The 72,089-nt window shown below is 39.7% G+C and overlaps 1 long non-coding RNA gene across 1 annotated transcript; it reads right to left on the minus strand.

The window, feature by feature from the left end:
- Positions 1–19,265: 19,265 nt before the first annotated feature.
- Positions 19,266–59,795, minus strand: LOC134350472 (uncharacterized). The gene is made up of 4 exons (XR_010018904.1): positions 59,727–59,795; positions 44,421–44,507; positions 21,462–21,645; positions 19,266–19,407 (listed from the first exon to the last, which is right to left on the minus strand). It is a non-coding gene; the product is annotated as an uncharacterized LOC134350472 (long non-coding RNA).
- Positions 59,796–72,089: the final 12,294 nt, after the last annotated feature.

The raw sequence follows: 72,089 nt of genomic DNA on the forward strand, positions 1-72,089 counted from the left end.
TGGCCAAAAATTTTGGAGCATATGGAATTGAGAGTAAAATACTGACATGTATTAAGAATTGATTCGTAAAAGGAAAGTAACGAATGGGAATAAACAGATGTTTTACAGGCTGTCTGTGTGTGACTTTTGTGATACTGCAGGGATTATCAGTGCTGAACCCCAGCTGTTTACAATCTATCCGTGATTTGGCTGAGGGAACCAAATGTTTTATATTCAAGTCTGCTGACAACACTAAAATAGTGACAGTTGTGAGTTGAGACACACGTCATTCAAGGCCAGCATGCAGCTGCAGCAAATGATTAGGAGGAAAAATAATATATTAGCCTTTGATATGGAAGGATTTGACTAAGGAATCTTAATTCAATTTTACAGGGATTTGGTAAGACTACACCTGAAACTTTGTGCAGAGTTTTGGTCTCTTTACCTGATGCACCTTATGGAAGTATAAGTATAAAGAATGCATGTTATGGAAGTATAGCAAAGATTCACTTGACTGTTTCCAGGGAAGGAAGCTTTGCTCTATGAGGAAATATTTAATAGATAATGACTGCAATATCTTCAGATTAAAAGAATAAGAACAAAATAATTTAAACTTGCAAAATTATTAAAGCCCTTGATAGGCCAGCAGTAGAGAAGAGGTTTCCCTAGGCAAGATAACTAGGACCAATTTCAGAATAAAACATAAACCATTTATTAGTGAAATGAGAAATTGCTTCAGACAGAGATTGGTGAACCCCTGGAATACTACTCTGAAGGGATGATGAGTCAATGTATTCATGATGTTCTATGTGGTGTGACAACATTATTCATAGTTACAGTTGAATTTATATTGAATTTATGTTCATAACCCATGAAAGCATTGAATAAAAATTCACTGACTGCCACTTAAATCTCCTTATAGAGTCATAGAGTCACACAGGTTGGCCATGGTCCCTTTGGTCCATAGTATCAACCATCAAGTGCCCATTTGCACTAATCCTACACTAATTCCATTTTATCTCCCTATATTTCTCTCAGCTTCCCCTAGATTTTACCACTCTCTCATACATAGAAACATAGAAAACCTACAGCACTGTACAGACCTTCAGCCCACAAAGTTGTGCCAAAGATGTCCGTACCTTAGAAATCACTAGGCTTACCCATAGCCCTCTATTTTTCTAAGCTCCATGTACCTATCCAAAAGTCTCTTAAAAGACCCTATCGTATGCACCTCCACCACCGTAGCCGGCAGCCCATTCCACACACTCACCACTCTGAGTAAAAAAACTTACCCCTGACATCTCCTCTGTACCTACTCCCCAGCACCTTAAACCTGTGTCCTCTTGTGGCAACCATTTCAGCCCTGGGAAAAAGCCTCTGACTATCCACACCATCAATGCCTCTCATCATCTTATACACCTCTATCAGGTCACCTCTTATCCTCCGTCACTCCAAGGAGAAAAGGCTGAGTTCACTCAACCTATTCTCATAAGGCATGCTCCCCAATCCAGGCAACATCCTTGTAAGTCTCCTCTGCACCCTTTCTATGGCTTCCACATCCTTCCTGTAGTGAGGCAACCAGCAATGAGCACAGTACTCCAAGTGGGGTCTGACCAGGGTCCTATATAACTGCAACATTACCTCTCAGCTCCTAAATCTAATTCCATGATTGATGAAGGCCAATACACCGTACGCCTTCTTAACCACAGAGTCAACCTGCGCAGCTGCTTTGAGCGTCCTATGGACTCAGACACCAAGATCCCTCTGATCCTCCACATTGCCAAGAGTCTTACCATTAATACTATATTCTGTCATCATATTTGACCTACCAAAATGAACCACTTCACACTTATGTGGGTTGAACTCCACCTGCCACTTCTTAGCCCAGTTTTGCATCCTATCAATGTCCCGCTGTAACCACTGACAGCCCTCCACACTATCCACAACACCTCCAACCTTTGTGTCATCGGCAAACTTACTAACCCGTTCCTCCATTTCCTCATCCAGGTCATTTATAAAAATCACGAAGAGTAAGGGTCCCAGAACAGATCCCCGAGGCACTCCACTGATCACCAACCTCCATGCAGAATATGACCCGTCTACAACCACTCTTGGCTTTCTGTGGGCAAACCAGTTCTGGATCCACAAAGCAATGTCCCCTTGGATCCCATGCCTCCTTACTTTCTCAATAAGCCTTGCATAGGGTATCTTATCAAATGCCTTGCTGAAATCCATATAGACTACATCTACTGCTCTTCCTTTATCAATGTGTTTAGTTATATCCTCAAGAAATTCAATCAGGCTCGTAAGGCACGACCTGCCCTTGACGAAGCCATGCTGACTATTCCCAATCATATTATACCTCTCCAAAAGTTCATAAATCCTGCCTCTCAGGATCTTCTCCATCAACTTACCAACCACTGAGGCAAGACTCACTGGTCTATAATTTCCTGGGCTATCTCTACTCCCTTCCTTGAATAAAGGATCAATATCTGCAACCCTCTAATCCTCCAGAACCTCTCCCATCCCCACTGATGATGCAAAGATCATCACCAGAGGCTCAACAATCTCCTCCCTCGCCTCCCAGAGTAGCCTGGGGTACATCTCATCGGGTTCCAGCGACTTATCCAACCTGATGCTTTCCAAAAGCTCCAGCACATCCTCTTTCTTAATAACCACATGCTTAAGCTTTTCAGTCTGCTGCAAGTCATCACTACACACTTGAGACTATTTAGTGGCTGATTAACCGACCATTTCAAAGGACTGTGAAGTATGGGAGGAAGAGAGAGCTGGGTCAAAATCATGGAATTTCCTCCCTAAAAGCACTGTGATTGTACCTACACCTCAGTGTCTGCAGCAGTTCAAGAAGACAGTCCAGCACCACCTTCTTAAGGGCAACTAGGGATGGACAATAAATGCTGGCTTAGCTGGCAACACCCAGATCCCGTAAATTAATAAATGAGAAAAAAATTAAAAATAAATACAATAATAAATCCTGGGGAAACCCAGGCAGTCACAGGGAGAATCTTCAAATTTTGTATAATGTTCTAAGTTCAAATTAAATTTATCATCACAGTATGTATATGTTACCAAATACTACTTTGAGATTCATTTTCTTGCAGGCATTTACAGGAAGAATAAAGAAATACAATAGAATTTATGAAAACCCATACATAAAGGCTGACAAACAACCAATGTGCAAAGGAAGACAAACGGTGAAAATAAAAAAAATGAGAACAAGAGTTATCAAAGATTTCTTGAAAGTGCGTCTATAGGTTGTAAAATCAGCTGTAGCTAGTGAAGTTATCTACATCAGTTCAGGAGCTGATGGTTGCAGAGTAATAACTGTTCCTGATCTTAGTGGTGTGGAAACAAAGTCTTCTGTACCTCCTACCCTATGGTAGTAGTGAGAAGACAACATGACCTGGATAGTAGGTTTTTGATGATGGATACTTTTTTTTGTAGCAGTGCTCCAAGTAAATGATTCCAATGTTGACACTGGCTTTGCCTGTGATGGACTGAGCTATATCCTCCTTCTTTAGAATCAAGCCCAGGTCATTGAAGCTGCAAGGCAACAGCTCCACTAGTTGGACCACTGAGCTGCCCCTAAATATATTCCCAAGGAGGAACCTCTGCATTTGGAGCACACTCATTAAATTAAGATTTATTTCTTATAGCTAGCTGTCATTGTTAACAATGGCAAAGCGCTAATTCTCTGTGCTGATCACTTTGAAATTTTGTGTTGTCAAAATGACATTGGCATTTTCCATACTAAACCAGGTCTTATATTTCCAAGGTCCACATAATCCAGAGTGAATTTGGTTACTCCTGAGGAATTTTTCCCCAAAATAGCACTTGCCCTGAACAAAGAAGCTAAATAATGTTGCCTTTCTTAAGATTTGAAGTACACAAATTTCTGATAATTTCTAGGCCTTTAGATGTTGTGGAAATGTAAAAATAAATAATTTCCTCAGTGCCAGCCTACTGCCCCAGGTCCTTTGAGTTAAAGTGTCAGTTCTGCATATTCTAGCACCAGATTTCCTTGCATCATTCCCTTGCAAATGCAGGAGGATATTTCAATAGAGGTGCAACCACCATAATCAATCAAGGGTCTAGTTTCACATATCTCTGCAAATGCATATAGGTACATAGATTGATCTTGATCTGTTGTGTGCTTCCTCAATATTTTCTTTCTATATGACTGACATTAAGTGCAGCAAGATAATAGAGAAGCTACAAACTGTGATTGTTTTTGATTAGAGGAAATGAACACAAAAATAGGGTGATGCTTGATTTTGTAGGTCAAGGGCACACCTGGAGGTTTATGCATAGTGCTGGTTTCCTTATTTATGAAAAGATATTACAAACTGGAAGCAGTTCATAGAAGGTTTGCTGGACTTATCCAAGTGTGTTGCTTAAATGGAAAGGATGGCCGGAGTAAAATGAAATTTAGAAGAGTAAGAGTCGATTTAATTGAGGCACTTAAGATCCAGCAAGCTGCTCATGGGTTGGGTGTGGAGAAATGTCGCCCCTTGTAAGAGGGATTTATGTGACTGATCTAAGTCACCAGGGAGACACGGAAGCTGGTGATATAGAAGTCTTTATTCATCATGACAAACAGACATTCTTCTGAAGAAGTACATCACATTTTTATATACATAAGATCAAAGGTAACAGTAGGTGAATCAATACACTTGAGTTTGGTGGGAGGAGCTAAATATGGTGCCAAAGATGTCTGAGGAACTGGGCAACTTCTTCCAATTCATCTGTGAAACAGCTTAAATCTCCTGTTCTCATCCTTTGTTTTCCCTTTTCAAGGTGGCTGGGATCTTGTCAGAATCCATGATCTACAGCTACACTCAAAGAACATTGTTAACAGGTAGCAGGTTCTCGCCCTTAGAATTCGCAGAGCGGTCTTGCATTTCGGGATCTCTAGGAGTGGCTTGGAATGTGTGTGCCTTCAGGGTACAGCCTTGTGGTCAACCTGATTTTTCGCTGATATCACCAATTGAAGTGTTGCGGGAGATCGAAACATCGAGACAGCGGGCGTGGCTGTCAGAGGCCCTGTGCGCTCGGGCGATCTCCCTCTCTCTCTCTCAATGGAGTCGGGAATACAAATAAGGGACGCTGCAGAATGTAACATCAAAACAGCAGGCTGTTAGCCTCCCCTCTCGCAGTGGCAGGAACAATATCTCTCTCTCCCTCATTAGTGTGAGAGAGAGAGAGAGAGAGCCTGTCGAGATATCGAAGTGTTCCGATGAACTGTAGTTTTTTGCTCATGGTCTCTGGGGGCTTGTTATTGCATGATGGGTGTGGGGGGTTGATGCTTTTGTGGCTGCTTGTGCTTGGGAGGGGAGAGGGGTGCTTTGGTGTTCTAACATTTTTCTGTCATTCATTCTTTGGATTTTTTTCTCTCTGTTTCGTGGATGTCTGTGAAGAGTAGGAATTTCAGGTTGTATACTGCGTAGATTCTCTGATATTGAATTGCACCATTGAACAATTTCAATAGTTACAAAGACATTGTTTACCTCCATATTTTGGGGCTGACAACACAACTTTGGATTACATATTTACAGTGGCAGCCACCTCTGAATGTTCAAATACCTTTTCTGGGATAAAGTAATTCACATAGGTGGTCTAAAAACTTCTGGAGACAGAGATCCAGAGACACCAAAAAATAATGTTGTTAGGGCTGACTCTGAGTATAGAAATATCTCAACTATTGATTGCCTATACCTGTGACCATGTTTGAGATGCTAAGTGACAGCATCCGCCTGGCCTGCCAGCTTGAACTCAAGTAACAATGGTGCAAATACTGTGACTTAGCTCATGTTGCCTGGTTTGATGCAGGTCAATTAACAAAACCCTATTGCTTTACTTTGCAACTCTTTGAGTGGCCACCCCATGCTGTGGGCCAGCCTGTGCTCTGCTGGCAATATTGTTCATTTCCAAAGGTGTGTTTTCAACTTCAATTTACATTTAGAACTGAAACCTGGTTTTGTTTGAGTTAACATCTGATATTTTTGCATAATTCCATAAATCCTCAATAATCCCAATAGGGATCGCTTTGTTAAGAATAACAGGATGCGTAATTTAAAGAAAGTGAGTTGCACCATACTTTCCATTGTACCTGAAGGTGACAACCATATGCTTTGTCATCCATCTCACATTTTCTTGCTATTGCTCGGTTGCATCCTCATAGATTTCTGTTGAAACATGTCTGAGCTTAATCTAACTCCTGAAAGTAGATGAAAAAACAAACAGCTGGAGGAACTAAGCAAGTCAGGCAGCACCTGTGGATGCAAAGGAATAGGTGATGTTTCAGGAGGCATCAATACCTCCTTATGAAACTGGATCCTCAATTCCATCAATTACAGACCCCTGTCACATCAAATAGTCAAAAACATCTGCATTGGCACAAGTGCACCCTGAGGTTATGGGCATAGCCCCTTCCTCTACTCGTTTTACACTCATGACTTTGAGGCTAAGCTCCAATGCCTTATTTAAGTTTACTGACAACACCACTCCTGTTGACCGAATCAGTGGTGGTGAAAAATTAGCATACAGGACAGAGATTGAAAATCTGGCTGAGTGATGCCATAACAACAACCTCTCATTCAATGTCAGCAAGATGAAGGAGCTGATTATTGACTTAATGAAGAGAAAAGCAGAGGTCCATGAGCCAGTCATGACAGAGGGATCAAAGGTGGAGAAGGTTCAGCAGATTTAAATTCCTCAGTGTTATCATTTCAGTGGATCTGTCCTGGTCCATCACATACTGTAAATGTGACTACAAAGAAAGCGCCCTACTTCCTTAGAGGTTTACAAAGGTTCAGCGTGACATCAGAAACTTCGACAAACTTCTATATATGTGTGATGAAGAGTATATTGACTAGTTGCTGTTACAATACGCACCCAACCATGCCAGCTTCCGGAATTTCAATGCTCTAACTCTCCAGAGTATAGATAGCTGGCCCAGCCCCTTTAAAGATTCAAGACCGTCCGCTAGTTGACTGACATGTTTTGGCGCCAGGATTTCAGTATTTAAGGAGCACATGAACGAAGGTTTGGTGCTCAATCGTAAGCCCATCTTAGGCTATTGTCTAGCATCTTGTTTCGTGCTCACTTCTTGTTTCAGTCTCATAGCGTGTCTTAATCCTAGCCTCAGATACTCCAGCACTTGGGAACTAACCATACTTGTCAAGGTCTCTCATCACAGTTGCATGATGGCCTGATATTGAAATACCAATGACCTGGAATGGAAAATCTACAAAAAGTTGTGGATACAGCCCAGTCCATCACAGGTAAAGCTCTACCCACCATTGAGCACATCTACACGGAACGCTGTTGCAAGAAAACAACATCCATCAGTAAGGACCCCCGGCTTCCTGGCCATGCTCTCTTCTCACTGTTGCCATTGGGAAGAAGGTACAGGAACATCAGGACTCACAGCATCAGGTTCAGGAGTGGTTATTACCCCTTAATCATCAAGTTCTTGAACCAGTGGGGATAACTTCACTCAGTTTCATTGGTCCCATCACTTCACTGTTCATACAATCTATGGATTCACTTTCAAAGACACTTCAGCTCATGTTCTCAACATTTATGGTGTATTTATTATTTATTTATATTATTGTTATTACTGTATTATTATTTTCTTTTGTTTTGCACGGTTTGTTGTCTTTAGCACATTGTTTCTTTGTCCATTCTGTTGGGTGTGGTCTTTCATTGATTCTGTTATAGTTATTGGCTTTGTTGAGTATGCCGCAAGAAAATGAATCTCAGGGTTGTATATGGTGACGTATATGTACTTTGATAATAAATTTATTTTAGTCTTTTGACTTTGAACTTTGGAAAGTTATGGGAAATAGAGGGGAGAAAGGGCGTAATTACATAATTGGTATTAAATACGCAGTAGTCAAAAGTATCTTTAGTTACAGAGAAGGGAAAGGCGGGAAAAGAAGCAAGAAAGACCAAATGCCACAAGTGATGGCATTGCTGCTTGAGAAGGCTTGGTAACCGGAAACATTAAGGGTACACTTTTAGTAAGTTTGCATGGGATGGAGGGTGAGTGGAGACACAGAGACTGCAAATGTTGTAGAGCATTTTGGAAGTATAACACAATGGAACTGAGTGAACTTAGGAGGTGAATCTGACACTGCAGGCAGCCTAGCCAGAGTCCATTTGAATAAATGAAGAACATAGGAAAATAAAGAAATAATTTTAGATAAATAATTATTTCCCCATATATCTCTTTATATGATCAACACTGCCTTCACTACTGTTCCTTCAAAGTTGGAGTAGAGTTCTAAATTCCACCCTAGGGTTAATGCTTTGGTGCAGTGCCAGGCTCGTGTGGCAAGCTAAGAAGTGGCAGAAAAATGGGGAGGAAACCAAAAATACTTCAAAGGTACAATCAAAGTGGAACTTGATTCTTGAAATATCACCACTATCGTCACGAATAACAAGTTCCAACCTTTATCCAATACAGGCATAATTTTGAGTTGAGACATCTCTTTTATACAATTTTTAATTGAAGCTTGCTACTACTACTAATAAAAATAAATCTTAACTCATTGAAGAAATTTTGGACATCAATCATTCTTTAAAAACATCTATCAATAGGGACTGCCTGAAGCGTTATTTCTTATACAGCCTATATTCCTCAAGGCAACACACACACAAAATGCTGCAAGAACTCAGCAAGTCAGGCAGCAGCTATGGAAATGAATAAACAGTTGACATTTTGGACCAAGACCTAACAAAAATGAGGAAGAATTTCTTTATTCAGAGGGTTGTGAATGTACCCAAGAGACTGTGAATGTTCTGTTATGGTTGAAACTGATAGAATTTCGGAAATGGATTTGTGAATTTGCCAGAAAAATAGGCTTGAGATACAAGTATGTACGGATAGGCAGAGCAGATTCAAGGGTTGTATGGCTTCTTCCTGCTTCCAGTTCTTGCATTTTTACATCACTCAAATCACAGCTCAATATCGCTTCGTAGAAAAGGGCGAGGATGTAAGAGTTACAACAAGGTCAGACAATTCTTCACAGGAAAAGAAGGAACAGGAAATTGGAGGTTTGGGAATTCTTGGCCTCCGGGGGCAAATCTTAATAAAAGGTTACTTTTATTAGAAAAGAGAAATGCACATTGGGTAACAGCATAAACACAATTAGGAATTCAAGCAGTGTTGAGTGAATGGTATAGCCAGCTAATGTACTAATTCCCAATGCCTCTTCCAATTCTCACTGTCTGAATAGGAGTTCACAACATTTCAGAAAAGAAATAAATCATGAGATTCATTATCGACAGTCACAAATGCGGTGCATGCTTGATCATAAGGCTAGAAAGTAATAATCACGCCATTCCAGTCATCTTGTAAACTGGCAATGCAAACAATGTAGTGCACTCCTCTCCTTCTGAGCCCAACGTCAAAGGAAAAGAGAGACTTTGACCTGTATCGTAAACAGTCACAATAAAAGCATACTGCGTTCGATAAAGTTGAAAGGAAAGCAATAGGGAGAATTTAATCAGAAAATTACAAACAATTGTAAAAATATGTTTTAAAAGTAAACAACTGAACCACAGTTTAGCCCTGATTAGGGAGATTTTCTTTCTACATCTGGACCCAGAGTAATGGAAAATTCCATTCCTAGTCCCAGTTTATTTGTTGCTTTATCTTGCCATCTTTCGTGTTCTCATGCATTTTGAGCACAAACGTAATGAAAATGCAGTCACACAGATCAGAAGGACTCTCACTGGAATTTGTTAAAATTTTACATTTGCTTTTAAATACTGTTCTTGCAAGTTCGTATCTGTCTATCCTGAGGACTATGTGTTTCTCAATGTGGGTTTATTGTGAAATCTAGTTAGGTGTGTTTGCCATTTTAAGCCATGTTGCTTTATGTTTTATCTTGAAAGCAATAAATCTACTTTTGCCCTGGCTATCAGCCATTTTGCCCTTTGGCTTTTCTCCCATTCCAGCTAACAAAGCGCAGTGTGATCTTTGCCAAATTGGCTAAATTAACAAAATGAATCATTATGTACATATGCAGCAATGATAGTTTGTTTGTAATAAATGTTTATAGAGTCTGAAATGTTGCATAACTAAAGTTTGGCAACTTTTTAGCTAGGAATGTTTAATATTCCAAAGGAGATGTGCTGTTAAATAATCATCTATAATGTATAAACAATGGTTTGCTTGTTGGAATAACAGTGTATGTATGAGAATTTAAATTACCTACCTCCACTCTGGCAACTTGATTACTTTTTATTCAGCTGTTTGTCAACTGATACATCACTTAAATTTGATATCCCGTGAATGTCCCATAGAATCAGGAGAAGAATAATTGAAAACATTAAACATTCTAATTACTTATGTAAAATGCATTCAAATAGAAAAACAGCAGAAACATAATTTGGCTGAGTAAGGACTAAGATTTGTTATTTCTTTAAAACAACATACACAGCTTTTGATTGAACCCAAGGTTTGCACCGAAACTGCACTCAGATTAAATTATATACATCGCAACAAAAGGAAATATTTTATTTGCAAATTTTAGCAGTGCTCTGCGCCTTTCAACACCTTTCAGGCAAGCAACATTGCAACAAAGCCGATAACGAATTCCTGCACATTTAACATAGAAACATAGAAAACCTACTGCACTATACAGGCCCTTCGGCCCACAGAGTTGTGCCAAACATGTCCCTACCTTAGAAATTACTAGGCTTACCTATAGCCCTCTATTTTACTAAGCTCCATGTACCGATCTAAAAGTCTCTTGAAAGACCCACATTTAGTAATGTGGGTGCACAATGAATCTACAATAAGCATAAGATGCTGATGAAGGGTCTCAGCCTGAAACATCGACTGACATGTTTACTCTTTTTCATAGATGTTGCCTGGCCTGCTGAGCTCCTCCAGCATTTTGTGTGTGCTACTTGGATTTCCAGCTTCTGCAGATTTTCTCGTTTAAGATCTCATATAAATTGCATCTGCCATGAATTTGCCCACTCACCCAACCTATCCAAGTCACTCTGCATCCTCTTAGCATCAAGGCAGAAATTTTCCTTTAGTAATTTACAGATAGGAAGAGCTAAAATATTGAATGCAAATAGTAAAATCTGATTTCGTTAAAGTCAATAGATGTGAATCTTTGGCATACATTATGCTGTATGTTTAAAAGCTGTTTAATATCTGCCTCACTAAGAGCAGGCAAGAACAGAGTAGAAAACAAATGGCCCACTCTATTCCTGTTCTGTCTTGGAGTAAATTATCAAGAATAATTTGGAAAGACAGAAAAGCTTTCTCTCTATGCCTCAACCAACACCAATTATCTGGAAATTTAATTGTAAAGTGCCACATTTTTGTTTGTGAAAAATCATTTGAATCTGAAACCAGATTGAAAAGGTCAGGGTGTCGGGGCCTGAGGCAAGGGACGGGCTGGTTCAGATCACTGCCCCACGAGATTTACTTGGCTCTGCGCTGATCTATGCTGAATGATGAGACTCTATTTCAGAATTCTATTTGCGCAATTCTTCTCTGCATTTGGGTGTTTAACGATCCTTTTTTAACAAACGTTTCACAACAATGAACTTTGAACTTTGAATTATGTTAGTTTCCTTCCAGGTCCCCTGTGTGTCATATGCACCGGAACTGAAACACTTGAGATACTGGGAGGTATAATGTGAATGTGGAGGGATATTTTGTTCTTGTAGGAAAATCTAGAACTTGAGGTTGCTAATAAGAATAGGTTTTGCTCCTTTAAGACAGAAATGAGGCAATCTACTTTCTCTCAGAGATATAACCACCTTCAGAACTCCCTTCTTCCAAGGATGATGGAATCAAAGTCACTGATTATTCTTAAAGCAGGAGGTAGGTAGTTTGTTGATAAACAAGAGGATGAAAGTTTACCATGGGTAGAGTGGAATATGAAGCTGAGGTAGCAATCAGATCAGCTTATTGAATGCTAGACTTAATAAGTTGAGTGGCTTACTCCTGCTGCTAATTCATCTGTATGTAGGTTTTATATATGTATGAAAAGCAGATCAAACACGACAAATAATGAATAGGTTAATGCATGTTAGGGCAACATAACATTTGTGGAGTTCAAATACCAAGGGCTTTCCAATGCTTTTGAGCCTTGATTCAAGATAACTTAATGGGACTCTGATATGGTGCTCAGCAATGGAGATCTTTAAATGGAGTAATAGACAAGGTCTCCCTCAGCTTCCTGAAACCCTTCTCTCATTAGCTGAAACAATCATGTGTTCCACAATGCTGAAGTTGGAGAGGGTGACCCTTCTCAAGTTTAATGCCTCTTCAGTATTGCATGTTCCTTTGGGCCTTGTGCATTATTGTATTTTCTCAGCACAGACTCTCAGGGAGGTATAAACATATGGACTACGATCCCGTACTGATGTCTTTATTGGCACATATTAATTCCTAGCCAATAATTGGCCCATTAATTCCATCCACTATGTGAGAGTTTGCTTGATGTATGTTGGCTGCAGTGTTTCTTACACTATACCACTGTTTACACTTCCAAAGTTCTTCATGAACTGTAGAATGTGAATACCTCTTCTGAGATCACTGGAAGCTTTATATCATGCCAGTCTTTATTTTCCAAAATTTTTTATGTCTTTTCTAGACTTTATGTTTTCCCTGTCTGAATTTTGCCAAGAAGTTCATATTTCATATAATTTTTTAAACCTGAATATTTCTTGACAAAATGTGTGTTTCTCTTCACTGTAACTCATTAGCAGTTTTTAGAATATCAATCCTAGGTAATTAAACACATATTTATTTGAAATTGATAGAGCAGGGATTTGCACAAAACCTCCTAAAAATATTCCCTGTGCTTCTCCTGAAAATTATTTACTTTAGAATGGTTTGGGATCAAATCTGAGCCTCATGGTCTGCACTGTCCGGCTCTATGCAAATGAACTATCTGGATTGAAAACAACGGATAGTGTTAATGGAGGAATATATTTTACATTTTAAGAACAGGGAAAAGTTAATACCATCAGTTATCATAATTGGCATAGTTGTGAACGCTCCCTAATTTATGGAGATTTTATTTGAAGGACAGGACAATGTACAGATTGTTAATACAGTAAACAGAATCAGTACATTTCTCTAGAACTCTTGAGAATAGAGAAATATAATTGGAATGGCAATTTAACATAAAGATCTATGTTATTCATACCTAGCTAGTCTACTGCATTCCGTAAGAGGTGTTACTATGGTACCATGAAATTTTGTAGGAGCACAATGTTTCACACAGTATTCAATTGTATTCCCTGACCTTTGATCCATTTTAACCAGATTTTTCTGTCTAGCTGCTTTTCCACATTATAGCCAAACCAATTATCAATCAGTTAGACAATTTTCCATTAACTCTGTTTGTCTTTGTCTTCTTTGGAGCCCTCATCTATCAAAACCCTTTAAGGACCAAAACAAATTGTATCCAGTAGATAATACTCATCCATAAATTTAGTTATCAGGCAAAGGAATTCCATTAGTTTCAAGCGGCATGGCTCATCCCATCAAGATTCATTTTGACTGCTCTTATTAACTCCTTTATAGACCTCAGTTGATGATACTTCTCATACAGTAATTTTGATCAATTTCTAGTCTTTGCTATAATTTCTCAAGAGCTCCTTCACATCATATTTGCAGAACGGAGCTATCTGTGCCATTCAAGTCCTTAAATTCAGTCTCCATGTTTTTGAAATCCTTACACAAATGTGTCAAGAACTATGACATTTCCTGGGTGGTTTCCTTCAGGATTATTGGAGCAATTCCGTCTGGGTGAGATTAATAGTCCGAGAGCATTTTAGAACTTTAATGCCTTGATTGTATGCATAATAAGTACTTTAAAGATCAATAAGAATATGATCAATTTATTGGCCTGGAAATGGGATTGTGTCACATTCATTTCTGGGGCAGATTATCCAGCAACAGCAGGGCCTTAAAGCAGATTCATTGTGAGTTGGAAGTTCATTATCTGCATTATTGGATTATGTTGTTGATCTTCAGGAGATTTCAATCTTTAATACATTGAACTAATTATGCATACTAGATACAAATGACAACCCATTCAGAAATAATCAAATCACGAAGCATTCATTATTTGTAATAATCATGTTTGTCTGGTGTCTTATCATTGCCAAGAGCATTTACCAAATGATTAACTTCTGAATCATTCTCATTATTTTATGGTCATGAAAATCAGGAACTGTTTTAACAATGAGTCTATACTGTACATCAAGTCACTCCACGTCCAGTTAGGTATGAAGGCAGGCTGTCAATGGAGACCCCACTGCTGTTCCCTGAAAATCACAATGGCTGAAAACTGCAAACCTGTTAATCACACCAAAAAAATCTAAAACATGTGGATATAACATTATTACCTCATATTTTGTTCTATTATGAATATGTTGCTAATTTTATTACTATGTTCTTATGAATTTCCCAAAAAAGAAATTGAGTGAGAATTTAATTTATTTTACACAATGCTGGGAGAGTAAATATCATATTCCATTGCTTAAATGGAAAATTGATATACCCATAAGTAACCTCTTAATAAGAACATGATGTTACACTGGTTCAGAATGTTAGTTGCAAACTAACATTCTAACATGTCAAATCTTTCCAAGCCAGCTGTGTATTTAGAATTCTTTTATGAATCCCATTTCACACCATTAGCTTGCCTCTGATGAATCACTCTTCCAATACGTTACATAGATATCAGAACAGCTAATGATGGATATTGATAGCTGTTTTACTGGATGTTCCGCTAGTCTTCAAGGAAGTTGGGGAAAAAGCAAGCGATAACAAGGAAGTAGATTTCATGATTGAATAACTATCGAGTCCAAAAGCACATATGGCTGTTGAGTTTTAAGTCAAGAATCATGGCATAGATAAATTTCCAGAGCTGCTTTAGAAGTTGTCAGGCTACTTATCCGGACAACTACTGTTGACTCAAAACTAAACAAAGAAAAGTTCATATTCTTATAAACTAAATGTAAGCACGATATTGAAGAAACATTTGGATTTAAATCAGGCTATCCACAACATTTCATAATGCCAAACTGGATGGCACTGTGGGTTTTGAAGTAGAAGAACAACTTCACAGATGTAAATGGGCAAGGACATGGCAAACGGAAGATAATATGGAAAAATGTGACCTCATCCACTTCAGTTAAAAAAAAGACAAAGAATTTATTTTTCAATGAAGAAGGATTGAAAGATATTTTGGCTCAGATGATTTTTAGTGAGTACACAAATCACAGAATATTTACATGCAGGGAAAGGAAGCAATTACGAAGCCAAGTGGTATTCTGCCTCTACTACAGGAGTATTTGTGTACAAGAGATGTCTTGCCTCAATTACACAGAGCTCCAGAGACCATTTCTGGAATACGGTGTAGAGGTTTTGTTCCACTACTGAAGGAAGCATTACTTGCTATAGCGAGAGGATTGATTCCAGGAATACCAGGCTTTTCACAAATGAAGAGATTAAGTAAATGAAATCTATTCTCTCTGGTGCTGTAGAAAAATGAGAAGTAATCTCATTGAAACATAAAATTCTTGTGGGACTTGGCCAGGTGGATGCCCAACTTATGTTTCCTTTGACTGTGGTGTCTAGAATCAGGAGTTAGAGTCTCAAAATAAGCGGTCTGTTCTCTGGAAAGGGATAAAAAGGGATTTTCTTATCTAAAATTAGTGAATGCCAGCACTCTGTATTCAAGAGAGCTCTGAAAACTCAATTGCAGAGTATGTTCAAGTCAGCAATTGATAGATTTATTTTTAAGTTATTAAGGGAATTAAAGGTCATGGAGTTAGAGCAGAAAGGTGGTGCTAGTGTAAGATGCCAGCCTTCATAATATTGAATATCTGACGAGACACATGGGGCTAAATAGACTGTTGCTTCATCTGTATTTTACGTTCTTTTGCTCATGGACACTCCAAGGAGCTTTACAAATAATGAAGTGTTTTTATTGTACAAACATGAGTTCAATTCATGAACTACACCACCATCAATACTAAGATAATTAGATAACTTAATTACCTGTTTTAGATATTTGTTGGGGATTAAAGGTTGGACTGGACATTAAGAGAACACCAAATTTCTTTTTGAAGTTTTATCTTTCCTCTCTCCTGAGAGAAATGATGGATAAGAATGGCATGAACATTGACTTCTCAACCTTCCGCTAATGCCCCACCTCCCCCTCGTACCCCATCTGTTATTTATTTTTATACACACATTCTTTCTCTCACTCTCCTTTTTCTCCCTCTGTCCCTCTGACTATACCCCTTGCCCATCCTCTGGTTTCCCTCCCCCCTTGTCTTTCTCCCTAGGCCTCCCGTCCCATGATCCTCTCATATCCCCTTTGCCAATCACCTGTCCAGCTCTTGGCTCCATCCCTCCCCCTCCTGTCTTCTCCTATCATTTTGGATCTCCCCCTCCCCCTCTCACTTTCAAATCTCTTACTAACTCTTCCTTCAGTTAGTCCTGACGAAGGGTCTCGGCCTGAAACGTCGACTGTACCTCTTCCTAGAGATGCTGCCTGGACTGCTGCGTTCACCAGCAACTTTGATGTGTGTTGATGGATAAGAATGCCAGGATTGTCTTCAGATAAAACAGGGATCAATAGATTTCTGGACATTGAGGGAATTAATCAATATGGGGGATAATGCATTAAGATAGAAGATACATCATGAAAGGGTTGAGAAGGCTCGAAGGGATAAATGGTCTACTCCTGTTCTAAATCTAATGTTGTTACATTCTCAATCCCACAAGAAATTCTCAATCTCTAATTCATGATCTGATTGCCGGAGTGAAACCATGACCTTCTGAATCATAACTAAGAGTTCTAACTCTAAACAATGACCACCACTCAGCTTGCTAGCACAGAGATTGAAAAGAGTGGTTCGCCAGATCTATCAGCATAACTTTGGCATAAGATGAGCAGAAACAGCATAAGCACATCTTGTAAGATGTATAATTCTTAGCTATCTACCTACATTATGGCAGGAGATTAGAGGATCTCCACGGAAACTCCAGACAAATGACATTGTCCACATTGAACATGTGGGCCTTTGGTAGTCATTAGTTATTAGTTGTATTCTCTTAATTTATCATTCTGTTATAATAATCAAATATTGAATTATGGAGCTTATGTCACATAATAAACTTCTTTATTCTCTTCTTTCCCTACATCTGTCTGTCTCAAATAAATTTAGTTATTGCTTTGAATGTAAGTCTTATGATTGGCACAACCAGTAAATAGTGATTGATTGATTGATTTAATTTTTTACTATACCCTTTTCAACTTCAAAAATCCCTCTGTGGTTGTGACTTTTTATTTCAGCTTTTCCAATTTAAGAACTTTGGAGCAGATTTCCCTTGGAACTCGTGTCTCCTTCACCTTTCAGTAGAACTGTGAATATTCTGTGACCTAACTCTGTACTCCAGTTTGCCCTCAGTTCCCTTGGTTAGCAGAAAAATAGCCATTTCAGACAATCAATCATAGCAGCTGCTCTTTCCGGAAGAGAATTCTCACCTTCCGCCATCCTTTGTGAGTGGAAGGAATTATCAACGCACATATGAGATTCTGTATTTATTTCTATTCTTGGGGAAAAACACTCCTGAGAAACATCACATTTTGTTAAAAAGGAAATGCATTTAGAGAACCTAGTGACTGCATAGGAGTAAATGGGAGTTCAGAGGGATAATGGAGGGAGTTGGCAATTCAAGTAAATGAACAACTTAGAACTAAATGTATTGTGTGTTGAAAATGCTGTTACCAGCAGCTGTAACTTCCTGTGTTCTGCTATGTAGTACTAGCTGCAGATTATATCAGAACTTATTCTGTACAACATGGTGTCTTGTATTCAGCAGGCTCTTGTTTCCTGTTATTGTAAACTACTCCAAACCTGACACACCCAGACTTTGGCATAGACTGTTCAATCTTTAACTATATTATGCTTCTCTGTTTTATTGTAAGCCTCCTCCCTCCTGGGAAGAATAAACAAATATTTCATCTGGAATTAAAGGCTTTGCAATTCTCAGACATGCAGATTCTTTTACAAGAGCAAAACAGTTCCTGTACGTTTGCAATTATGCAATCTGAAAACACAATTCAAGATATCATGATAATTTGCAGACCAAATGAACACCCCAAATAAAACAAACAGAATCTGAACATAGAAAATAATCAGAATTACCGGGTTTGATACAGAGAGTAAAGAGACAGTTTTGTTATCTCTGTTGATCAACTTCACGACTTCAAAGTCTGTTTCATTTCAACCACTGATCATAGAGACCAATGCCATTGTGCAAAGCAGATTAATGGGGAACCCACAGAATGTTTTGTACCCTGTCTGATTTCCGGTTCTACTGAAGCTTGATAGGTGTGGTGTGAAATGGGTTGCCAATTGACTATCTGTCTGCTTTGCATAGATGGTCCTGATCATTCAGGCTGAGGACATGAACTTCATCCTTTGCTCATTACATCTCATCTATCAACATCCCCCGTTATGCTTCACGCATCCATCCAGTTTTCCATAAATCATTCATTTTATTATCAAATCTGACATGCCCCTGTGATATTGTACTATCAGTTTTGTCATGCACTGACTATGACCCAAGTTCCTGCAATGAGAGGGCTGTTAAAAATTATTATTGATAAAACAGAGGAAGCTGGACATATAAAGCATTTACGACAGTCCCAAATCTCCTTATCACTTAGATCATGCATGCAGTTCTCAGTGGTGAGGCTTGACCTCACCACCCGCAGAGATGACTGTGCTATCAGTGAGTTAGGCTAACATCTGCTTCTCTATCCACCTCCATAATTTGCAAGCACTGTGTGTCGTATCATCTAGCTTGTTGCTTGAACAAAGGCACAGGAGGTGTAATATTCTAAACTTTCTCTGTTTGACTAAAGAATTTTTAACCTATACATAAATTATAAATCAACTACTGCTTAAAAAATATACCAAGGACTGTGTAATTGCATTAAACAACATCCCTGTGTGAAATATTCCTTGTTTTTACCATTTCTAATTAGTCAGCAACTTCTGTATAATCTGGTAGGGAACACAAGGAAAAATGGAATTCAAAATATGGCATTGTGCTCAAATAAAGCGGTTTTCTAACAGAGTGATATGAAGACAAAATACTGTCTTCAAAATAATGAAGACTATATTTGAAACAAAAAATTCAAAGTTAAATAAAAGTCATTTATTCACAAATATGGAACACCATGGCGATTTCTGATAGTTTGTTGTTTTATGAGTCAGCATTACTGACTGCTATATAGTACGCTACACAGCAGTAGAGAGTGGATAATTTCAGTGATTCACCTAAATAACTTCTGATTTCTTTCTTCGTGAGGATTAGCAGACACCAAAACTCTGAGATAAAAACAGACAGAAATACTCAACAACATCTGTAGCGAGAAGAATCAAAGTTAATAAAGCGCTATAGGAAAAGATAGAAATTGTCAACTGAAGAGAAAGGGAGGTGTGGTGGAGAGAATATTGAGAAGGAATGTGGCAGTAAAGACCAAGCATTTTCCTTCAGGGAATTTGGGAAAAAGGTGACATCAGGGAGCACAATATGTATTGACCATAAAAACAACATTGGCAGAGACTTGGAAAAGGTCATCTGCCATCTCTTATCTGGTGATTGTTTGTGATGCAAGGAGGCCACAGAGGTAGGAGACAAAGTAAATATATATTATTTTAGATAGTCCGTAAAAAACACACTGTTAGGATCATGCAAAGTTTACCAGGCTATAAAGCTATATAGTCACAGTGAACTGGAGTATTTCCTATAAATTAATTCAGTATTTTAAGCTGACATATCCCTCAAATCAAGAAATTTATGAAATTAGGGCATATATTTATATATTAGTTTAGCACACTGCTAACTTAAACCCCATGATTGAAATGTAAACTCTGATATTCCTCGTTCCTAATTCATCTGGTGGTAACAGAGTCTTGTCATCTTCAGAAGTTTTCTGATGACTCTGCCATAGTTGGATGCATCAGCAAGGGAGATGAGGCTGAGTACAGGGCTACGGTAGGAAACTTTGTCACACGATGTGAGCAGAATTATCTACAGCTTAATGTGAAAAAGACTAAGGAGCTGGTGGTAGACCTGAGGAGAGCTAAGGTACCAGTGACCCCTGTTTCCATCCAGGGGGTCAGTGTGGACATGGTGGAGGATTACAAATACCTGGGGATATGAACTGACAATAAACTGAACTGGTCAAAGAACACTGAGGCTGTCTACAAGAAGGGTCAGAGCTGTCTCTATTTCCTGAGGAGACTGAGGTCCTTTAACATCTGCCGGACGATGCTGAGGATGTTCTGCAAGTCTGTGGTGGCCAGCGTTTGCTGTTGTGTGCTGGGGCAGCAGGCTGAGGGTAGCAGACACCAACAGAATCAACAAACTCATTCATAAGGCCAGTGATGTTGTGGGGATGGAACTGGACTCTCTCACGGTGGTGTCTGAAAAGAGGATGCTGTCCAAGTTGTATGCCATCTTGGACAATGTCTCCCGTCCACTACATAATGTACTGGGTGGGCACAGGAGTACATTCAGCCAGAGACTCATTCCACCGAGATGCAACACTGAGTGTCATAGGAAGTCATTCCTGCCTGTGGCCATCAAACTCTACAACTCCTCCCTTGGAGGGTCAGACACCCTGAGCCAATAGGCTGGTCCTGGACTTACTTCCTGGCATAATTTACGTATTACTGTTTAATTATTTATGGTTTTATTACTATTTAATTATTTATGGTGCAACTGTAATGAAAACCAATTTCCCCTGTGATCAATAAAGTCTATGAATATGACTACGACTATAATCTATCATATTATCAAGTTTTAGCCTAAGATCCAACACACCATAAGCACAGAGTTCATAAATGGAAAAAGATAGGGAACGTGACTAGCTGTTGGCTTCAGGGCCTTCTCATTGCCTCCTTTTGGGGTCCTCCAGCATGGAAAGAGGCAAATGATGGGTCATGCCTAACACCCGTTAGCTTACATGCCCTTTATTTCCTTTATTGCATATTATTGCACTCTGCCACATATCTTCTCACTATGGATCGGGAGTCAAAGAAAATTTCCAATCTATAATAAAAGTCTGTCCTTTTTGTTATAAGCTCTATTATGTTAGAGAAAGACAAATTAGTAGAAACATATTAAGTGTTTGCACAGCTGTATCACCAAAAGGCAAAAGGAAGGGGGAGGGCTAATGCTTTGCTGCTGCTTGTACGTGGGATGGGGAGGGGAGGTTTTGGGGTTCTAACGTTTTCCCGTCATTTATTCTTCGGGATTTTTCTTTTCCGTTTTGTAGATGTCTGTAAGAGTAAGAATTTCAGATTGTATACTGTATACATTCTCTGATATTAAATGGAGCCATTGAGCCATATATTTAAATGCATTTTTCACTTACTTTTAAGCAGGATAATATTTGTATTACTCTGGCCTGAATCACACTGGGACTCCTGTATGAGCAATTGATTAATTTCTGTCACTTTTCAATGACTTTAGGTCATGATTAAGTGTTCCCATAACTTTATTTTTTCCTCAGCATTTCTTCTTTGGATTCATGCCTAGCCGTAAAGGTCAAGGCACACCTGGAACAGAAGGGAGTTAGTTGGCAGTGAATATTCTGTGCATAATCATAAAGAAGTGCAATTCCTACACTTTCTAAAGAGCTTCTTCCAAATTAATCCACAAATCTGCTTTCTCAGTGGTTCTGTTGGATTGGTCAGTTGAAATAACTTCAGTCCCTTGTCAGATCTAACAAGGATAGAGGTCTCACAGCATTCATCCCTGTGCTTACCAGGAACGCAGAAAATACTTTGCATGAGATTCCCTCAGCATTAGCCAACCCAGCTCCAAAACATCTGCATTACGGGGCAGTATTTCAAGAAATATGACTGACAAAATGAAAAAAAAACAATACTTATATTGTTGTTGTCATAAAAGGAAATGCAAATGCCAATTTATACAGAACAAGCTCCCAAAAAGTGAAAAAGTAATCCTCATGAGATCTGTTTTAACAGTATTGGTTCTTTGAGACCTAATTTCATGAGCAGATCTAATCAGAATATTTTGTTATTAGGACACCCAAGTATTGTTTCTATTCTTCACAAGTGCAGCTTGGTTGGATCTCATTTCATTCATGTTCACAAGTTTACAAATTTAATTTATCAATCCAGTAAGGTGGTGGTGCACTCAGAAGCAGAGACCACCCGGGATCCAATCAAAAGTGTATTGTAAGTCTTTTTAATGATCACAAGTCACTGCTGGTCACTAAGAGCATCAAGTACTGCAGAAATATCCCATCAGTGAGTTGCTCAATAGCGATGGAGCTGGACTTACTGCGTACCGTTGTGTTGTTGCCTAGACTTATTGTGTTCCACTGTACCGAGGCGGTGCACGTTCCAGCAAAGTGATTGACTTTGACATTTCTCAATGTGATCGCAAGACTCTGTTGGACATTGGTAATATAAAATACTGCAAGTCCTTTTCACTGGTTCATTGGCGAGACCGACGGCAGGGGAGCTGCATTCAAGCTCAAGTTCAAATTTAACTACCGTTTAATTATATGTGAATAGAGTCAAGGTGCAAAACATACACAGCGCAAGGCACATTAGCATACACTGGTTAAGACGACAAGTAGATATACAGTCTCACAAAAAAAATGGCTCGAGTCCCTGAGCGACATGTCCTGTAAAGTGATGGTGCATGAGCGCTGTTGGCAAGAAAACGGGGTTGCCGGCAGTATGAATGCATGTAAGCAATCCAGTTTGTCATCCCACCAACCAAACACTGGAGGGCAGCACCAATGGAGGGCAAAGTTATTATGTATATTTAAAGTGGAGTTTGATAGATTGTTGATTAGTGAGGGTGTCAAAGGTTATGAGGAGAAGGAAGGAGAATGTGTTTGAGGGGGATAATAATGAATGGCAGAGCAGACTGAATGGGCTGAATGGCCTAATTCTGCTCCTATGTCTTATGGACTTATAAGAAATTTCATAACATATTGCCAATCGACCATATATACCCTGCCTTAATTTTCTACACCAATAAATTGCTTTCCACCCCTATCCACAGATTCACTGAAGCTTTTAAAATCAGGCGCCATAGTATATTTGCAAAAGTCGCTGCTGCCACATGGGTTTATGATAGCTTGGGGAATTCAGGTGTAAAACTAGCCATCATTTGGCACTTTTGACAGCATTTCGTGTTGTCCAGAAGGAGCTTCTACTGTCCCACAACTTCCTCAATCAACCCATCAGTAAATCACCATCACTCCTGCTGTTCCATCAATCAGCTTCAGCAACAGCCCTCAATCATTCTTTTTACTACCTTCTAAATCACTTATTTCAAAAAAGGTGTGATATTTAATTCAATCTATTGCCAGCCTCTGATCCCCACCAAAAACACTGACAGCTGGAGCTGTCCCTAGTTACTGTTTTATACAACTTGTTCACGTATTTGACCAGCCTATCAACCATGCTGGATAATAGCCACAAAATAGTCTTATATCGCTGTTAAATTCAACAGGGCCTTCACATGGCTTTTTTTTAAAATCAGGATCTCCATCAATCTCTTCTACCATACAGCTGCCCTTCTCCATTCTCGCCTATCCATAAATGTAAAAACAAATAGGAGGAGTTTCTATAGATAATTAAAAAAAAATAAAGTGGATGTTGCTTCTATAGAAAACAAGTCTGGAGAAGTAACAATGGGGAAAAAATGTCAGATGAATTAAATAGGCAAATTTCATCAGAGTGCACTGTAAAAATGGAGTCTTCATCTCCAATACACTATAGGTGTAATCTGGGAACTGGAGGGGTGACAGGAACTCAGCGAAGTTGTAATCACCAGGGAAGTGATACTGAGGCTTTATCCTAGGATATTAAATGAAATGATTAACGAGATTCTTGAAGCATTGGCTTTAATTTTCCAATGTTCACTGGATTTGGGGAAAATCCCAGAGCAAATATAACTCCATTATTCATAAAAGGAGACAGAAAGCAGGAAACTACAAGTTGGGCACAAATTATAAAAGATGATGCTTCAACAGTTGTTGGAGAAAACGCAAGTTTATAATGTGAAGACGAATGGACAATTGGCTGGAAATAGAAAGTTGCAATAAGGGGGTCTTTTTCTGGTTGGCAAGAAGTGATGAATAAGGGGCTGGTGTTAAGACCTCACATTTTTACAATGTATATAAATAACTTGCATGAAGACACCAAAAATGTAATTGTTAAATACACTGATGACACAATGAAAAGGAGCAAAACAAGCTGTGAAGAGGACATAAGGATGCAACCTCTTTCAATCTTCGGAGAGGTTAAGGAAAATTAAACAGAAACACATAATTTAAGAAGTGGGAGAATGGGGAGCTCTCGGATGTGATGGGATGTGTGTGTCCTAGAGCATGCTTCTCAGTAGACTAGAATACAAGGACTACCATTAATGAAGGGAGCTAACAGGATGTCTATCAGGATGTCAAATCATGGTGTGCCACAGCTCAGAACGTGTCCGGTTGAATCACTGCTCTCAGGGATAAATTATCGCACTCTTAGTTCAATCTCGTTTGGTCTGTAATACTTTCTCTACAAAAATAACCATTGCCTTTCATCTGGGTCTCCAGATCTTAACCACTGAATGCACTGCCAGAAAATATCTTTGATTTTACCAGTTTCTTACAACTGGAAGCATGTTCTCAATGGAACATCAGAACATGCAACACTCTTCACCTGACTGTACATTATTCCTCACCATCCTTCCACATCTTCATGCAAGTGAATCAAGCTGCAAAACAGAGTTACTTTGACTGATGTTGAAGTACTGGATTAGCTCATCTCGGCCGAGCTGGGAAGAGTTCAGTTACAGACATGTGAGATAACTGCAAAAAAATGTTAAACTACATTATAATTAGCCAGAACAATGATGGGATTACTTGCAGCATAAGAGAGCTACAATGGGTGCTCTTTCTTGTTCAGATACAATGGTGGCTGTTTTTTTCACCAAGTCCTCTGCAGCTCTGATGGTGACTGTGTCAGGAGGTGGATTCCAAGACACCAATTCAGAAGAAACTTTAGCATGCCTCCAACTCAGTTCAGGAGTGATTTGCACTGCTCCTGTTCCCATAGTAGTGGCCTTCTCTTCTTCTTAATAGGAGAGTTTGTAAAAGGGAGTTATTTTCTGAATAAGTTTAGTCAGTTAAAAAATTTTTAAATGGAAATCTGAAATAAAAACAGAAAATGGTGAAAACTCAGACATTTTCCCTGACCTGAAATATTTCTCCTTCCAAAAATGCTGTCCGACCTGCTGAGTGTTTTCTGTTGTTCATCTCAGTGAGTTGTTGCAGCAAATCTTGCAGATAATATGCCCACCATGTCAGAGCTAGTGAATGGGAATACTGAGTACAGTGGTAGCAACATTACTAACATGGCCAGCAATTCCACAAAGGAAAGCAATTCAACCAGAATGACTACTTCTGATTTGTTTCAGTCACAAAACCATGAATGTAAATATGTAAATATTAGAAGAGATTGGCATAGAGTTCAACTGTGACATTCTTTTAGCTGAGTGACCTCCTAAACTATACTTATGCTTACAAAGTAAGAAATGACATTCTGGTAAGTTCTGGACATAATACTGCCTCTGTAATTGTGTCCAGGGGTGAAAAGCTACAGCAAAGCTTTAAAAATACACAGACTTTTTAAAAAGTAGACCTGAACGCTGGAAGGTGAACCTCTCATTCATCAGTCTCAGTTCCCCATTCCCAACCCACCACCGCTCACTAGCATCCAGCCTGCAACTCAATAGAAATGATCTGGCATTAAGTTCTGGCCCCTTTAATCAGACAGGAGAAGATTTCACTGTGCAACATTGTGCTATCAGTGAAAAAAGGAGCTTGGTGCAACGTTAAAGAAACGATCTGGAGCAAAGAGGGACAAAGAAATCTCGGAGGTTCATTTATTTTTCATAAGGCAATATTTAATAAGATTTCTCAAATCTTTTGAGGTTTTGAGGACATACTGCTGACATATGAAGTTAAAAATGTAGGCAGCACACAGAGGCTCCACCTATTCTTTGATAAGACAGTACCAAGTGAAACCTAAGGTAACCACAAGCTTTGCAAATAAAATATTTGATGGGTCCAATTTATATTTTATAGCTCTTTTACAGGGGCACTCAGGTAAATAGTTCACACTTGACAATGTATTACTTTTTTACAGTCAAGTCCTTGAAAAAAATATTTTACCTTGAACACACCTCGCCTTTTATGTGAGAAAAGCCTTGGGGAGACATAATGAATTATAATTAATCTACATTAGCTATTGGTAAATGTTTGGAAGACAAAGAAAGCAAAAGCAAATTAAACGGCCAGGGAAATTTTTATTCACATTGAAAAATCACTGCCATTGAAATTCAGTAGATGAAAAGAGACTGTTATTTGAAACGTGCACTTAAGTGTTGTTTATTTAAACTGCGTATTTTTGCAAAATATTGTAAAACTTTAAAAATGAACTGCAGCCAGGACTTGATGGCAAGCACAACATGTAACAAGCTCCACATAGCTTGAAACTCATTCTTTTTGACAGCTCCCTAGACTTTCTTCACAAAAATCTGGAAGACAGATTTGTCAATGGAAGTTCTTCTGATGCAAAAGACATGGCCCAGAATGCGTAAAATGTTACTTAGTTTGCGTTATAATGAGTGCACGTTGATGCATTACAGATTACAGATTGGGATCATATGGTTTCAGTTGAAATCACTCAATTTTGCCAATACTTGCAAAATAACAAAAGATTAGTTAATGTCAAAAGCAATATACTTTAGATACACAAACAATTTTTCTTTGGTATATGTTCGAAATCCAGTTTTCTGAAATTATGTGACATCTGTTTCACTCAGATAGCAAGAGACATGAAAATAGCCATAGGAAATTACAATTTGTTTCCAGAATATGATGTACAAGATTTCTTTGTTTTTCAAGGGCATCTTTCATAATTTGTGAAATAGTTATGAATTTGGATCAGATATTATTTGTGGGAATGTATTTTATTCTCCGGGCATAGTTGCGAGGATGATGTGGGAACATGCATTCAAATGTTGAGGAAATTCATTTACTGATTAATCTTATGTTGCAATGATTCGATGCTTTCAAGCAACAAGGAAGGTGTGGTCAGGGTTTCATTCCAAAACAGAGGGTTCCAACCGGGGGGTCCACAGACCCCTTAGTTAATGGTGGGGGGGGCAATGGCATTAAAAATGATAGGAATCCCTATCGTATAAGAAAGTATGTTCATCTTATTCCATTTAAAAGCAGGATTGGCGCCAATATTTCCCCATATTCAGGACACTGTTATTTCCTGATATTATCCCTGATGTTGTGTTGCCTTCCCCAATTTTATACAGTTATTAATTCTGCATGGCATGTTCATTAGGACATTTTGGAAGAGGTAAAAGACAGAAGAAATCTTAGAAGAAAGTGTTAGTGCCCCTACCTTTAACCTGCCTGTACATTTATTTTCAATTACGAGTTTATATTTGCCAATCAAATGCTCCTTCAGTATTTTGTGCTGGAACAATATTTGAAACTACAGACGACCCTCGCTTTAAAACCATACAGGTTATAGATATTTAGCTATAAATATTTCACAAGTTACCACACAAAATTTTGAGATATGGTAACTTCCTCAGCCTATTTTAAAGCTTTTGAAACATTTTTTTAGCACAGCCTTTAACACAAAATCATTTCAAGGAGCATTATGAATTTTGTTCCAAATGTTGCAAGTCTAAATGATTACATGGCTAAATGCATTGCTGAATTGTGCTGAGTAGTTTTTTCCCCAAACCAGGTCAGCAACAGTTACAATGCAAATGCACTCACTCATTCATAAAGAAATCTCATAAAACTAACTAAAAAGTTAAGATTGCTACAATTGCATAAAATGTTGATTATCTGATGCAGCACGCAGCAGAAATAGTTTTTAAGGAAACTAAAAGACTGTGCTTTTTAACCACTTTGCCCATGAACAGACAGATTCTCGTTATCTTACTTTGCCTAGTAGGATGGTGTGCAATAGTTAAGTTATAGAACTAGCAAACAAAGACCTATACAAATAATCCAGGGTTGTGATAGGGGCTCCAGATGTTAAAAGCTGTACAATGGTGAGAGTCATACCTTGCACAAAGGAAGATTGTTATTGTTAATCATCCCAGATTCAGGAACTCCTCAAGTCAATTATGCTCAACTATTTTATCAATGGCTTTCCTTCTGTTATAAGATCAGAAAAGAGTTGCTCACTGATGATTGCAGAACATTCAGTACTATTTGCAACTCCCCTACAAATGAAACAGTCAATGTCTACATAGTGCAAAATTGAGACATGAACTAATTAGTGGCAAATAACATACACTTCACAAAAGTGCTAAGAAACAGCCAAATCCAACTTGTGAGAATCTCAGCTCCCACCTTTAACATTCAGTGATATTACCATAATTCAGTCCCTCATCATTCATATCCCAGTGGGTTCATCATTGAACCAATATTCAAGCAAACAAGCCAGAATAGTTATGGCTACAAGAACAAGTCAGAGTCTGGGTATTCTTTTACAAATGACCTATCTCCTGAAACCTCAAAGCTCTTCCACTATCTACAAGGCACAAGAAAATAGTATGATGGAACACTCTCTGCCAGATGAGTACATCACCAGCAATGTTCAAGACTTTCTACTCTGGTACACTGTCCACATAGTGATGAGATACAGAGGATTGTAACTAACAAGTTCCTAAGAGTGAACTTCACCTACAGCCTGTCCTGGTCCAATCATGTAGACACCATGTCTGAGAAAGTACACCAATGGTTTTACTTCCACAGGAGGCTAAAGGAATTTGGCATGCCCCATCTCCCCTTTCCTGTTTTTTTCAATGCATCGTAGAAAGCATTCTATCTGGATGCATAAATACTTGGTAACCAACTGTTCTACACATGACTGTAAGAAACTGCAGCAAGTTGTGGACACAACTTAACACATCATAGAAGCAAGCCTTCCCTCCATGTACTCTGCCTAATAAAGCAGCCAGCATAATCTACTCAGGGTTTGTTGACCATGAAGTTCTAAATTCAAAGAACTTAAGCCCTGTCCAATTTAAGTAGCTATGGGTACTCTCACTAAACCACCCACTCTTCAAAGGACAGATCAAACCCCTTGTCTATCCTCCACAGCAAGCTTAGCTGCCAACTCCCATTTAAACACCATTTACTTTTAGAGATACACTTTTAAATTTAGATAAAATTCTTAAAAAACATTTAAAACTCTCAGAAAATTTCCATTTTATAAAAGATTTCCAGATTACAAAAGATTTCCAAAACATGGGTGCAATTTCTATTAGCTAAAAAGACATACCTATGAGTTGCAGATGGACGAGTTGTCTGTCACAGATTCAAAAGGAGAATGGATTCTAGCTCATCTCATCTTTCTGTCATTCTTCTTGATGTTCCTTGACCATTCTTAACAAGTCTGACTGCTCCCTTATATTTATACCGTTTCTCTGCCACTTGGGTGACTTCACACACATGTGATCTTTTTTCCAATACCTTTTCACACAGATGGTCTGAAAGCTTCTGGGTTTCATTTACCTACAATAAATGCTGTGAATTTATGACTCTTTGACTGCACAAATCTTCTAACTATTAATTGATCAGCTATTTTATATGCTAAGTGACAGTATCAGTTTGGTCTGCAAGCTTCCTTGAACTAAATAACTTAGCCAGTGTTGTCTGGTTTGACACAAGCCAATTAACATAAACCTATTGTCCTACACTGCAACCAGCCCATGCTGTGGGCCACCATCCTGTGCTCTAGAGACAATGCTGTTTGTTTGTAAAATTCTCTTCTTAACCTCCGATCACTTATTGTTTGCCAGTTACATTCAGAACTGACAACTGGCTCTCAATTATAGCAAGAAGCTAAACAAAGAATATTGGGTGGAAGTTTCACTTACTCAGAAACAACTCCTTGATCTCCAGAAGTGTCAGCTGCTATGCTCAGAAAGATAAAAACACCCTGTGGGTCCTAGACAGTGAATATCCATCTCAAATCAAAGACCCCGTCTCAGATATTCTCTCTTATCCCTCTTCCACCAGGCAGAAGATCCATAAGCCTGAAAGCTTATGTCACTAGGCTCATGGACAGCTTCTATCCTGCTGTTACAAGACTATTGAATGGTTCCTTAGCATGAAAAGATGATTCTTGACCTCACAATCCACCTTGTTATGATCTTGCAACTTATTGTTTACCTGCACTGCAGATTCTCTGAGCTGTTACACATAAATCTGCATTGTTATTGTTTTACCTTGTTCTCCCTCAATGCATTGTTTAATGATTTGATCTGGATGAAAGTATGCAAGACAAGCTTTTCACTGTGTCTTGGTACATATAACAGTAATAAACTAATTCCAGTTCACTTGATGAACCCCGATTCATCACCATTAGCATTCATTCCCTCCATTACAAGCACACAGAACAAGTGCATTGCAATTCCCACCCAGGCTGCTCTGATAGTACTCCCCAAACCTATGGACCCAACAGCCAAGAATATCAAGAGTAGCTATCACATGAGAACACCACTATCTGCAGTTTCCCCTCTAAACCATCCTAACTTATAAATATGTGACTGTTCTAAATCTTGGAACACTCTGCCCTGTCATATTGTCAGAATATGTCCTCCAGAAGGACAGAAGAGTGGTTTAAGAAGTTAGCCCACACTTTCTTATAGGGAATGGTGGATAAATAGTTAGTGCAGGGCTCACCAGAAACAGCCAAAATCATTATAAAAATTTAATGAATGAATAAAAAGCTACTTCCCACTCTCGTTTTAGGAACACTGGCAGTTACAGTACAGTATACCACCTAGATCATTATCAGTCCTGTCTAAAGGTGCAATAGCAAGGGAGAGATGGCAGAGAAATCAGTTCACAATGAATGAAACTGCCTAGAATCTGGGTTGTAGAATGTTGCTACTCATGCTTTGTTGATAGCTCAACAAAACTCAAAGTAAATTTAGTACAAATGTACATATATGTCACCATTAATTTTCTCAAGGACATACTCAAAAAATCTATAATAGAATAATAACCATAATAGAATCAATGAAAGACCACACTGCCTGAGTGTTCAACCAGTGTGCAAAAGACAACAAAAGCAAATTCTAAGAGAATGAAATAATAATAAAAAATAAATAAGCAATAAATATCGGGGACATGAGATGAAGAGTCCTTAAAAGTGACCCATAGGTTCTGGGAACATTTCAATGATGGGGTAAGTGAAGTTGAGTTAAATTATTCCCTTTGGTTCAAGAACCTGATGGTTGAGGGTTAATAACTGTTCCTGACCCTGCTGGTGTCAGGTTTTGGGTTTTGAGGCTCCTGTACCTTCTTTACTTATGGGATTATGGAAATTTGCTCCCTAAGTTTCAATTTGCCATTGAGCTGTGAAGGACACCATTGCTAAGCTTAATTTTAACTGAATATGAATGTACTCACACGTATATTAAAGATTCTGAAGAGCAACTAATTGCAGAGAACTTAGCCGTAAGGCCCCAGTCAGAGGTGCTTAGGCAAATTTGTTCTTTTCATAGACTAAGTTCTGCTCATTTGACATATAGTATTAAATGATTCTGGTTGTCTTCTATTGTGGATGACTGAGTTTTTCAAGAAATTAAAATGAACAAATAGTTTCAATACCAAACTTTTTTACTTCTTTATGAGAGATAAAACAATTTTTTTTAAAAGGCGTAAGATTTGATACTACATTAAATTCATTCACTTTGTTTTTCCTTTGATCAAAGCCTTGAGTCCAGCTCAGACTCATTCAGATGAACTCTCTCTCCCATGCTCTCTCATACTCTCCTCCAGACAAATATTATTGTTTTTGAGCAGAAACTGTTTATGTAATTTAAATAAAGATAGAGCAACCCAATACTTAGATCAAAAGAAAATAATTAAAAGAAAATTTAGGGACAAAGATCACACTAGATAAGTCATGACTTCAATAAAAATTAGAAGAGATATGGAAGGAGTGGAAAATGAGTAGAAAGCTTTAAGTGCACATTCCATAAATGAAAAAAGAACTTCACAAGCTGCAAGCGCCTAATAGGAATTCTGACCAGTGCCTCCCACTTTTAGTTCCATTTAGTTTTATTAGATGGAAACTTGTAAATACAGGCCCCCAGATTTTCTCTTTTCGTTCCCAGACTGCAAAACCTCATATCAGTGATTTTCCCAGCACTACAGCTCCTCACTGAGGATGCGTGTTGGAAAATTTACATTTTTAAAAAAGAAAACAGAGGATCCGTGCCATCGTTCCATATAATGACATTGTCAAGAGTATTCTAGACACACAATGGTTAAACCCAGAACATTTACCAAGAAATGTTATGGTTGGAGCAGAAATTCTATATCCTGCTTATAACAGAAAGGCCAATTTGAAATATTTGTGCTAAGCCCACTAAATCACACAAGCTGGAACTGAACCATAATCAAAACATACAAAATATGAGCTTCTCCAGAAATATCTTTAGTCTATAAAAGATTATTGAAGAATGTGGGCTGAAAATGCTCACTATTGAAAGTATTTTTATTGCTTCACTTCCCCTCAGTTCTCACCAGGTAAAATCTTAACCAAAAAATATGGAGCAGGCTGCTTCTAAAGACTACCATCAGTACTAATGGATTATTATTCAGTAACCACCTCGAGTATCCTACAATGCTTCGCCTTTGATTTTTCTTACTTTGTTGTGCTTGGCCTCTGTTTTTACACTATTCAACAAATTGGGAAAAAGAATATACCAACATTTATGTGATCTTTAGATGTTCTAAATCACATTTACTGAGTCCTGTTGCAGAGTTTCAAATGAAAGCATCCACAATTCCTTTACTGTCCCTCCCCCACCCCACAGATTCTACTCACTCTTCTGAGTTCCTCTACTAGATGGATTCTTATTCCAGATTCCAGTACCTGTAGCCTCTTGAGTCCTATAGCTAGCTAAATGCTTTTGGTTTGCATTATGCTTGATATCCAAAATTACCAAAGTCATAATGGAATAAAAATTCATACATATTCTTTTTCCCTCTCCTCTTAATTACTTTGATTAACAAAAAGGAGAAACAAAATGAAAGTATATCACTTCAACGGCAAGCCTTATTTGAAATGTTACCTAACTTCAATTGCCATTTACAGAAGGGTACGTAACACCCTAATGTTCTCATCTCTTAGAACTGAGGTTTGGAGAGAATGCAGCATTGCAATTGAGTATTGTAATACAATGCCTGTTTTAAATCAGCATAATTTGAACAGAGCACACTCATACATGAAACTGCAGATCCAATAGACCTCATGGAATGTTATATATGAATTTTTAAACTTCTCTACTTCTGCAACGAAGGCACTAGCCATACTAGAGTCTCATTGTAAACAGGCTGCTATCTCCACAAAGCAGCAGAGAGGAATTTCAACCACACACTGTAAGCCCTTGTATGCTGCTATCTTCTAACTTCTGTTGGGGTTAAGGAATGAAAACTATCAAATTGAAAAGCAATGCAAGCAGAATAATTGTAACTATTTAAATGATTACATTTTTAAATAATCGGGATTGTTATATCTAGAACAAACCAAGCTGAATTATTTCATTGTCTGAGATCACAAATATATCAGTCCTTGAAGTCATAGAGCTTCAACTAACAGTCTAAAAGTTACTGCCTTAAAAAACCCATATGATTGTGTGACCTTACACTCACACATTCTTTATAAGATACAGTACGCAGTTACATTTTGAGGTTAAGTGAACCCCGTTAACCTTGAAATTATGATATTGGGAGAAATAATCAAAAATAAGTCTAAGAAACTCAGGAGTTTTTTACTTGAACACCATAAGCAGCGTGTTAAAATATGTCAGCAACAGAAAAGGAGAAGGTATCGTTAAATTCTGAATAGACCTGACTAGGTTAATGCTGATTGGTTCTTCTTAGGCAGGAAAAGTCTCAGATACAAAATTGGCTTGGTAGTAGCCAGAGATGGTGGTTACTTTTCAGATTGGAGGCCTGTGGCCAACAGTGTGTTACAGTGATGTGTGCTGGGTCCTCTGTTGTTAACAATTATATTCACAATTTGGTTAAGAACGTAGCTGACCTGTTTAGTAAGTCCGCAGATGACACCAAAATTAGTGGGACAGCAGATACTGAAGAAGGTGGTCTCAGATTACACCATGATCCTGTTCAGCTAGGAAAGTGGGTCGAGGAATAGCAGATGGAACTTAACTCAGTCAAGTGTGAAGTATTGCCTTTTGGTGAGATAAACCAGGGGTAGGAGATACGCAGTTAATTGCAGAGCCCTGGAGTGTGTTGTAGAACAGAGAGATCTGGGGGTACAAGTGCATAGTTCCCTGGAAGTCATGACACAGGTAGACAGGTGGTGAAGAAGTCCTGTGACATGCTTGCCTTTATCAGACAGGGCATTGAGCACGTGAGTTTGGATGTCATGTTATAACTATTCTAGACGCTGTGAGACGATACTTAGGAGTTTTAGAGCCACAGAGAAATACATGGAGGAAACAGGGTCTTCAGCCCAACTCATCCCTGCTGACCACGATGCCCATCTAGGAGAATCCCATCTGCCCACCTTTGGCCCAGATCCATCTGAACCTTCCCTATCCATGTGTCCGTCAAGGTGATATCCTTCTTTGCTGTCTATGATACTGCCTATTTAATACTGACTGTGAACTTACTATGTTTGCACATTGTAACACACACAAAACGCTGGAGGAACTCAGCAGGACAGGCAGCATCTAGGAGAAGAGTACAATCAATATTTCAGCCCAAAACATCGACTGTACTCATGTTCTGGATGCCACCTGGCCTGCTAAGATCCTCCAGCATTTCGAGTGTATTGCTCGCATTTCCAGCATCCGCAGATTTTCCCTTTTTTTCGTTCGTACATCCTCGACCACAGGGGTGAAGCAAGATGAAGGGCCTCGGCTTGAAATTCTCACTGCGCATTTCCCTCTGTAGCTGCTGTCTGACCTGCTGAGTTCCTCAGCATTTTGTGTTTTCTGTTGCTCAGAACTTCCAGCACCTGCAGAATCTCTTGTGTTTACATTCTCATCCAAATCATTTATATAAATAATAAAAACCAATCCCTGTGGCACACCATTGGAAATAGGCCTGCATTCCCAAAAAAAAACTTGTTCCCATCACCGTCCTGCACCCTACCATCAACCAATTGTGTGCGGTTCTGCTCACCTACTGTAGGTGTAGGAAGGATGTCATTAAGCTAGAAAGGATGAAGTATAGATTCACATAGCTGTTACTGAGACGGGATGATGTGAGTTATAAGGAGAACCCAGATAGGCCGGGAACACATGAGGCTGGGGGTAGACCTTACAGAAGTTTAGAAAATCATGAGGTGCAAAGATATGATATTTTCCCCACAGGATGGAGGTTGGGGGGAGAAGGTTCTAAAACTTAATATCAGAGGGGACCTAGGGGGCAACCTTTTCACGTGGTGGAAGGCTGGTTATGTGGAACAAGCTGCCAGAGGAAGTGGTTGGGGCAAGTATTATCACGACATTTAAAAGTCAGATACTCGGATAGAAACGGATTGGAGATACATTGGCCATTTTCAGCCAGATGGGACTAGCTCAGGTATATAACTTTGTTGGCATGAACAACCTGACCAAAAGGGCCTGTTTCTGCTCTGTATGACATTTAGAGTCTACGACTAATCTCCTGATCTAATTTCTAAATCTCGGATCTCAAAGACAGATCTGAGATCCAGAGGACTCTTTTTTAGTTCATGGGTTTTGAATCTTTTGAATATTCCATCTCTGAGAGTTATGGGGTCAGCCATTACGTCTGTGCAAGAGTGAGGCCGAGAAGTGTTTGGATTCCAAAGGAATCAGAGAATAAGATCAAACAGGAAGGTGGAATTTAGAAAGAAAAGCCATGATCTAGTTGAACTGTTTCACGCAATTTTGTTCTTACAAACCAGTTGACAGGCAAGTCAATAGAATGGAGAAAGGGAGAGAACCACATATTAAAAAAGAACAGGGGGAAAAAAAAGAAAACAACTTTCAGTAATTCACGGCCTGTCTTTTTCTAGAATTATTTTAAAGTGTACACTCAATTTTCCATGAATTCAGCAGCAAAAGCACTCATGCTGCTTGGCTCCAACATCACTTTAAATTACTACGATAGATCAAAGAGCCACTTCTCTCCTCCCCCACCCCCACACCCTCTTCCTCCTTAATTTGACATGCCATGAACAAATCCTAGTTGTGTGCAATGATATGTTTATCCAAAGCTCAAATATCCTGTCAAAGAAAATTGCCTCTTTTAGCATGTCTTAGCTCCGCTTAATTCTGTAACCAAACAAAATTAGGAAGGTAGGCTGACGAAGCAGACACTTTCTAAACTTTATCTGACTCAATGCTGAAAGTTCCTGTTTTGTTAAGCAGATCAAAAACATTGGCATAGAAGGTTGATACAGAAATTCGGCAAGAAAACCCAATACATACACAAAAGACCACATTCAGGCTGCAGAACTAACCACCAGACACATGTCAGACTGGGCTAATTTGTATACGCTGTGTAGTTCAAAAGCTTTGTGGCTCCTCTTTCGTCAAATATATTTTTGACCTAGGAAATGGAACCTTTTTAGAAATGCACTCCTGAACCAACACCTCATTGTCGTATCGTTCCGTTGGAACAGAGATCTCACATTCAGTAGACAAAACTGAGAAGAAAGTTTAACATAAATTGAAAAAAAAATTAAAAGGCAAATGTTACTCTTTCGGCATAATTACTGTTGATTTAAATTAAATGTATATTTTAGATTAATTTGATAGTAATTATGCTGAAGTATTCACACTGCAAATTGCACATCCCATACCTGACTTACTTCTGTGGTAAATAGTTACAGAACAAATGACCCAGTTACCCACATTGTTCTAATGCCTTTTGTAACTGAAACAGCTATTGAAAAGTCCTTCCGTGTGATGAATAAATGGGATACTAAGTAGGGGTATCTATGCTTAAAGCTAACACCCACAATTATTGAAAGTCCCTTAAAAATCACCATGAATTAACTGTGAAGTTAAAGTTGAAGTTTTTTGCATTCCCGCTTCAGATCTGATCCCTGGCCTTGATTCTATCTTGGGGAGGTTTCCGGGTAGGGGGCAACACCAGGGATAACGACAAGGTATTACACTAAAACCCAGAGGGAGATTAGCTCACAGACCAATTTGCTTGTGTATGACTGGACCATATTTAGGCTGCAAAACTAACCACGAGGCACATGTCAGACTGGGCCAATTTATATATGCCATGTAGTTCAAAAGCTTTGTGGCTCCTCTTTAAACAAGCGCATTTTTGTCATTGAAAATGGAGCTTCTTTTAGAATTGCGCTCTACAGCTAACACCTCAAGGTTGTATGTGGAGTCTATGCTGAACCAGACACGATTCATTAGCTGGCTCGATCAAACAATTTAACCCATCACATTAAACTTGTTGCATTTCTGTGGGACACACCTAACCTCAACTGCTGCACCCTAGAGTAAATAAAGTGACTTTCTTTGGAGTAACCAGATCTGCCCTAAGCTGTGTCCAACCCAGCTCACAACATTAGCATTGGTAACATCTCAAATAGGGTTGCTGTTGCTTCTGGGTGAACCTTCCCATGCAGACCAGTAAAACAATTTCCAATGGCTCCCCTAAACTTTGTTAACTACACTCAGAAGTTGCAATTATGACCTGTGTGGAGATGAGTAGGGCAAGAATGAGCTTGTACATTTTGCAAACTGCCAGTGCTTTAAAAAAAAGAATATGTTTGTGATATTATGTTTTCTAAAGCCAAGGTATACCAAAGTTTACCAGAAGCCATTCCAATCATACTTCCATTATGCAATATTTTGCCAACAAAATTTTGGAGTAAAATTTCAACTTGCAATTTAGCCATGAAACTAGCATTCCACTTCTGCTCCCTGTTACAGAATTCACCTTCTTCCTATAGAGTACCTCAATGTGACTCACAGCAAAAGTCAGGCAAAACTGGACCCAAACCAAAGAGAGAGATAATAGGATAAGTGAGAAAGAAGATTATTCAAAGAGCGGGATTTTATGGAAAGTTTTAAAAAAGGAGAGAGGCAGAGAGAGCTAGAGTGGCCTACGTAGTGACCTAATTAGCTGAATATCAGTAAAGGAAGGAAATGATGCACAAATGGCAAGAGTCAAAGAAGTGGTGAGTTTAGTAGAGTGGCTGTAGATCCAGAGAACAGATCACTTTTGAAAAGCAACACACAACAAGGAAGAGAAACTCAGTGGGTCAGGCAGCGTTAGTGGAGTGAAATAGACAGTTGACATTTTGGGTTGAGACCCTTCATCTGGACCATGGTTTCCCAACCCTTTTTATGCCATGGACCCCTACTGTTAACCGAGAGGTCTGTGGACCCCAGGTTGGGAAACCGATCTAGACTGATTGAGCTCAGATGAAGGGTCTCGACCGAAATGTCAGTTTTCATTTCCTTCCACAGATGCTGCCTAACCTGCTGAATTCCTCCAGCTTTTCGTATGTTATTCCAGATTCCACCATTGTAGTCTCTTGAATTAATTAGGTTTAATTCTTGAAAATGCAGGTAGGCAATTTTCTTGATAAGTATAGGAAAGGTTATCAGGCAAAGACATTTTAGCAAAGAAAAGAAAATTTCATGGTAAGCCAACCTTCCCCATCAAACTCAAGGAAAACATCAGAGGCCAAATGAATGTTGAACGTTTCAGAAAAAAAAAGCTGAAATGAGGTATATTAAAATACTCAAAAATCATCTCATAGTGGGATTAAGTGTTTACAATAATTAATTCTACCTTACCCTAATGGTGCAGCAACTAATCTAATTAGATAGATAACTCAAACAGACATTACATAGTCTTATGGAAAACAAGTTTCAGAAGATGAACAGAAATGTGACTCACTGTGTTACAGCACAGAGATCTGAAAATTCTTTGGTTTCATCCTAGTTTAACGTATCAACCACAATGCTTTCATCTGTTTTTTCAGACTCAATATCATTGAGGTACTACAAATAAGAACTCCGGAGAAAATTATTTTTCACTATTTAATGAAAATCAATCGGCTTTTGGATAATAAAATGTAACCCTTTACAGACTTAAGCACTGAAAGTTGAACTCATTCACTCATGCAGTCTCTGAGCATATTGCAGAGTAATCTTCATTAAATTCAACAGTTGATAACATTAAAATACTACTAGACAATTTCTTAAGGGATTTTTGAGCAATGATTCTGCGTTACATTGATGACTGTATTGGTGCTGCTTCATGTACCCGTGTTGATCTTGTCAATTTCATCAAATTTGCCTCCAGCTACCATCTTGCCCATAAATTCAATTGGTCCTTTTCTGACACCTCTCTTCACTTTCTCTATCCCTCTGTCTCCACCTCTGGAGACAAACTGTCTACCGATATCTTTTACAAACCCACCAACTCTCATGGCTATCTTGACTACCTTCCCACCCTGTCTCCCGTATAAATATCAGTCCCTTTTCTAAGTTCCTTCGTCTCTGCCACATGTTCTTAGGATGAGGCTTTCTTTTCCAGGACATGAGAGATGTCCTCCTTCACCAAAGGACTGGGTTTCCCTTTCTTCACCATTGATGCTGCCCTTACCTGCATCTCTCCATTTCCTAGACATCTTGCCTCAGCCTTAAAAGTGATAGAGTTCCTCTTGTCCTCATATACCATCCCATAAGCCTCTTCATCTAACACATTATTCGCCACAGCTTCCGCCACTTTCAACGGAATCCTACCACCAAATACATCTTTAGCTCTCCCGCTCTCCACTTGCTCCCTCTGTGATTCCCCTGTCCATTCATCCACCTGACTCCCCCATCTCCCTCCTGGCACTCATCCCTGCAGACGGAAGCTGTGCTACATCTGTCCATTCATACCCTCCCTCTGCACCCTTCAAGGCCACAAACAGTCCTTCCAGGTGAGGCAACATTTCACCTGGGAATCTATTGAGGCCATCGACTGTATCCTCTGCTCCTAATGAGGCCTCCTCTACATTGGTGATATGGAACATAAATTGGGGGACCGCTTTGTTGAGCACCTTCACTCCATCTGCTAAAAGCAGGATTTTCCAGTAGCCAACCATTTCAATTCTAATCCCCATTCCCATTCTGCCATGTTGGTCCATGGTCTTCTCTCTACTGACATAATGAGACCACTCTCAGGTTGAAGGAGCAGCACTGCATATTCCATCTGGGTAGCCTCCAACCTGATAGCATGAACATTGTTTTCTCCTTCCAGTAAAAAAAAGTCCCTCCCCCTTCCCTCTTCTTCTATTCCCCACTCTGGTCTCTTACCTCTTCTCCTCAGCTGCCTATCACCTCCCACTGGTGTCCCCCCTTCTCTTTCTCCCAAGATGCACTCTCCTCTCCTATCAGATTCCTTCCTCTCCAGCCATTTACCTTTCCTACCTATCACTTTCTAGATTGTACTCCTTCCCCGCTCCCACCTTCGTATTCTGGCTTCTTCCCTCTTCCGCTCCAATTCTGATAAAGGGTCTCGGCCCAAAGCTTCAACTGTTTATTCATTTCCATAGATACCGGCCGGCCTGCTGAGTTACCCCAGCATTTTGGATGTGTTGAGCTTGGGCAATGACAAATCTGATGTTACTTTCGTGCTCATATGCTCAAGATTTTAATCTGGTGATTGAATTAGCTCAACAACTTCGGAATTAGCTAACCAAATGTGTGTAATGTCATTACTAGTTTTAAGAAAGGGATTGGCAAGGAAACAGAAACATTGAGAATGCTATCTTGACCCCGCAAGCTCCCTCAATAGCCCTCCCTCTACATTAGTCAAGAGCCTAGGGAAGCATATGGCCAAAATGACATCTCCCTAAAAGCAAATCACACGTGCAGATCCATATGGCTTAGGTAACTAATCCTGATTCTTCTGATAATTGCTCACAGCCTATTTCTATCACATTCTCTTTGGGTCTAGGCCTGATTCCAAGATCAGACTTACTTTTGTCCAATTCTGATGATGTGATTCTTTTGATTAATCTTTTCCTAGAAAAAAAAAGAGTAGGATTATATTAACAGCTTCTTTGTGAACCCAAAGATTTTGTGGCACACATCTGTTGGCAACTTCATCTGTTGAATCAATCTTCTAACTAAATTAATATTTGTGATTTATACTGTGTAAGTTAAATCCTTGTGTAAGTTAAATCCTTGGGTTGAACTATCAGAAATAGCCTTTATGCACAAAATTCCTATGTACAATGCTTTCATGTGAAAATACTTTCTACCTCATATCTCCAGTTAATAACCACTAAAATGTAGCATCTGATTATTATTGTAATGCTATTTGTGTGAGATATCTGTCTTCAAACTGACTACAGCAGCAAATATATTTTAAAATATGAAAGGTGCTTTGGAAAGTCCTGAATAATATCCTTCGACAAAACATCTGAATTTAGTTTTGATCAGATCAGAACCAATTGCATTTGGAGAACAAAACCTGAGAAACATCTTATTTTCTACCAGAAGCTAGGTAGGTATTGAATGTTAACACAAAATACTCTGCAGATGCTGGGGTCAAAGCAACACTCATAACACGCCAGAGGAACTCAGCAGGTCGGGCAGCATCTGTGGAAATGATCAGTCAACGTTTCGGGCCGAAACCCTTCGTCAGGACTGAGGAGGGAAGGGGCAGAGGCCCTATAAAGAAGGTGGGGGGAGGGTGGGAAGGAGAAGGCTGGTAGGTATTGAATGAATGTGATGTAACTTTGGTTGTCATCTGTACTGTAGCTTGAACTAATAGACCATATATTGTAGAATAGTACAACACAGAAATAGGTCCTTCAACCCATAATGTTATGCCAATCTAATTAAGCTAATGACAACTTCTGTCTGCATATAGTTCTGACCCCTCCATTCTCTGCATCTTCATGTGCCAATGTAAGAACCACTTACCAAATACTTCTACTGTACAGTATATGCCTGTGGTAAACCATATATATATATGTTGTAACTGGGTTACCTGTCTGGACACGCCCCTCTGCTGACTGCCCCTGTGGCTCCTCCCACAGACCCCTGAATAAAGGCGATTGGGCCTTGGCTCCTCCTCTCAGTCCAGGGGCAGACACTCAGCATGCTGGAGGTCACACTTAACTGCGAATAAAAGCCTTTGTGTGTGTGTGGCCAAGTGGTTAAGGCATTGGACTAGCGACCTGAAGAAATGAGTTCGAGCCCCAGCCAAGTCAACGTGTTGTGTCCTTGCGCAAGGCACTTAATCACACATTGCTCTGTGACAACACTGGTACCAAGCTGTATGGGTCCTAATGCCCTTCCCTTGAACAACATTCGTGTCGTGGAGAGGGGAAACTTGCAGCATGGGCAACTGCTGGTCTTCCATACAACCTTGCCCAGGCCTGCGCCCTGGAGAGTGAAGACTTTCCAGGCGCAGATCCATGGTCTCGCAAGACTAACGGATGCCTTTACTTTACTTAAAAGCCTTTCAGTATTTACCCTACTTCCAGTCTTTTGGAGTTATTGATGGTGCATCAATGCCTCCACCACCACCCTTGGCAGTGTATTTCAAGCACCCACCACTCTCTGTGTAAAGTATTTGCTCCACGCATCTCCTTTTGAAAAACTAATGTCCACAAGCTTTATTTCAAAATATACTTGTTGTTAAAGAAAGCTCCTCGTGTGATTTAAGGTGATTATCCCATCATTTTGAAGCCTTTATTATAGTCAGTACATGAATTTAATGAGAAAACAGATGTTCTTTCACTTTTTTGTGTCTTCTTTTTTTTTCAAATGCGGTTCTGTTATAGCCTGTGATCTAGATTTTGGTGGTGTGTTTGAGCAATCTGGTGCTTTGCTGAGGGTGCTTTGTGAGATGTGCAGCCTTGAAGCCAGGAACCAATCTCGCTGATTTAAGTGTCGAGGAAGAGTGAAATCATCGAGGCGAGTGCAGAAGGCGAGCGGGTGTTCAGCGCCGTCTACCAGCCTCTCGTTGGCTACTGCCAGAAGAAGGTGGCTGCGTGTGGCGTCCTCTCTCTTAATACACTACTAAAAATGTATACATCTTATGCAAAATATAGAATATTTTCAAGCTATTTTACAGCATGAATAGTTCACAACTATTTTAATTCTCCACAATTAAACAGGAGAAAGCTACAAATGAGTACAACCCATGAAGGAGAAAAGAATAATTGACAACAGCTCCAGTATTTCCAGGTTTAACGTATACTAGGAGGTAGTCTCAGTTTCATTCTACGTTGCTGACAAATATAATTAATGTCATTATCATTACAACTGCAAAATTCAGCCCAACAAGGCAGAATTATCAGGCTCTTCACAAGTAATGAATTACCTGTTGAGCTGCTGCAAACATGATAACCACTCTCTACGCAATAACTGAAATGATTGGACATCTGTTTCTCCTGACATGACTTGAGAATAGGATGTTGGCCAGAATACACGAGCATGCTGCTGCTCTTCAAGAAAATGTCATGACTTTTATTACGTCCAACAGAATAAACATTTCTTTCTGCATTACATTAATATGGATGAGAACTTAAAAGCGATTAATCACCATCAATGAAAAAACATCAGCTTTTGCCAATTGCAAGGCCTTGAATATTTTGCAGGCTGATTAGAAAGGCCCACGGGTATTAATTAAGCAATCCTGTATTACATCTTGACAGCGCCAAGTGTATAAGAATTGGAAAACACCTAACAAATGTGTTGTACATTAAGTTAAAACTCATCAAGGATACATTATTGCTGCAGTACTCATTAGTGTGGTACTAGCCAGAATTATGAGAGGAACTTTCATTGGACCTCAGGCTGATTTTCTCATTTTTGTGGTCAAACCTATTGGCAAGGAGAAGACTGATGAGAAGCTTGTTTTATTCTCACCACAGTAACTGAAACACCTCTTGTGTCTGATTCTGTTTCTGTCTACTGCAGTTTTTGGAAGAAGACAAAAGGCTAATTGACTCCTGGATTGACAAATCATCTGTGGAAATTCTATGACCCCCCTACAACACAGAAAAACCATTCAGAGCATGCATATACATTAAAATTTATGTATTGACAATATCAGGGTTAAACATATTGTTACCAATTGTAAATGAAAAAACAGGTCTGTTATCTAATCACATTGTGCTACTCCGTCCTTGTCTGATAGAGCAAAAATGTACTGTTCTCATTGAAAGCTTTGCTATAAAGAAGACACCTTCAAAACTAGAAAGTAGAATCTCAGAAACTTGGATTACTCACAAAGGCCTACCTTTATCTTTTGCATTTCCAAATTCGCAACACTGAAATTCTTGGCAACAAAGAATCTTTCATAATGTGTAGACAGGATTCTTCACAGCTGAAATGATTGTAAATAGACAATGAAAAACAGGGCTATTTTGAATTAATTTTATCATAAATTTCCTTGCACTGTCAATAAAGCTTCTTTGTATGTGTTTGCAGTTCAACAACAAACAGATATTTTAAAAATGTGAGTATTAACTCTTTCAATACTGTGTTTTTTTTACTCAAGGTCCAGGCATTTCATTGTATTCAAAATAAAATAAACTGAAATCAAAATAAACAATTTTGAACTTTAACATTATAAACTGAGTGAAAATAGACTCGGAGACATACAGTACATGCCTAGATATTGTTTGTATTTCAGTCCTAAACCTCACGATTCTTTCTGACATGCTGATATTGTGGTGACTCAGTTTTAGATAACCATCTCTCTATAAAAACAGTGGTTTGTGCTGTCATTAATGTCAGCCAGCATGTCCCTACAATAAAACAATTACTTAAATCTATTTCAATTTACATTTCCAGCCCTCCTGGTCTCTCTGCATATACCACAGCAAGTGCTGCATCCAATGCAGAACATTAATGCAGAAGATAGAGAAGTGGTGGGTGGAGAGTGGTGGTGGGCAGTTAAAGTTTTTCAGTTATTTGTCTCTGGTGATATGGAGAGGAAGAGCAATGGAAAATGGGCAATGAATTAACCCAGGAACAACCTGTGATTCTCTCCAGTACCTTTAGACCCTTTATCAAAGATAACATCCTGTTTGTCTCTACCTCCATGTTAGCTGGCTATCCTCTTAACAAATCCACAAGCTCACCTGTTTATCAGACCATAATCTGAATCAGGTTTAATAGCACTGGCATATGTTGTGAAATCTGTTGTTTTCCAGCAGCTGCACATTGCAATACATAGTAATTAAAAGCAACCCCAACACAATTAGAAATATATATAAAAAATTAAATTGTCAGTGGTGCAAAATAGTGAGGGAGTGTTCATGGGTTCACTGTCCATTCAGAAATCTGCTGGTGAAGCGAAAGAAGCTGTTCCTGAAATGCTGAGTGTCTTCAGGCTCCTGTAACCTTCTCCCTGGTAGTCGCAATGAGAAGAGGGCACGTCTCGGGTGAAGGATGCCACCATCTTGAGGCATTGCTTTTTGCTAATGTCCTGGATGCCAGGGAGGCTGGTGCCCATGATGGAGCTGGCTGAGTTCACAACATTCTGCAGCTCTTTCTGATCTCGTGCAGTGGCACCTCCACACTAGATGGTGATGCAACCAGTTAGAATAGTCTCTATGGTACATCTGTAGAAATTTGCGAGCGTCTTTGGTGGCATATCAGGTCTGCTCAAACTCCTCATGAAATGTAGCTGCTGTTGTGCCATCTTTGTAATTGCATCAATATGTGGGACAGAGGATAGACAGTCAGAGATGTTGACACCCAGAAACTTGAACTTACTCACCCTTTCCACTGCTGATCCCTCGATGAGGACTGGTGTGTGTTCCCTCCGCATCCCCTTCCTGAAGTTCACAATAAATTCCTTTGTCTTATTGACATTGAGTGTAAGAGTGTTGTTGTGACACTATCTAACTAGCTGATCTACTTCTGTCCTGTATGCCTACTTGACACCATCTAAAATTCTGCCAACAATAGTTGTGTCATCGAAAAATTTATAGATGATGTTTGAGCTGTGCCAAGCCACACATTCACGGGTGTAGACAGAGTAGAGCTGAGGACTAAGCGCATCTTTGAGTTGCAACAATATTGATTGTCAGCAAAAAGGAGATGTTATTTCTGATCCACACTGACTGTGGCCTTCCGGTGAGGAAGTCAAGGACCCAGTTGCAGAGGGAGGTACAGAAGCTCAGGTTCTGGAGCTTGTTGATTAGAACTGAGGTTATGATTATGTTGAATGCTGAGCTGTTGTCAATACACAGCAGCCTGAGGTAGGCATTGCTATTGTCCAGATGATCGAAGGCTGAGAGCAGAATTAAGCTATTGCGCTCATTGAGTCTACTCTGCCATTCGATCATGGCTAGCTTATTTCCCTCGATCAGAACCAAACTCGAGTTTAATATCACAGGCATATGTCATAAAATTTGTTGTTTTGCAGCAGCAATACATTGCAATACATAATAAAATAAACATAAAATGTATTAAGTACATATATTTATACTCACACATAAAAATTAAATTAAATATGTAGTGCAAAAAGAGTAAAAAAAAAGAAAAAATACTGAGATAACAGACACAGATACATTGTCTATTCAGAAATCTAATGACAGTGGGGAAGAAGCTGATCCTAAAACATTGAGTGTGTGTCTTCAGGCTCCTGTACTTCCTCCTTGATGGTAGCAATGAGAAGACAACGTGTACTGAGAGATGGGTGTTCTTAATGACAGATGCTGCCTTTTTAAGGAGTTTCCTTTTGAAGATGTCCTCAGTGGTGGGGAGGCTAGTGCCCATGATGGATCTGACTGAGTTTGTAATTTTCTGCAGCATTTTCCGATCCTGGCCTCTCCATACCAGATGATAACACAACCAGTTAAAATGCTCTCCACGGTACATCTGTAGAAATTTGCTAGAGTCTTTGGTGACATACCAAGTCTCTTCAAACTCCTAGTGAAATACAGCTACTGTTGTGCTTTCTTTGTAGTTCTGCCTTCTCCCTGTAGCCTTTGATGCCTTTACTAATTGAGAGCCTATCAACCCCCCACAATGAATTCCACAGATTCACTACCAACTGGCTAAAGAAATTCCTCCCCATCACTGGTTTAAATGGATGTCCTTTTATTTGAGGCCATGGTCTCTGGTTCTAGAAACTGCCACTATTAGAAACATCCCTTCCATGTCCATTTTGTCTAGGCCTTTCAATATTCAGTGAGAACCACCACCCTCCACATTCTTCTAAATTCCTGTGAGGACAGGCCAAACACCAGCAAAAGAGCCTCATATGTTAACCTTTCAGTCCCGGAATCGTTCTCATGAACCACCTCAGGACACCCTCCAATGCCAGCATATTGTTTTTAAGATATGGGGACCAAAACTGCTCACTTTACTTCATATGGAGTCTGACCAATGCCTTATAAAGCCTCAGTAAACGTCTTCTTTTATTTCAAGAAGACTTGTATATTCAAGTCTTCTTGAAATAGACGCTACCATTGCACTTGCCTTACTTACTATTGACTCAACCTGCCAGTTAAACTTTAGAGAACCCTGCATGAAGACTCCAAAGTCCCTTTACACCTCTAATTTCTGAATATGTTCTTGGTTTGGAAAATAGTTTAGCCTTTATTCTTTCTACCAAAGCGCATGACCATACAATTCCCTACAATGTATTCCATCCACCGCTTCCTTGCTCATTCTTCTAATCTGTCTAAGCCTTTCTACTGATTCTCTGCTTCCTCAACACTACCTGCCCCTCCACCTATCTTTGTATCATCTACAAGCTTAGCCACAAGGCCATCAAATCCATCAAGATCATGAACATATAACATGGAAAGCATCAGACCCAACAGCAAACCATGCAGGACACTCCAAATCACCAAGAGCCAACTGGAAAATGTCCCTTTATTCCCATTGTTTGTCTCCTACCTGTCAGCCAATCTTATCAGCCTCACGTATGGCAGCTTGTCAAAGGCCTTCTGAAAATCCAAGTAATCAACATCCATTGACTCTCATTTGTCTCTCCTACCTACCTATTATTTCCTCAATGAAGTTGTGCCTTTATCTTCAACCACTAGGCTGTCACTACCATTCAGTGTTTTGAACCAAATATTATGATCCCTTCCAATGGGTGCATCGCAGACATAATTACAGAGCAGACTGGGGTCAAGCAAAGTTGTGTCATTGCACCAATCCTCCTGTCAGTTTTCTTTCTCTGCAGAACTGCATCCCTTTCTTTAGAAAGCTCCAATTGGAGTTAATGTACAGAACAATCAGGAAGCAGTACACCCATCATCATTTCCACTTCAGAACCAATATTGGTGATGATTTTTCAAAGTTCAAAGTGAATTCATTATCAAAGTAGGTAAGAATCTCAAGGTAGTATCATGAAATACTGCCTTCAGATTCATTTTCATGCACATTTTCACAGTAGAACAGAGAAATACAATAGAATCAATGAAAAACTACACACTTACAAAGACTGACAAACAACCAATGTGCAAAAAAACAAACTGTGCAAAGAAAACAAAATAAGTAAATAAATAGTACTGAGAACACGAGTTGTAGAGTCCTTGAAAGTGATTCATAGGTTGTAGAATCAGTTCAGAGTTGTGGACACAGATGAAATTGTGCCAAGCCATCAGTGACTCCTTCACTAAAGCAGTGAGCTGTACCCTATACTGTTTTCTACCAACCATATAACAGACATCAAGGGCCTAATCATTTAACCAGTTCAGCTGGTGGAACACATTGTTTTCAACACAAGCAGCCCATTCTGACTTCTGACATAGTTAAAGTTTTCTCAGAGAACATAGAAAGCATTTCAAGGAAGTTCTCAAAATAGTTTAAAAAAAAATGTAATATTCCTACCAAATCATGGGAATCCATTGCTTATGTCTGGTCAAAATGGAGAAGGAGTTTGAGCCGGTCACCAAGCACATATAGTCTCTCAGGATGAAGGCACACAGAGGCCATTGAGAAATAGTGGATTAGCACACAACATCTCATCTACCATGCCCATCAAGAGGTTCCATTCAGCCAAGGGCAATCCCATTTATCAGTAACCAAAGAACTACAGAACCTGAGTGGAAGCAAGTTATTCCTCGCCCCAAAAGGCTCTCTAAGAAAGAAATACGAGAGAGCAAAAATTAACTCTTCATTCATATGCATAAAATGTTGGAGGAACTCAGCAGGTCATTCAGCATCTATGGAGGAGTGTAAACAGTTGACGTTTTGGGCTAAGACACTTCATCAGGACTGGAAAGAAAGGGGACAGAGGCCAGAATAAGAAGGTGGGGAAGGGAAAGGAGTGTAGCTCTCAAAGCAGCCTCCTCTACATCGGTGATATCCAACTTAAATTGGTGCAACACGCACAACACGCTGGAGGAACTCAGCAGGTCGGGCAGCATCCATGGAAACGAACAGTCAACGTCTTGGGCCGAGACCCTTCGTCAGGACTCGGCCCGAAACATTACCTGTTCGTTTCCACGGATGCTGCCTGACCTGCTGAGTTCCTCCAGTGTGTTGCGTGTGTTGCTTTGACCCCAGTATCTGCAGAGTATTTTGTGTTTAAATTGGTGCACCACTTTACCAAGCATTTTCGCTCCATCTGCTACAATACTTCTCCCATTTCATGGTCATAAATACATTTTAAATGCTTAAATAAGATGTCTGCCAAACATAGGGTGTCAAAGGACAAGCAACCCTGAAAAAACTCCCACATTTGTTTGTCCTCTTGCAAGGAGTTGAACTAAAATCTTCCAATTCAGAGGTAAGAAATTTTTCAATTGAAACTAGCGATTTTATCCCCATATGATGGTGCTTTAAAATTAAATTGTGTCAGAACTTTTAAAAGGCTACAATATCCTAAACCATTTGCTATCCAATAGTCTAGTTAGCTGAGTGAGATGCCCACTGTTTTCTACTAATGTTGCTGCATAATGATGACAACAACTTAAATATGTTTGGGTAACCTAACATCTTGTTTGCTCTTACATTAGACAAATGCTTCATTTCTATTTGCACTTTCCTCAAATGGATTTGCTGAGGAACACAGCAGCAAGTCCATACACTGCCATGGTAAGGCAGCATAGTCGTATCCATGACTACCAGAAGTTTTACATCTAAAAGCAAAGCCGGCAAACATGCCTGACCTCTGATCATTGTCCTGAGGTTCAGAATCTGTGAATTGCCAGAGCACTCAACTTCAGGAAAATATTAAGAGCTAAGTTGGATAGGTACATGGAGCTTAGAAAAATAGAGGGCTGTAGGTAAGCCCAGTAATTTCTAAGGTAGGGACGTGTTCGGCACAACTTTGTGGCCCGTTTGGTCTAAATACACCACTGCGCAAATGGGTGTTGGACTTCCTAAAGAACAGACCTCAGATAGTCAGGGTATACAACTGCTCCTTCTTCTCCATCATCCTCAACACAGGTGCCTCCCAGGGCTGTGTGCTGAGCCCCTTGCTGAATACTCTGCTCACACATGACCGCAGGGACATACAGCTGAGTAATCAGATTGTCAAGTTTGCCAATGACACAACAATTGTCATCACCAACGAAGATGAGATGGCCTACTAAGAGGAGGCGGAAGAGCATGAGGCCATCTTCCAGGCAAATGACTTGTCAACAGGACAAGAGAGATGGTTATCAGCTTCAGGAGAACTCATACCACTCACACCCCTCCTTACGCTGGCAGCACGGCATTGGAAGCAGTTTCAAACTCCTGGGAGTGCACATCACACACAAACTCTCATGGTCTCAAAACACATCCTACGCAGTCAGGAAAGCTCACCAACTCCTCTAGTTTGTGAGGAGGCTGAAGAGAGCTGGGTTTTCCACATCCATGCTCACATCATTCTACAAATGCGCAGTAGAGAGCATCCTTACAAACCGCGTCACTGCTTGAATATGACAATTGCACCGAGGCGGACAAGAAGGCTCTACAATGGGCAGTAGTCAAAACTGCCCAATGCATCACTGGCAGCAGTGTACCCATATACATAACTATACTGTTTGTCCCACTCCCATCAGGGAGGAGGCTACATAGCATCCACGCCAGGACCAGCAGACTCAAAAACAGTTACTTTCCCCAAGCGGTAAAGCTGATCAACACCTCCACCCACTAAGTCCACCACTAGTGCATCAGATCCAGAGTAACAACTGTTTCATTCTCCATATACATGTGTATGGAAATGACATTAAAAGATCTTGAATCTTGAATATTGAGAAACTGAACTGCTTACATTCTGTAGGACTTGTTTTCTAAGGGCTGATTCAAGTTTAAAAAGAATCTCAAACACTAAATTGAACTGTAGCCATCAAAGCCAGTAATATTCCATTAAAGAGTGATGAATAAATAACAGGCTAATCTGTCTTTCAGTGGAGTTGTTTCAAAGTGGAACATTGTCCCAGACAACAAGCTTTTTTTTTAACTGAAATTGGTCTGTTTACTCTAACTAAGTAAGCATTGACAATTCTGAATTGAGCCGTTCTGAAGAGCAGAAAAGTATTTTGATTGAAAATTCCATAGCTTTCCTAGTTTACATCAATATTTTGGGTCGAATAGAATGTATGTAACTTCATGGCAATTTTTCAGATTTGTATATTCATAAACTTTAATTTTCTCTGTTTACGTATCATATATTGCACACTAAACAAAACCTAGGACTCTGCAGCAAATCATGACAAAGATGTTCTGAAATAAATAAGTGAAGGTGCATGTGGCTTATTTGGTGAAATCAAACCTAGCAGAGACCATGCTAGGAAAAACTAGATCATGTCTTCTTTTAACACACATAAAAGTTGCTGGTGAATGCAGCAGTCCAGGCAGCATCTCTAGGAAGAGGTACAGTCAATGGTTCGGGCTGAGACTCTTCGTCAGGATGAAGTGATGCGAGTCCTGACAAAGGGTCTCAGCCCGAAACGTCGACTGTGACGTGAATCCTGATGAAGGGTCTCAGCCCGAAACGTCAACTGTACCTCTTCCTAGAGATGCTGCCTGGCCTGCTGCGTTCACCAGCAATTTTTATGTGTGTTGCTTGAAATTCCAGCATCTGCAGATTTCCTCGTGTTCTTGTCTTCTTTTGTTTCATTGATCACTAATTTGGCTCTCACAGACATGTGAATAAGTAAAAGAATAGGTATTTTCTTTTTGGACTGGAGAGCCAGTGATTTAGAGACATGATTAAAATCCAGATATCCATTTGGTGAATTTACCTTCAGCTGGTCACATAAATCTGGAATAAAAACTTGGTTTCATGTTGGTATCCAAGAAACTGGCAAAGTGCAATAAAATTCATAATGGTCACATGCAAGAAATTCATCGTCTTTACCAAATCTGCCTACATATGACTTCATTCCTACAGAAATGGAGAAATAAATATAGGAAGCTTGGAGTAAATGAAGTGCTCGAGGAATATAAAGAAGTAAAAAGAATCTTAAGAAAGAAATTCGAAAAGCTAAAAGAAGATATGAGGTTGCCTTGGCAAGTAAGGTGAAAATAAATCCAAAGGGTTTCTACAGTTATATTAATAGCAAAAGGATAGTGAGGGATAAAATTGGTCCCTTAGAGAATCAGAGTGGACAGCTATGTGCAGAGCCAAAAGAGATGGGGGAGATTTTGAACAACTTCTTTTCTTCGGTATTCACTAAGGAGAAGGACATTGAATTGTGTAAGGTAAGGGAAACAATTAGGGTAGTTATGGAAACTATGATGGTTAAAGAAGAGGAAGTACTGGCGCTTTTAAGGAATATAAAAGTGGATAAGTCTCTGGGTCCTGACAGGATATTCCCTAGGACCTTGAGGGAAGTTAGTGTAGAAATAGCAGGGGCTCTGTCAGAAATATTTCAAATGTCATTAGAAACAGGCATGGTGCCCGAGGATTGGCATACTGCTCATGTGGTACCATTGTTCTAAGAGTAAACCTAGCAATTATCAGCCTGTAAGTTTGACATCAGTGGTGGGTAAATTAAGGGAAAGTATTCTTAGAGATGGTATATATAATTATCTGGATAGACAGGGTCTGATTAGGAACAGTCAACATGGATTTGTGCATGGAAGGTCATGTTTGACAAATCTTATTGAATTTTTTGAAGGGGTTACTAGGAAAATTGACGAGGGTAAAGTGTGCATGTTGTCTATATGGACTTCAGTAAGGCCTTTAACAAGGTTCCACACAGAGGGTTAGTTAGGAAGGTTCAATCGTTAGGTATTAATATTGAAGTAGTAAAATGGATTCAACAGTGGCTGGATGGGAGACGCCAGAGAGTAGTGGTGGATAACTGTTTGTCAGGTTGGAGGCCGGTGACTAGTGGTGTGCCTCAGGATCTGTACTGGGTCCAATGTTGTTTGTCATATACATTAATGATCTGGATGATGGGATGGTAAATTGGATTAGTAAGTATGCAGACGATACTAAGATAGGTGGTGTTGTGGATAATGAAGTAGGTTTTCAAAGCTTGCAGAGAGATTTAGGCCAGTTAGAAGAGTGGGCTGAAAAATGGCAGATGGAGTTTAATGTTGATAAATGTGAGGTGCTACATTTTGGTAGGACTAACCAAAATAGGACATACATGGTAAATGGTAGGGCATTGAGGAATGCAGTAGAACAGTGATCTAGGAATAATGGTGCATAGTTCCCTGAAGGTGGAGTCTCATGTGGATAGGGTGGTGAAGAAAGCTTTTGGTATGCTGGCCTTTATAAATCAGAGCATTGAGTATAGGAGTTGGGATGTAATGTTAAAATTGTACAAGGCATTGGTGAGGCCAAATTTGGAGTATTGTGTACAGTTCTGGTCACCGAATTATAGGAAAAATGTCAACAAAATAGAGAGAGTACAGATGACATTTACTAGAATGCTACCTGGGTTTCAGCACCTAAGTTACAGAGAAAGGTTGAACAAGTTAGGTCTTTATTCTTTGGAGTGTAGAAGGTTGAGGGGGACTTGATAGAGGTATTTAAAATTATGAGGGGGATAGATAGAGTTGATGTGGATAGGTTTTTTCCATTGAGAATAGGGGAGATTCAAACAAGAGGACATGAGTTGAGAGTTAAGGGGCAAAAGTTTAGAGGTAACATGAGGGGGAACTTTACTCAGAGAGTGGTAGCTATGTGGAACGAGCTCTCAGTAAAAGTGGTAGAGGCAGGTTTGATTTTGTCATTTAAAAAAAAATTGGATAGGTATATGGACAGGAAAGGAATGGAGGGTCATGGGCTGAGTACAGGTAGATGAGACTAGGTGAGAGTAAGCGTTCAGCATGGACTAGAAGGGCCGAGATGGTCTGTTTCCGTGCTGTAATTGTTATATGGTTATGTACATATCTAACCATTATTTTCACCACTTAATGCTTGTTTTTCAAGTTTCCAACATCTGCAACAATTCACTTGTCTATTCTTTGGCTGAAACTAACTAGACCAAACCTGAATTGGCATTTAGTTGTGGAAATTCCAAGTGGGAATGTCACATCATATTAAAAGCAATATGTCAGAGTGCATCTGAGACACTCTGATACATACTGCAACTAGACATTTTAAAGACTTTAAGCTGAATATTCTGTACATAACATAGCATCAACACAAATGGTTGTGATTATTGCTGATTATAAATTACAGTGAAAATTTGAGAGTTTGTCAGTAACACTATAATATGTGACAATCACCATAAAATGAGCATTGCAATCAATTGAAGAGAAGTCAATTAAGAACATAAAAAAATCTGTCATCCTTTTCAAGATAAATTAAATATTCTGTATCTATAATGAGTTATTTTTCCATGATCACTCCTCAGCCCTGTTGCTGAGCCAGCTGTGTGCATTCTTCAGTCAAATGCAGAAAATATTGTCATCGTAACAGCAAAACAAATAGTTACAAAGTCGGAAGGGACCTTTATTGTGACTGGCCTTTTAGGTTTTCTCAGTTAGAACATTTGATTTGCACAGAAACCATGTCATGAATATCATTGTTATTTACATATTTGTTTGATCATCTTTAGCTTCTATAATATACCATTTAACACATCCTTTCCTGATGAAAATGCTCAGTTAAATATGTGTCAATGTTTTAAATTGATTTAGCTTTTATAAACATTCATTAAATCTACTGTGGGACCTAAGCAATCATTTATTTGACTGGAAGTGAAGGATTAATTTTAAAATACTAACAAGCAACTGCAGAAATGTCCTTTCTTTCAATTGTTTTTTCTCTCCAACTTTCTGTGAGAATATTTATTAAAGTGTAACTTTATCTCACCTTGGGCATCTGCTAAAATGATGTTAATCATCGGTAAGATTGCTGCCCTGTCACACTTTAAAAGGTTATCATTGTTGTCAGCCAGTTAGCAAATATTTAACTGGGCCTTCTGATCACATGACTTCATTGTTCCTTCTGACTTACTACTGAAGCAGATAATTAATTCCAAAAGTCATGAAAATTTGTAATATGCTCTCAAACAAGATATTTGCTATAATTTAGTATGTTCTAATATGCAAAAGAATAATATTGCACCAGTGCAAATATAATCATGCAAATAGTGTCTCCATAATTACAATGAAGCTGATTTTTTAGATTTTTCTCTTTTTCTCTCCTTTAGGAAACCGATCTGCTGAGGTTTAGATTCCCAAATCTGGATGACTTTGGAGCAAAAAAAAACACATTGCATCATTAGATCTGCTCATTCCAATTAAAAAAAAATCAGTCATGGCTTATTACTTAAACAGGGCAGTAAACACATTTATTTTATTATTCTCTGTTCTCCTTTCTTGACATTGCCTTCTTGTACTAAATTGGGGTGCTGGACTGTTGCTGGCAATCCAATCATCTGAATCATCCTCATTGATGGTAATAAGTTGTATATTTTTGGAGGTTACTTATTCATAACCAATTCATATATTTTCCAGCAAATAACAGCGGGCAACAATCAAATTCCAAATGTTCTCCTTAGCTGCCCTCACTGTCCAGGTTATGCCATCTTCTTATTACTGCCATCAGAGAAGAGGTGCAAGAACCTGAAGGTCCGCCCTCAACATTTTAGGTACAGTTTCTTCTCCTCCACCAACAGATTTCGGAACAATCAATGAACCCATGAACACAGCCTCACTATTCCTCTTTAACATTAATTAATTATTTTATTCTTATTGTAACGTCGTAATTTTTATGTATTGGACATACATGTCTTGCATTTTGACACAAAACAACAAATTTAATGACATATGTAAATGATTAAAAATCTGAATCTGGTTCTGTGTCCAGGGATGCAGTCTATGGACAGGGGATTGACCGTGACTCGGGATTTCTTCTTTCAAAGAGTTTAGAATCCTTAAAATTCTCAAACTAAGAATCCTGGAATATTGAGTCATATATTATGTTCAAGGCTCAGATAGACTGAATTAGCCATGATCTTATGGAAAATGGAGCAGGCTACTTTTTCTGCACTTCCTAATGCTATTAAATTTATACCCCCTATTTAATTACCTCCATGTTAAGGAATGCTCACACTAGGCAAAGCCTCCTAAAATTTTCATTTACTCAATTTCCTCCATCCAAAAGCAAACAACACCGGCCTGGCCATTATTTCTTCATGCCAAGTGGCTCCAGCCCTGGTCCTTAACTGATCCCCTTTTAGTCCTTTCACATCATTCCTGTACTGTAGTGACCAGAACTGCAAATCATACTGGGCAACCTAGAGCTTTATGACCTTCCCATTCTTAACGTTTGCGCCTAAGAAATGAGTATCAGAACCCTCTGGGATAGAGAATTCTAAAGAATCATTACCATCTGCAGAAAGAAATTTCTTCTCATCACAGCCCTAAATAAACTTATCCCAAAATTACACCTCCTAGTCCCAGACTCATCATCCCGACACCCATTCTGTTGAATCTTATTAGAATTATGTAGGTTTAAAAAAACTTTATTTTTCTCAGTTTTAGAGAATACAGGCCTAGCCTACTCAATCTCCTCTTATACAGCAATCCTGACATCCACGGAAGGACTAGTGGATCTGACTTGCATACCTTCTTCACTCAGGAGACCAAGTGTTGTACAGCATTTGAAGTGCACCCCAAGGCATGGTATCCTCAAGCTCACTGGAAGAAAAACTGAACCAACATCAGTGTCCTCTCCCAGGTTAGCAACCCAGCACCGAGGACCTAGTGCACTGAAATGTCAACGTTGACCTGGCCACATATTTCACATGTCCAAAATCACATTTACGAAACAAATCTCTGTTGCACAAAGGCGTTAACTGCCAGAATGAAGAAAAGGATTCAAGGAAGGACTCCCAGTGTGTCGTGCCCTCTTGTTTCAAATCATCCATCTTTGTCCCCGTACCTAAGAAAACCAAGGTAGCATGCCTGAGAGCCTGGTTAAAGATTATGTCTGCAGCATACTACCACCCACACTGGACCTTCTATAATTCGCCTACTGACGGAACCGTCTACCGATGACGCCACGGCCACAGCACTACACACCATCCTCACTCACCTGGAGAAGAGTGATGCAAAGGTTAGAATGCTGTTCCTAGACTATGATTCAGCATTCAACACCATAATTCCCTCCAAACTTGACAGGAAGCTCAGAGACCTCAGCCTGCTCCCCACCTCGTGCAGCTGGATCCTAGACTGCCTATCAATTGCCAGCAGGTGGTAAGGATGGGCTCCCTCACCTCTGCCCCTCTAACCCTCAACACAGGTGCTCCCCACCCCAGGGTTGTGTCCTGAGACCCCTCCTCTACTCCCTTTATACCCACGACAGATGACACAAGCAACACACATCAAAGTTGCTGGTGAACGCAGCAGACCAGGCAGCATCTCTATGCACAACTTTGATTGGCCTTATTTCTAGCAGTTATGACCACAGCCTACAGAGGAAAAGTTGACACCCTGACACAGTGGGGCCAAGATAACAACCTTTCCCTCAAAGTCCAAAAACCTAAAGAGCTGATTGTGGATTACAGGAGGAATGGAGACAGGCTCGGCCCGATCAACATCAATGGGTCTGCAGTTGAGAGGACGAGTAGGGTCAAGCACCTCAGTATACACATCACCGATGATTTCACCTGGACTGCACACAGCGGCTGTGTGGCAAAAAGAAGTACAACAGCGTCTCTTCCACCTCAGGCGACTGAAGAAGCTTGGCATGAGCCTCCCAATCCACAAGACCTTCTACAGCGGCACCATAGAGAGCATCCTGACCGGCTGTATCACCACCTGGTATGGGAACTGCACCAACCTTGATCGCTGGGCACTGCAGCGAGTGGTACGGACAGCCCAGCGCATTGGTAGATGTGAACTTCCCTCCAGTGAGTCCATTTACAGCAGCAGGTGCAGAAAGAAGGTCTGGGAGATTATCGGGGTCACCAGTCACCTCAAACATAAACTACTTCAGCTGCTTCCATCTGGCAAGCTGCAGCATTAAAGCCAGGACCAGAAGACTACAGAACAGCTTCTTTCTACAAGCTATTCGACTTATAAATTCACATGCCTGTACATTGCAACAGAGTCATTATGGAAATATTTTTACTCTCCACGTTGTGGGATGAACGTATAATTTAAATAAACTGTAATTCTAAAAGCCTCCTGAATGCATACAACATCCTTACTGACTGCTAGGAATTTTTGGCTCGTGAATAGTTAAACTGGTGAACAGTAGACACATAAGTGTTCGAGAGAACACCTTACCTCAGAGGCTACCTGCTTGTCCATCTGCCTCATTGGTGTAAGAGTTTATCATGTTCCACATTAACCTCATCAGCAATTTCAAATCCCACAAAACCAGAGTGGAAGCAAATCGTCCTCAAACCCAAGGGACTGAGACAGCATTGCATTAGGGTATCTTTACTCTTCCTGTACTCAAACCCTCATGTAATAAAGTCCAAGGTGCCATTTGCCTTCCCAATAACTGGAATTTCTACTCTTTTGTTTGTTATGTGCTATGTCATATGACATAGAAGATCGGGGTCTTTCCATGTCCACAATTGTTCTTGGCAAATTGGTTTGCCATTAGCTTTTTCTGGGCAGTGTCTTTACAAAGTGGGTGACCCCCAGCCATTATCAATACTCTTCAGAGATTGTCTGCCTGGCATCAGTGGTCACGTAACCAGCACCACCTGCTCATACGGCCATCCATCACCTGCTTCCATGACTTCACGTGACGTGTAATATCTTGGCCATGGGGGACCAGCAGGCTGGCAGGGGAAGGAGGGAGTACATTACACCTCCTTTGATGGAGAGATATCTCCACGCCACCACCCTGTAATTTCCACTAGTTATGTCTTCAAGGACATAACTACTCATCCCAATGCAGCAAAATTTTCACTTAACAAAATTATTTTTATAATTATATTTCATTATTCAGCTGGACCAACAATGCAAGCTTATTGACCATAAGAAACTTCAAGATTAAATCATTCTTCTCCACCCAATATCCATATTCACTTTTCCAAGTAGAAATCAGGATGATGACTCCTTCCCCGTTAACTCTTCTCCTACCTCAGGTTGAAGATGTATTGGTTAATCCAGCCTGTAGCAGAATTTGCAGCAGGGCTTCAGGTATGTATGCCTTGATCACACCCTGCAATGAAATTACTTATCAAGCCATTTTAGAACTTAAACAAATTACCTTGTGAGAAATTATCCTTCAGCAATTACACCCACTTATCCGTAAACATGAAAATTCTTTTCATTCCTGCTGACTCCATGGTCTAAGGAGAACAGCAGCAGAGAGCACACGACATTTACTGTAGATAACCTAGCAGATTAACCTAAATACTAACAAGCCATGGTTGGTAGCCTGAAGTAAAGGGAGAATGATCTGCAGTTAATTTGAAATTATTACTTACGTTTTCTCCCAATATAGATTATGCAATAAAAAAAGAAAATCCATTAACTCAGCTAAATTGGCTTTCCAAGCAAACTATTTGTTTTTGTTGTAGGTGGTCTGAGTACTGAGAGAAAGAAATCCAGGTTATTTATTACAGTAATACAAATGAATGCTTGTTGAGGATTCCTTGCTCTTAGTGTTCCTAAATTATTCAGCATTGGCCTAAACTGCAAGTGATTTAATGTTTTTGAACTGTTCAAGGTGAAGTTACAGATAACAGTTTATTTGTGCTTGAACAGGAAAGAAAAACAATTTCAGAAAGGAATATTTTTGTAGCTTTGTAATTGTTTGTATTTGAGGTTCACTGCGGGCACACTTAGTAATTTAGGAATGTGATTTGCTTCTGTGTGGGACAGAGACATTGGACAAGGACCACATGCACCTTTCCCTGCCTCACATTTGAAGAAGACCTAACAAATCTCTCAAAATGTGGCTCAGAGATTGGATTTCTTTCATTGTTTCTCTGTATGGATATAATACAAACACTAACAGTGGTTGTTAGCCAATGCCAAAACATCTGGAAGTGCCAAAAGGAGATGAGAGCATGGAAGTAGAGGTTTATTTGCAAATGCCACAACCTAACCTATGAAGTATGCAGGCAAACCCAGCATTAGGGGGAGGTGGGTCTGCATTCTTAGAAAACAGCCCCTATCACAATTTTTGTAACACAACGCTGCATCATCTGCACATGCATCAAGAAACACAGGTTGAAAAAAATGTATTGATTTATTTACTTATTTTGTCACATGAATTATGTTTCTCAACTTTTTAGGTGATGTTTTATGAATTCTGTAAAGCTGAATTTCTATTTTCCTAATGGCATTAATGGAGTGGTCACCTGCATAATTGCAGTCCAAGGATACATGTTATATCAGAGAAGTAGGCAGAGGGGGTGGTGTAGGTCTACTGGTAAAGAATGGCATCAAATCAGTAGAAAGATGTGACACAGGATCAGAAGATTTTGAATCCTTGTGGGTTGAGATAAGAAACTGCAAGGTTAAAAGGAAGTTGATGGCAGTTATATACAGGCCCCCCAACAGTGGCTGGGAGGTAGACCACAGATTACAACAGGAGATAGAAAAGGCAAGTCAAAAGGGCAATGTTATAGCAGTCATTAACATGCAAGTCGATTGGGAAAATTAGTTTGGTAATGGATCTCAAGAGAGTGAGTTTGTTGAATGCCTAAGAGATGGCTTTTTAGAGCAGTTTGTCATTAAGCCTACTAGGGAATCAGCTATACTGAATTGGGTGTTATGTAGTGAACTGGAGGCGATAAGGGAGCGTAAGGTAAAAGAACCCTTAGGAACCAATGATCACAACATGATTGTGTTCAACTTGAAATTTGAAAGGCAAAAAATAAAGTCTGATGTAGCAGTATTTCAGTGGAGTAAGAGAAATTACAGTGGTATGAGAGAGGAGTTGGCTGAAGTAAATTGGAAGGAGCTGCTGGCAGGGATGTCAGTAGACCAGCAATGGTGTATGTTTCTGGGAAACATGAGGAAGGTACCAGATGTGTGTATTCCAAAAATGAAGAAATACTCAAATGGCAAAATAGAACAACTGTGGCTGACAAGGGAAGTCAAAGCTATTGTAAAAGCAAAAGAAAGGGCATACAACAAAGCAAAAATTAGTGGGAAGATAGAGGAGTGGGAAGTTTTTAAAAACCTACAGGGAGCAACTAAAAAAATCATTAGAAGGGAAAAGATGAAGTATGAAAGCAAGCTAGCAAATAATTTCAGAGTGGATAGTAAAAATTTTTTCTAATATGTTAAAAATAAAAGAGAAATGAGAGTGGATATAGGACTGCTAGAAAACGAGGCAGGAGAAATAATAACAGGGGACAAGTAGATGGCTAATGAACTAAATGAGAATTTTGAGTCAGTCTTCATGTGGAAGACACTAGCAGTATATCTGATGTTGTAGTGTGTGAAGGAAGAGAAGTGGGTGCAGTTACTGTTACAAGAGAGAAAGTGCTCAAAAAGCTGAAAGACCTAAAAGTAAATAAGTCCATAGTACATAGGACCAGAGGAATTGCACCCTGGGGTTCTGAAAGAGGTAATGTTAGAGATTGTGGTGGCATTAGAAATGATCATTCAAAAATCATTGGACTCTGGCATGGTGGCAGAGGACTGGAAAATTGCAAATGCTATTCCACTCTTTAAGAAAGGAGGAGGGTAGCAGGAAGGAATTTAAAGAGCAGTTAGTCTGACCTCAGTGGTTGGGAAGATGTTAGATTCAATTGTTAAGGATGAGGTGATGGAGTACTTGGTGACATAGGACAAGATAGTACAAAGTCAGCATGGTTTCCTTCAGGGAAAATCCTGCCTGATGAACCTTCTGGAATTCTTTGAGGATATTACAAGGAGGATAGATAAACGAGATGCAGTGGATGTTGTATATTTGGACTTTTAGAATGCCTTTGTCAAGGTGCTACACATGAGGCTGCTTACCAAGTTAAGAGCCCATGGTATTACAGGAAAATTACTACAAGCAACACACATCAAGTTGCTGGTGAACGCAGCAGGCCAGCCAGCATCTCTAGGAAGAGGTACAGTTGATGTTTCGGGCTGAGACCCTTATGGTTAAAGCATAGGCTGATTGGTAGGAGTCAGTGAGTGGGAATAAAAGGATCCTTTTCAGGTTGTCTGCCAGTGACTAGTGGTGTTCCACAGGGGTCGGTGTTGGGACCACTTCCTTTTATGCTGTATATAAATGATTTGGACAATGAAATAGATGCAAACAACAGGAATTCTGCAGATGCTGGAAATTCAAGCAACACACATAAAAATTGCTGGTGAACGCAGCAGGCCAGGCAGCATCTCTAGGAAGAGATGCAGTCGACGTTTCAGGCCAAGACCCTTCGTCAGGGTCTTCGAAGGGTCTCAGCCTGAAACGTCAACTGCACCTCTTCCTAGAGATGCTGCCTGGCCTGCTGCTTTCACCAGCAACTTTTATGTGTGTTGAATGAAATAGATGGCTTTGTTGCCAAGTTTGCAGATGATACGAAGATTGGTGGAGGGGCAGATAGTGTTGAGGAAACAGGTAGGATGCAAAAGAACTTAGACAGATTGGGAGAATGGGCAAGAAAGTGGCAAATGAAATACAATGTTGGAAAATGCATGGTCATGCACTTTGGTAGCAGAAATAAATATGCAGACTATTTTCTAAACAGGGAGAAAATCCTAAAATCTGAGATGCAAAGGGGCTTGGGAGTCCTTGTGCAGAACACCCTAAAGGTTAACTTGCAGGTTGAGTCGGTGGTGAGGAAGGCAAATGCCACATTAGCATTTATTTCAAAAGGTCTAGAATGCAAGAGCAAGAATGTGATGCTGAGACTTTATGAAACACTGGTGAGGCCTCACCTTGAGTATTGTGAACAGTTTTGGGCCCCTCATCTTAGAAAAGATGTGCTGGCATTGGAGAAGGTCAAGAGGAGGTTCACAAGGATGATTCTAGGAATGAAAGGATTATCATATGAGAAATGTTTGATGGCTCTAGGTCTGTACTCACTGGAATTCAGAAGGACGAGGGGGGATCTCATTGAAACCTTTCAAATGTTGAAAGGCCTAGACAGAGTAGATGTGGAAAGGATATTTCCCATGGTGGAAGAGTCTAGGACAAGAGAGCACAGCCTCAGGATAGAGGGGTGCCCTTTCAAAACAGAGATGCGGCAAAATTTCTTTAGCCAAAGGGTGGTGAATTTGTGGAGTTTCTTGCCACAAGCAGCTGTGGAGGCCAGGTTGTTGGGTGTATTTAAGGCAGAGATTGATGGGTACTTGATTGGACATGGCATCAAAGGTTACAGGGAGAAGGCCAGGTACTGTGGTTGAGGAGATAGAAAAAAAAGGATCAGCCATGATTGAATGGCGGAGCATACTCGATGGGCCAGATGGCCTAATTCTGTTCCTATGTCTTATTGTCTCATGGTCTCAGATATAGGATCTAAGTTCTGCTCTGAGACCTGAGGAGACAACCTGCCCTTAACACATGGAGTTAACATAAAGGAGTTGGGAAGCCAATAATTCAGCAACATGGTTTATCCAAAATGATTTCTTAAAGCCCCTTTGAGGTATATCTTGTGCTGTATTACATGATGCAACGGGGGGAAAAAAACACAGCAGAACAAGATCCTGTAATCACAAGTTGTAAATATTGTATATTTACAAATAAATACATTTTTTGTTTAACTCACAATATCTTAATTACAGTTAGTGTGAATTCCAACTTTATATTCTGGCTCTATAAATGGCAAAATGCTTATGCTACAGATACCTTCAAGGTTAGCTAATTTTCCCTCATGTCCAAGCAAAATTCTGAAAGAAAGCCTGAGCTGAAATGTCAGCATTGGTTCTCTCCATAAGCATTGACTGGGCAGTCAAAATTCCTACGTATCTTTCTATTAACCAACATCTAATGTTGTGTTTTAATCTTAAATTAAGATATGCACAAGGACTTCAGAACTAGTGCACTTGGGAAGCACTCATCAAGTTCTTACTATATATATATACATATACACACATACATATACATACATACTACTGTTATTTTCAATTGTTTTCTTAATTCACTTCTAACATAGAATGATGAGACAAATTCCAATGGGTCAGTAACCAGAAAGGCCCAAGATGTACAGGAAGTACCTCATAAAGTGACCACTGAGTGCATGTTCATGGTCATCTGCTGTTGTAGTCCATCCACTTCAAACTTCAATATGCTGTGTATTCAGAGATACTCTTCTACACACCATTGCTGTAATGCATAGTTATTTGAGTTGTTGTTGCCTTCCTGTCAACCTGAATCTGTCTGGCCATTCTCCTCTGATCTCTCCCAATAACAAGGTGTTTTAATGCACAGAACTGCCATTCTCTGGATGTTTCTTTTTGCCTTTAGCACCATTCTTTGTAAACTCTAGAGACTGTTGTGCATGAAAATCCCAAGAGATCAGCAGTTTCTGAATTACTCAAATCACCCCGTCTGGCGCAAGCAATCACTTCATGGTCAGAGTCACTTAGATCACGCCTCTTGCCAATTCTGATGTTTGGTCTGAACAACAAGTGAACCTCTTGATCATGCCTACAAGCTTTTATGTATTGAGTTGCTGCCACATGATTGCCTGATCAGATATTTACATTAATGAGTAGGTGTACCTAATAAATTGTCCACTGAGTGTAGATAGAGTGAAGAAAACCTACAAGGCTGAGGTATCAATCTGACAGCATGTGATAGGTAATGAAGTGAACCAGATGTGTGTAGATGACTAGCTGATAGTTTCAACGTTACCATTGAATTTCTTTTTGGAAAAAATATAGACTATAGTTAAATCATTTTCATCTGAATTCCACAATTGCATGGTGGAAATTCTAGTCCAGTGGTTATGCATGTTCATCAAGTGATTTAACCATTATGCTATGAAAGTCAATTGTTTAATCAGAGACACAGTTCTATATATGACATGTCAGCACCCATTCACTCCAAAGACTTTTTATTTAATATTGTTAGTTTTTAACATAGTTTATGATAATTTGCAATAAAATTAATAACAAAATATTAATTTCAATTCTTTTATGATGTTATGCTTTATAAGCTCTAAAACATACAGAGACCAAGATATAGGTTTGTCCATTTTTGACCAGAGTAGAGGAAGTTAAAGAATCTTCATGTTTCTTGGTCACAGAGAAACTAAAGCAACATGCTTGATAGCTTTGACTCAATATTGAGCAAAAACAGCTATTAAATGACAGACAGAGGAGAAAATATCTGGGGCATAGCAGTCTCTTCAACCAACTGGCATGCGGAGGCCATACAACTGGAAGACATGAAGGAGAGGACTGCTTAGGGAAAAAGGACACGCTCCTTGCTTGTACCTTCTGACGAAGTGGCCATTGATATTGGGCTTAGATACAGTTGCTTGAGACACATCACAGACAGTTGTGGGATAGGGATAGGGAAGGCAACTGTTTAAGTTTAAATCCAAATGTCGTGTAAGCTGTGAGCTTTTCATATAGTAGCTGAAAGATCTGGAGAAGCTCAACCTACATTCTGTGGCATTTTGCATCCATTATCATAGAACCATTGTTATATCAGACCCATTGTTATATACATCATATGGGTGTTCAAATATGCTCAAGCTGAGACCACTTGACATCCAAAGATGTGCCAGCTGCAGTCAATACAGGAAATCAGGGAGAAATAAAAAAACAATCTCCTCTTCCCACAGAGATTATAACAAAATTACACTAACTCAGCAAATATTATGATTGTATTGGGTTTGCTGACTGAAGTTCTAAACTCAAAGAAAGACCTCAAGCTCTATCCAATATAGATACTTATGACTACCCTCTCTAAAGGGAGGCTATACTGCAGCTATCTACTCTTCAAAGACTAGTTCACTTCCCCGTTTTCCTCCAAGGTAAGTTTAGCTGCCAATTTCCACTACTTGAGTAGTGCGTTCCCCCTCCTTATCAAGGAGAAGGTACTTCTGTCTAACAAAGTAGTTTAAATACAGTCCTTCATTTTTGGTGATACACATTTAAATCCAAACAAAATTCTTAAAACACTTTTAAACCTCACTGAGATTTTCTATCTGAAAAAGATTTCCAAATTGCAAATGATTTCCAAAACGCAGATACAATTCCTAAAAGCTAAAAAAAACCATAGCAAGGAGTTGCAGATGGACAAATCGTTCATCACAGAAATTGAAGGCAGAGGAATGGATTCTACTCCTTCATCTTTCTGTCATTTATCTTGATGTTTTTTGACCACACCTAGTAAGTCTGACTACTCTCTACTTTTATACTGCTTTTCTGCCACTTGGATGATAGTTTTTCAGATACACTTTTATACAAATGGGTCTAAATGTGTCTGGAGACAGAGTTTCCAGATTCCAACAATCAATGTTGAGAAGTTGACTCTCTGTCTGAGCAGACAAACCTACCAAATATTAACAGATCAGCAAGTTTAATGTGCTAAGTGATAGTATCAGTCTGGTCTGCAATCTTCCTTGAACTAAATAACGTAGTCACATTATCTGGTTTGAAACAAGCCCAATTAAATAAAACTAATGTTTTATAATGCAGCCCTTGAGAAATATGCCCAGGTGCTGTGAACCAGCATCCTGTGTCCTTTAGACACTGTGCTTGTTTGCAATTGTCTCCTTTTAGCTTCTGACTGATTATTGTTTGCCGTTTACATTATGAACTGAAAACAGGCTGATATCTATGAGAAGAAGCTGAACAAGGAATATTGGGTGGCAGTTTATCTCACTCAAGAACAACCCTTTAACCCCTAGGAGTTTCAGCTCCTATGTTGGAAGGCTGAACTTGGCAAAAAAAAGAAAGGCCTCCTCGCCCTGGACAGTGAATATCCATCACAATATCAGAGTTCGAAGCTGGTATATTTCTGTTCCTCATGGCTTGATCTTATACTGACTTTTGCTTTACCAATCAAAATACTGCATATTTAAATAGATAAATACATCCTGTCTCATTCTAGCATATGTTTTACCACTGTTCTCCTTTCCAGACATGGAAACAGAGTCAACACCTTTTTACATGACAGATATTACCCCTCGCATATGACTCTCTTTAGAACAAAGGGAGAAGAGAAATATATAGACATACAGGGAGCTTTGAGTGAAAACTTTTGCACATCTCCCGTTAGTCTTCCACCATTCAGTCAGGGTACCTGATGGGTTATACCAAACCACTCTTCTGGGAAAGAGCTATTCCTCAGTGTTGTGCAATCTTCCTTGTGAATTCTGGTTGTACAACATATTCATCTAAGATTAGAAGGCTGGAGATTTTCAACAGATTAAACCTGTTTGAAGGGGAAACAACAATGGGATATTCAGGAGGCTCCGAAGGGTTTTTAAAAGATCAATGCTGCCCCCTACTGTAGATGGTGTAATATTTCTAAATAAAGGCCAATACTGCCATGCTCCGTCCGGCCAGCAATTGTATACAGGTCGGAATATTGGCTCAACCATCTCTACTAAGTTTGCTGTAAATCAAGAGAAATGTTTAACAGGTGGCAGAGTCATAGAGTCATAGAGCAGTATAAGCACAGAAAAAGGCCCTTCAGACCATTTAATCCATGCTAACCTGGTCTACTGCTCAGTAAAGACCAGCCTCCAAGTGACGATCCCCCAGATTACGCTTAAATATTTTACCTTCACCCTAAACCTATGACCTCCAGTTCTAGTCTCACTCAACCTGAGGGGAAAAGCCTGCATATGCACCAGTCCAATAAAGTCCTAACCTATTCAACCTTTCCCTTCATCTCTGGTCCTCAAGTCCCAGTAAAGTCCATGCAACACACATTAAAATTGCTGGTGAACGCAGCAGGCCAGGCAGCATCTATAGGAAGAAGTACAGTCGACGTTTTGGGCCGAGACCCTTCGTCAAGACTAACTGAAGGAAGAGATAGTAAGAGATTTGAAAGGGGGAGGGGCAAGGGGAGATCCGAAATGATAGGAGAAGACAGGAGGGGGAGGGATGGAGCTAAGAGATGGAAAGTTGATCGGCAAAAGGGATATGAGAGGATCATGGGATGGGAGGCCTAGGGAGAAAGAAAGGGGGAGGGGCAAAGCCCAGAGGATGGGCAAGGAGTATAGTGAAAGGGACAGAAGGAGAAAAAGGAGAGAGAGAGAAAAATATATATATATTACTAATAATAATAAATAACAGATGGGGTACGAAGGGGAGGTGGGGCATTAACTGAAGTTAGAGAAGTCAATGTTCATGCCATCAGGTTGGAGGCTACCCAGACGGAATATAAGGTGTTGTTCCTCCAACCTGAGTGTGGGTTCATCTTTATAGTAAGGGAGGCCGTGGATAGACATATCAGAATGGGAATGGGATGTGGAATTAAAATATGTGGCCACTGGGAGATCCTGCTTTCTCTGGCCAAGCACCTTTCCAGCTCTTAGCTCCATCCCTCCCCCTCCTGTCTTCTCCTATCATTTCGGATCTCCCCCTCCCCCTCTCAAATCTCTTACCATCTCCTCTTTCAGTTAGTCCTGACGAAGGGTCTCGGCCTGAAACATTGACTGTACCTCTTCCTATAGATGCTGCCTGGCCTGCTGCGTTCACCAGCATTTTGTATGTGTTGCTTGAAATTCTAGCATCTGCAGATTTCCTTGTGTTTGCGCCAGGAAAGTCCATGTAAGTTTTCTCTGTACTCTTTCAAGCTTATTGCTCAGATTCATCACCATAAACCAAAATGAAAGTTAACCACTTTGCAAATCCTTACCTTCAATATGATCATATACTTTCTCATTTAAATACTTGTTGGGAAGAAATTCTTGTTGGTTAAGCTTTGGGGCTTCAGCGTGACGTCACAAATAAGGTCACTATCCAATTAGGCACCAAGGTTCATTATATATTGGCTATTTGTTTAGGGAATGTTGGAGTCCAACAGAAAAAAATCCCTTGAGCTTGGGTGTTCTTTACTTACAGTGGCTGGAACATTGAACTAAGTTGGCAAATGTTAGATAGTCTAGGGCATAGGTTGAAGGTGAAGGGGGAAAGTTTGAAGGAGACTTATAGAGCAAGTTTTTTTAATACAGGGAGGGGTAGCTCCCTAGTATGTTCTTTCAGAGGAAGTGATGGAAGCAAATATGATAGCAAATTTTTAAGAGGCATTAAACAGACCAGGAGGAATATGGACCTCATGCAGGCAGATGGGATTAATTCAAAATGGCTTCATGAGGGGTGGAGCTTAGGAGGGTTAATGGCACCTAATGGCGACTCCTTTGCTTGCATCTTCAGAAGCAGCTCTATTTCTATCTTTAATATCTCTTTTGTTCCTCTTTCAGGGTTCTTTTGAAGACCCTGACCTGGAGTTACATTCTGACTTTGGTTCTTTGTGGAAATGGGACCCGCTCTCAGGGCCTCACAGCTGGCTGCTTTTCAATATGCCAAGGGCACAGCCTAGAAGACTAGCGCGCCTGCAGGGTGCCAGATTTTCATGGTTTGGGAGATGAGCTGGTTCGAGGCCGGTGCCACCGCCTGATGTGTTGTGGAGTACACGGAAGATCGAAAGCAGCAAGCTGGCTGCGTGCCCAGAGACCCGAGTTCTTCAGACACAGAGCTTGGAAAAAGCAACGCAACAGACTCTTAACATCGTAAATCAGTGAGTTGTTTCATTAAGTCTCCCCTCTCGCTGTGAAATGGAGACATCTCTTTCTCCCTTATTAGAGATAGAGAGAGAGCATGTGGTATGTTGAATTATAGGGTGAATGGGTAGTCTTTGGGGTACTGCAAGTCTGTGCCTTTATTGATTGACTGCTCGGTGAAGGGTGCAGATGCTTTTTTGCTGGTGGGGGAGGGGGGCTTCATTACCTTTCAGCTGCTTGTGCGTGGGGAGGGGGCTTTGGGGTTCTCACATTTAACTGTCATTCATTCTTTGAGGCACTCCTCTGTTTTTGTGGATGTTTGAAAAGAAAAAGAATTTCAGGATGTATATTGTATTCATTTCTCTGACATTAAATGTACCTATTGAAACCTATTGATGAATGCAAATATTAAGGTCTGAAGGTCTGGTCCATCCATTTATGCAGTACTATACACTGAAGCTTTATTCATCCAATTCCACATTTTAATAACTCTTATTCTGCCATTTTCCCAGGGCGGCAATGACCAATACCAGAGGATATTTGTTTAAGATGAGTGGAGGAAACTTTAAGGGAGATAGATGTGACAGGAAGGTATTTTTTTTTTACACAGAGAGTGGTAGGTGCATGGAACACACTGCTGGAAGTGGTGGTAGAGACTCCTACAACAGGGACATCTGAGAGACTTTTAGATAGGCATGTGGGTGTAAGAAAAATACAGGGTTACGGGCTGTGTAGGAGCAGAGGGCTAGATTGATTGTGGAGTTTATGTAGGTTAGCAAAACATCATGGACTGAAGGGCCCATACTGAACTATACTATTCTGTGTTCTGCTCCTCTTATGATGGTAGAGTCACTGGAGCTCTGTATTTAAACCCATCTTTGCTGTTTCTCTGTGCACATTGATGTCACCTCAAAATGTATTTCTTTAAACACATTTTTGATCTCCTACCATTTCCATTTTACCATTTCCTCTGACTTCTCACACATCACGGACGGATTCCTGTCACAGTATGTGGACAGGCCGACCAAGGGGAGTGCCATACTAGATCTAGTACCAGGTAATGAACCGGATCAGGTCACAGATCTCTCAGTGGGTGAGCATCTGGGGGACAGTGACCACTGCTCCCTGGCCTTTAGCATTATCATGGAAAAGGATAGAATCAGAGAGGACAGGAAAATTTTTAATTGGGGAAAGGCAAATTATGAGGCTATAAGGCTAGAACTTGCGGGTGTGAATTGGGATGATGTTTTTGCAGGGAAATGTACTATGGACATGTAGTTGATGTTTAGAGATCTCTTGCTGGATGTTAGGGATAAATTTGTCCCGGTGAGGAAGATAAAGCATGGTAGGGTGAAGGAACCATGGGTGACAAGTGAGGTGGAAAATCTAGTCAGGTGGAAGAAGGCAGCATACATGAGGTTTAGTAAACAAGGATGAGATGGGTCTAGTGAGGAATATAGGGAAGCAAGAAAGGAGCTTAAGAAGGGGCTGAGAAGAGCAAGAAGGGGGCATGAGAAGGCCTTGGGGAGTAGGGTAAAGGAAAGCCCCAAGGCATTCTTCAATTATTTCAAGAAAAAAAGGATGACAGGAGTGAAGGTAGGACCAATTAGAGATAAAGGTGGGAAGATATGCCTGGAGGCTGTGGAAGTGAGCGAGGTCCTCAATGAATACTTCTCTTTGGTATTCACCAATGAGAGGGAACTTGATGATGGTGAGGACAATATGAGTGAGGTTGATGTTCTGGAGCATGTTGATATTAAGGGAGAAGAGGTGTTGGAGTTGTTAAAATGTACTAGGACAGATAAGTCCCTGGGGCCTGACGGAATATTCCCCAGGCTGCTCCACGAGGCGAGAGAAGAGATTGCTGAGCCTCTGGCTAGGATCTTTATGTCCTCGTTGTCCACGGGAATGGTACCGGAGGATTGGAGGGAGGCGAATGTTGTCCCCTTGTTCAAAAAAGGTAGTAGGGATAGTCCGGGTAATTATAG

Source organism: Mobula hypostoma, chromosome 8, assembly GCF_963921235.1.
Source record: "Mobula hypostoma chromosome 8, sMobHyp1.1, whole genome shotgun sequence".
NCBI classification, from domain to species: Eukaryota; Metazoa; Chordata; class Chondrichthyes; order Myliobatiformes; family Myliobatidae; genus Mobula; species Mobula hypostoma.